The sequence below is a fragment of the Schistocerca cancellata genome, chromosome 3, assembly GCF_023864275.1.
Source record: "Schistocerca cancellata isolate TAMUIC-IGC-003103 chromosome 3, iqSchCanc2.1, whole genome shotgun sequence".
Lineage (NCBI taxonomy): Eukaryota > Metazoa > Arthropoda > Insecta > Orthoptera > Acrididae > Schistocerca > Schistocerca cancellata.
Window position 1 is genome coordinate 536,961,755 of NC_064628.1, and position 72,089 is coordinate 537,033,843.

The following is a 72,089-nucleotide window of genomic DNA, read 5'->3' on the forward strand; positions in this document are numbered from 1 at the left end:
AACAGGCCGCTGCGGGAACGAGACCGACCGTATCCCATTCAGAGAACTATAAGTAGAAACCCGTGACAGAGGCCGACGGCAGTGGTTCCGAGGCTGGCCTGAAACTGGCTGAAATGCCGTCGTCGGAACGAGACTGACCATTTCCAGTTCATCGATCTATAAACAGAAAGCCGCAACAGAGACCGACAGGAACAGAACCGAGGGTGGAACAAGACTAGCTGACATGCTGCTGCGGGAATGAGATGGACCGTTTTCTGTTCAGGAATTATAAATACAAAGCTGTGAAAGAGAACGACAAGAATGGGCACGAAGGTGCAACGAGACCAGCCAACAGGCCGCTGCGGGAACGAGACCGACCATATCCCATTCAGAGAACTATAAGTAGAAACCCGTGGCAGAGGCCGACGGGAGTGGTACCGAGGCTGGCCTGAAACTGGCTGAAATGCCGTCGTCGGAACGAGACTGACCATTTCCAGTTCAGCGATCTATAATCAGAAAGCCGCAACAGAGACCGACAGGAACAGAACCGAGGGTGGAACGGGACTGGCTGACATGCTGCTGCGGGAATGAGATGGACCGTTTTCTGTTCAGGAATTATAAATACAAAGCTGTGAAAGAGAACGACAAGAATGGGCACGAAGGTGCAACGAGACCAGCCAACAGGCCGCTGCGGGAACGAGACCGACCGTATCCCATTCAGAGAACTATAAGTAGAAACCCGTGACAGAGGCCGACGGGAGTGGTACCGAGGCTGGCCTGAAACTGGCTGAAATGCCGTCGTCGGAACGAGACTGACCATTTCCAGTTCAGCGATCTATAATCAGAAAGCCGCAACAGAGACCGACAGGAACAGAACCGAGGGTAGAACGGGACTAGCTGACATGCTGCTGCGGGAATGAGATGGACCGTTTTCTGTTCAGGAATTATAAATACAAAGCTGTGAAAGAGAACGACAAGAATGGGCACGAAGGTGCAACGAGACCAGCCAACAGGCCGCTGCGGGAACGAGACCGACCGTATCCCATTCAGAGAACTATAAGTAGAAACCCGTGACAGAGGCCGACGGGAGTGGTACCGAGGCTGGCCTGAAACTGGCTGAAATGCCGTCGTCGGAACGAGACTGACCATTTCCAGTTCAGCGATCTATAATCAGAAAGCCGCAACAGAGACCGACAGGAACAGAACCGAGGTTGGAACGGGACTGGCTGACATGCTGCTGCGGGAATGAGATGGACCGTTTTCTGTTCAGGAATTATAAATACAAAGCTGTGAAAGAGAACGACAAGAATGGGCACGAAGGTGCAACGAGACCAGCCAACAGGCCGCTGCGGGAACGAGACCGACCATATCCCATTCAGAGATCTATAAGTAGAAACCCGTGACAGAGGCCGACGGGAGTGGTACCGAGGCTGGCCTGAAACTGGCTGAAATGCCGTCGTCGGAACGAGACTGACCATTTCCAGTTCAGCGATCTATAATCAGAAAGCCGCAACAGAGACCGACAGGAACAGAACCGAGGGTAGAACGGGACTAGCTGACATGCTGCCGCGGGAATGAGATGGACCGTTTTCTGTTCAGGAATTATAAATACAAAGCTGTGAAAGAGAACGACAAGAATGGGCACGAAGGTGCAACGAGACCAGCCAACAGGCCGCTGCGGGAACGAGACCGACCGTATCCCATTCAGAGAACTATAAGTAGAAACCCGTGACAGAGGCCGACGGGAGTGGTACCGAGGCTGGCCTGAAACTGGCTGAAATGCCGTCGTCGGAACGAGACTGACCATTTCCAGTTCAGCGATCTATAAACAGAAAGCCGCAACAGAGACCGACAGGAACAGAACCGAGGGTGGAACGGCACTAGCTGACATGCTGCTGCGGGAATGAGATGGACCGTTTTCTGTTCAGGAATTATAAATACAAAGCTGTGAAAGAGAACGACAAGAATGGGCACGAAGGTGCAACGAGACCAGCCAACAGGCCGCTGCGGGAACGAGACCGACCGTATCCCATTCAGAGAACTATAAGTAGAAACCCGTGACAGAGGCCGACGGGAGTGGTACCGAGGCTGGCCTGAAACTGGCTGAAATGCCGTCGTCGGAACGAGACTGACCATTTCCAGTTCAGCGATCTATAATCAGAAAGCCGCAACAGAGACCGACAGGAACAGAACCGAGGGTAGAACGGGACTAGCTGACATGCTGCTGCGGGAATGAGATGGACCGTTTTCTGTTCAGGAATTATAAATACAAAGCTGTGAAAGAGAACGACAAGAATGGGCACGAAGGTGCAACGAGACTAGCCAACAGGCCACTGCGGGAACGAGACCGACCGTATCCCATTCAGAGAACTATAAGTAGAAACCCGTGACAGAGGCCGACGGGAGTGGTACCGAGGCTGGCCTGGAACTGGCTGAAATGCCGTCGTCGGAACGAGACTGACCATTTCCAGTTCAGCGATCTATAATCAGAAAGCCGCAACAGAGACCGACAGGAACAGAACCGAGGGTGGAACGGGACTAGCTGACATGCTGCTGCGGGAATGAGATGGACCGTTTTCTGTTCAGGAATTATAAATACAAAGCTGTGAAAGAGAACGACAAGAATGGGCACGAAGGTGCAACGAGACCAGCCAACAGGCCGCTGCGGGAACGAGACCGACCATATCCCATTCAGAGAACTATAAGTAGAAACCCATGACAGAGGCCGACGGGAGTGGTACCGAGGCTGGCCTGAAACTGGCTGAAATGCCGTCGTCGGAACGAGACTGACCATTTCCAGTTCAGCGATCTATAAACAGAAAGCCGCAACAGAGACCGACAGGAACAGAACCGAGGGTGGAACGGGACTAGCTGACATGCTGCTGCGGGAATGAGATGGACCGTTTTCTGTTCAGGGAATTATAAATACAAAACCGGACAGAGACCGAGAAGAAAGGGCGCTAGGGTGGAACGAGACTGACGGACAGGCCGTTGCGGGAACGAGACTGACCGTATCCCGTTCAGGGAACTATAAGTAGAAAGCGGCGATAGAGACCAACGGGAATGGGACAGAGGTTGGAACGAGAGTGGCCGACTTGCGGTTACGGGAACGTGAAGGACCATTTCCCAATCAGGAAACTACAAGCTGAAAGCCACGACAGAGACTGACATGAACGTGCCCAAGGGTGGATGAGACTGGCCAGCAAGCTGTTGTGGGAGTGAGACCGACCGTTTCCCATTCAGGGAACTATAAGTGACAAGCTGTGGCAGAGGTCTACAGGAACGCGACCAAGGCTGGAACGAGACTTGCCGAAATGCCGTTGCGGTAATGAGACTGACCGTTTCCCATTCAAGGAACTATAAGTAGAAAGCCACAACTGAGACCAGCGGGAACGGGACCCATGCTGGAACGAGACAGGCCAACATGCTGTTGCACTATCAGGACCGGCCATTTCCCATTCAGTAGAAAGCTGCGACAAAGACGGACGGAAACAGGATTGAGGCTGGAACAAGACTGTCTGACATGCCGTTCTGGGAATGAGACTGACCGCTTCCCATTCATAGAACTATAAGAAGAAAGTCATGACAGAGACCAACAGGAACGGGACTGAGGCTGGAACAAGACTGCCCTATATGCCGTAGCGGGAACCAGACTGACTGTTTGCCATTCGGGGATCTATAAGTTGAAATCGACGGAAACGGGACTGATGCTGGAACAAGAGAAGCCAACATGCCATTGTGGGAATGAGACTGACCATTTCCCGAATAGTGAACTGTAAATAGAAAACTGTGACAGAGACCAATGGGAAATGGACCGAGGCTGGAACGAGACCGGCCAACATGCTGTTGCACTATCGAGACCGACCGTTTCCCGTTCAGGGACAGGAACTATAAGTAGTAAGCTGCAGCAGAGGTCAACGGGATCACCACCAAGGCTGGAACGAGACTGGCGGACATGCCGTTATGGGAACGAAATCAACCATTTCCCATTCAGCGAACTATGAGTAAAAAGTGGTGACAGAGACCAACGGGAATGGGATAGAGATTGTAACTATAGTGGCCGACATGCTGTTGCACTATCGAAACCGACCGTTTCCCGTTCAGGGACAGGAACTATAAGTAGTAAGCTGCGGCAGAGGTCGACGGGATCACCACCAAGGCTGGAACGAGACTGGCGGACATGCCGTTATGGGAACGAAATCAACCATTTCCCATTCAGCGAACTATGAGTAAAAAGTGGTGACAGAGACCAACGGGAATGGGATAGAGATTGTAACGATAGTGGCCGACATGCTGTTGCACTATCGAAACCGACCGTTTCCCGTTCAGGGACAGGAACTATAAGTAGTAAGCTGCGGCAGAGGTCGACGGGATCACCACCAAGGCTGGAACGAGACTGGCGGACATGCCGTTATGGGAACGAAATCAACCATTTCCCATTCAGCGAACTATGAGTAAAAAGTGGTGACAGAGACCAACGGGAATGGGATAGAGATTGTAACGATAGTGGCCGACATGCTGTTGCACTATCGAAACCGACCGTTTCCCGTTCAGGGACAGGAACTATAAGTAGTAAGCTGCGGCAGAGGTCGACGGGATCACCACCAAGGCTGGAACGAGACTGGCGGACATGCCGTTATGGGAACGAAATCAACCACTTCCCATTCAGCGAACTATGAGTAAAAAGTGGTGACAGAGACCAACGGGAATGGGATAGAGATTGTAACGATAGTGGCCGACATGCTGTTGCACTATCGAAACCGACCGTTTCCCGTTCAGGGACAGGAACTATAAGTAGTAAGCTGCAGCAGAGGTCGACGGGATCACCACCAAGGCTGGAACGAGACTGGCGGACATGCCGTTATGGGAACGAAATCAACCATTTCCCATTCAGCGAACTATGAGTAAAAAGTGGTGACAGAGACCAACGGGAATGGGATAGAGATTGTAACGATAGTGGCCGACATGCTGTTGCACTATCGAAACCGACCGTTTCCCGTTCAGGGACAGGAACTATAAGTAGTAAGCTGCGGCAGAGGTCGACGGGATCACCACCAAGGCTGGAACGAGACTGGCGGACATGCCGTTATGGGAACGAAATCAACCATTTCCCATTCAGCGAACTATGAGTAAAAAGTGGTGACAGAGACCAACGGGAATGGGATAGAGATTGTAACGATAGTGGCCGACATGCTGTTGCACTATCGAGACCGACCGTTTCCCGTTCAGGGACAGGAACTATAAGTAGTAAGCTGCAGCAGAGGTCGACGGGATCACCACCAAGGCTGGAACGAGACTGGCGGACATGCCGTTATGGGAACGAAATCAACCATTTCCCATTCAGCGAACTATGAGTAAAAAGTGGTGACAGAGACCAACGGGAATGGGATAGAGATTGTAACTATAGTGGCCGACATGCTGTTGCACTATCGAAACCGACCGTTTCCCGTTCAGGGACAGGAACTGTAAGTAGTAAGCTGCGGCAGAGGTCGACGGGATCACCACCAAGGCTGGAACGAGACTGGCGGACATGCCGTTATGGGAACGAAATCAACCATTTCCCATTCAGCGAACTATGAGTAAAAAGTGGTGACAGAGACCAACGGGAATGGGATAGAGATTGTAACGATAGTGGCCGACATGCTGTTGCACTATCGAGACCGACCGTTTCCCGTTCAGGGACAGGAACTATAAGTAGTAAGCTGCAGCAGAGGTCGACGGGATCACCACCAAGGCTGGAACGAGACTGGCGGACATGCCGTTATGGGAACGAAATCAACCATTTCCCATTCAGCGAACTATGAGTAAAAAGTGGTGACAGAGACCAACGGGAATGGGATAGAGATTGTAGCGATAGTGGCCGACATGCTGTTGCACTATCGAAACCGACCGTTTCCCGTTCAGGGACAGGAACTATAAGTAGTAAGCTGCGGCAGAGGTCGACGGGATCACCACCAAGGCTGGAACGAGACTGGCGGACATGCCGTTATGGGAACGAAATCTACCATTTCCCATTCAGCGAACTATGAGTAAAAAGTGGTGACAGAGACCAACGGGAATGGGATAGAGATTGTAACGATAGTGGCCGACATGCTGTTGCACTATCGAAACCGACCGTTTCCCGTTCAGGGACAGGAACTATAAGTAGTAAGCTGCGGCAGAGGTCGACGGGATCACCACCAAGGCTGGAACGAGACTGGCGGACATGCCGTTATGGGAACGAAATCAACCATTTCCCATTCAGCGAACTATGAGTAAAAAGTGGTGACAGAGACCAACGGGAATGGGATAGAGATTGTAACGATAGTGGCCGACATGCTGTTGCACTATCGAAACCGACCGTTTCCCGTTCAGGGACAGGAACTATAAGTAGTAAGCTGCGGCAGAGGTCGACGGGATCACCACCAAGGCTGGAACGAGACTGGCGGACATGCCGTTATGGGAACGAAATCAACCATTTCCCATTCAGCGAACTATGAGTAAAAAGTGGTGACAGAGACCAACGGGAATGGGATAGAGATTGTAACGATAGTGGCCGACATGCTGTTGCACTATCGAAACCGACCGTTTCCCGTTCAGGGACAGGAACTATAAGTAGTAAGCTGCGGCAGAGGTCGACGGGATCACCACCAAGGCTGGAACGAGACTGGCGGACATGCCGTTATGGGAACGAAATCAACCATTTCCCATTCAGCGAACTATGAGTAAAAAGTGGTGACAGAGACCAACGGGAATGGGATAGAGATTGTAACGATAGTGGCCGACATGCTGTTGCACTATCGAAACCGACCGTTTCCCGATCAGGGACAGGAACTATAAGTAGTAAGCTGCAGCAGAGGTCGACGGGATCACCACCAAGGCTGGAACGAGACTGGCGGACATGCCGTTATGGGAACGAAATCAACCATTTCCCATTCAGCGAACTATGAGTAAAAAGTGGTGACAGAGACCAACGGGAATGGGATAGAGATTGTAACGAAAGTGGCCGACATGCTGTTGCACTATCGAAACCGACCGTTTCCCGTTCAGGGACAGGAACTATAAGTAGTAAGCTGCGGCAGAGGTCGACGGGATCACCACCAAGGCTGGAACGAGACTGGCGGACATGCCGTTATGGGAACGAAATCAACCATTTCCCATTCAGCGAACTATGAGTAAAAAGTGGTGACAGAGACCAACGGGAATGGGATAGAGATTGTAACGATAGTGGCCGACATGCTGTTGCACTATCGAAACCGACCGTTTCCCGTTCAGGGACAGGAACTATAAGTAGTAAGCTGCAGCAGAGGTCGACGGGATCACCACCAAGGCTGGAACGAGAGTGGCGGACATGCCGTTATGGGAACGAAATCAACCATTTCCCATTCAGCGAACTATGAGTAAAAAGTGGTGACAGAGACCAACGGGAATGGGATAGAGATTGTAACGATAGTGGCCGACATGCTGTTGCACTATCGAGACCGACCGTTTCCCGTTCAGGGACAGGAACTATAAGTAGTAAGCTGCAGCAGAGGTCGACGGGATCACCACCAAGGCTGGAACGAGACTGGCGGACATGCCGTTATGGGAACGAAATCAACCATTTCCCATTCAGCGAACTATGAGTAAAAAGCGGTGACAGAGACCAACGGGAATGGGATAGAGATTGTAACGATAGTGGCCGACATGCTGTTGCACTATCGAAACCGACCGTTTCCCGTTCAGGGACAGGAACTATAAGTAGTAAGCTGCGGCAGAGGTCGACGGGATCACCACCAAGGCTGGAACGAGACTGGCTGACATGCCGTTATGGGAACGAAATCAACCATTTCCCATTCAGCGAACTATGAGTAAAAAGTGGTGACAGAGACCAACGGGAATGGGATAGAGATTGTAACGATAGTGGCCGACATGCTGTTGCACTATCGAAACCGACCGTTTCCCGTTCAGGGACAGGAACTATAAGTAGTAAGCTGCGGCAGAGGTCGACGGGATCACCACCAAGGCTGGAACGAGACTGGCGGACATGCCGTTATGGGAACGAAATCAACCATTTCCCATTCAGCGAACTATGAGTAAAAAGTGGTGACAGAGACCAACGGGAATGGGATAGAGATTGTAACGATAGTGGCCGACATGCTGTTGCACTATCGAGACCGACCGTTTCCCGTTCAGGGACAGGAACTATAAGTAGTAAGCTGCAGCAGAGGTCGACGGGATCACCACCAAGGCTGGAACGAGACTGGCGGACATGCCGTTATGGGAACGAAATCAACCATTTCCCATTCAGCGAACTATGAGTAAAAAGTGGTGACAGAGACCAACGGGAATGGGATAGAGATTGTAACGATAGTGGCCGACATGCTGTTGCACTATCGAAACCGACCGTTTCCCGTTCAGGGACAGGAACTATAAGTAGTAAGCTGCGGCAGAGGTCGACGGGATCACCACCAAGGCTGGAACGAGACTGGCTGACATGCCGTTATGGGAACGAAATCAACCATTTCCCATTCAGCGAACTATGAGTAAAAAGTGGTGACAGAGACCAACGGGAATGGGATAGAGATTGTAACGATAGTGGCCGACATGCTGTTGCACTATCGAGACCGACCGTTTCCCGTTCAGGGACAGGAACTAAAAGTAGTAAGCTGCAGCAGAGGTCGACGGGATCACCACCAAGGCTGGAACGAGACTGGCGGACATGCCGTTATGGGAACGAAATCAACCATTTCCCATTCAGCGAACTATGAGTAAAAAGTGGTGACAGAGACCATCGGGAATGGGATAGAGATTGTAACGATAGTGGCCGACATGCTGTTGCACTATCGAAACCGACCGTTTCCCGTTCAGGGACAGGAACTATAAGTAGTAAGCTGCAGCAGAGGTCGACGGGATCACCACCAAGGCTGGAACGAGACTGGCGGACATGCCGTTATGGGAACGAAATCAACCATTTCCCATTCAGCGAACTACGAGTAAAAAGTGGTGACAGAGACCAACGGGAATGGGATAGAGATTGTAACGATAGTGGCCGACATGCTGTTGCACTATCGAGACCGACCGTTTCCCGTTCAGGGACAGGAACTATAAGTAGTAAGCTGCGGCAGAGGTCGACGGGATCACCACCAAGGCTGGAACGAGACTGGCGGACATGCCGTTATGGGAACGAAATCAACCATTTCCCATTCAGCGAACTATGAGTAAAAAGTGGTGACAGAGACCAACGGGAATGGGATAGAGATTGTAACGATAGTTGACGACATGCTGTTGCACTATCGAGACCGACCGTTTCCCGTTCAGGGAAGGGAACTATAAGCAGTAAGCAGCGGCAGAGGTCGACGGAAACGCTACCAAGGCTGGAACGAAACCGGCGGACAAGCCGTTGTGGGAACGAGACCGACCGTTTCCCATTCAGGGAACTATGAGTAGAAAGTGGCGACAGAAACCAACGGGAATGGGATAGAGGTTGGAACAAGAGTGGCCAACATGCTGTTGCGGGAGTGAGACTGACCGTTTCCCGTTCAGCGAACTATAAGTAGAAAGCCGCAACAGAGGCCGACGGGAACGGGACAGAGGTTGGAACGAGAATGGCCGACATACTGCTGCGGGAGTGAGACTGACCGTTTTCCGTTCAAGGATCTACAAGTAGACAGTTGCGGCAGTGATCGGCGGGAACGGGTCCAAGGCTGGAACAAGAAAGCCAACATGCTGTTGCACTATCAGGACCGACAGTTTCCCGTTCAGGGAAGGGATCTATAAGTAGTAAGCTGCGGCAGAGGTCGACCGGAACGCTGCCAAGGCTGGAACGAGACCGGCGAACATGCCGTTGTGGGAACGAGACCGACCGTTTGCGATTCAGGGAACTATGAGGAGAAAGTGGCGACAGAGTCAAACGGAAATGGGATAGAGGTTGGAACGAGAGTGGTCGACATGCTGTTGCGGGAACGAGACTGACCGTTTCCCGTTCAGGGAACTAGAAGTAGAAAGCCGCAACAGAGACGGCCGGGGCCGGGTCCCAGGCTGGAACGAGACAGGCCAACATGATGTTGCACTATCGAGACCGTCCGTTTCCCGCTCAGGGAAGGGAACCTTAAGTAGTAAGCTGCGGCAGAGGTCGACCGGAACGCTACCAAGGCTGGAACGAAACTGGCAGACATGCCGTTGTGGTAACGAGAACGACCGTTTCCCATTCAGGGCACTATGAGTACAAAGTGGCGGCAGAGACCAACAGGAATGGGATAGAGGTTGGAACGAGAGTGACCGACGCGCTATTGCGCGAAAGAGACTGACCGTTTCCGGTTCATGGAACTATAAGTAGAAAGCCGCAACAGGGTCCAACGGGAACGGGTCCAAGGCTGGAACGAGACAGGCCAACATACTGTTGCACTATCGAGACCGACCGTTTCCCGTTCAGGAAACTATAAGTAGAAAGCCACTACAGAGACCAACAGGAACGGGAGGTTGGAACGAGAGTGGCCGACATGCTGCTGCGGGAGTGAGACCGACCGTTTCCCATTCAGGGATCTATAAGTAGACAGCTGCGGCAGTGGTCGACGGGAACGGGTACAAGGCTGGAACGAGAAGGCCTACATGCTGTTGCACTATCGAGACCAACCGTTTCCCGTTGTGGGAAGGGAACTGTAAGTAGAAAGCTGCGGCAGAGGTCGACTGGAACGCTACCAAGGCTGGAACGAGACTGGTGGACATGCCGTTGTGGGAACGATTCCGACCGTTTGCGAACAGGGAACTATGAGTAGAAAACGGCGACAGAGACCAACGGGAATGGGATAGAGGTTGGAACGAGAGTGGCTGACATGCTGTTGCGGGAACGAGACTGACCGTTTCCTATTCTGGGAACTATAAGTAGAAAGCCGCAACAGAGACCGACGGGAACGGGTACAACGCTGGAAAGACACAGGCCAACATGCTGTTGCACTATCGAGACCGACCGTTTCCCATTCAGGGAACTATATGTAGAAAGCCGCGACAGAGACCAACAGGAACTGAACAGAGGTTCGATTGAGAGTGGCCGACATGCTGCTGCAGGAGTGAGATCGACCGTTTCCCGTTCAGGGATCAATAAGTAGAAAGCTGCAGCAGTTGTCGACGGGAACGGGTCCAAGGCTGGAACGAGAAGGCCTACATGCTGTTGCACTATCGAGACCAACCGTTTCCCGTTGTGGGAAGGGAACTGTAAGTAGAAAGCTGCGGCAGTGGTCGACGGGAACGGGTCCAAGTTTGGAACGAGACAGGCCAACATGCTGTTGCACTATCGAGACCGACCGTTTCCCGTTCAGGGAAGGGAACTATAAGTAGTAAGCTGCGGCAGAGGTCGACGGGAATGCTACCAATGCTGGAACGAAACTGGTGGACAAGCCGTTGTGGGTACGAGACCGACCGTTTGCCATTCAGGGAACTATGAGTAGAATGTGGCGACAGAGACCAACGGGAATGGGATAGAGGTTGGAACGAGAGTGGCCGACATGCTGTTGCGGGAACGAGACTGACCATTTCCCGTTCAGGGAACTGTAAGTAGAAAGCCGCAACAGAAACCGACGGGAACGGGTCCAAGTCTGGAACGAGACAGGCCAACATGCTGTTGCACTATCGAGACCGAATGTTTCCCTTTCAGCGAAGGGAACTAAAAGTAGTAAGCTGCGGCAGAGGTCGACGGGAACGCTACCAAGGCTTGAACGAGACTGGCGGGCATGCCGTTGTGGGAACGAGGCCGACCGTTTGCCATTCAGGGAACTATGAGTAGAAAGTGGCGACAGAGACCAACGGGAATGGGATAGAGGTTGGAACGAGAGTGGCCGACATGCTGCTGCGGGAGTGAGACCGACCGTTTCCCATTCAGGGATCTATAAGTAGACAGCTGCGGCAGTGGTCGACGGGAACGGGTCCAAGTCTGGAACGAGACAGGCCAACATGCTGTTGCACTATCGAGACCGACCGTTTCCCGTTCAGGGAAGGGAACTATAAGTAGTAAGCTGCGGCAGAGGTCGACGGGAATGCTACCAATGCTGGAACGAAACTGGTGGACAAGCCGTTGTGGGTACGAGACCGACCGTTTGCCATTCAGGGAACTATGAGTAGAATGTGGCGACAGAGACCAACGGGAATGGGATAGAGGTTGGAACGAGAGTGGCCGACATGCTGTTGCGGGAACAAGACTGACCGTTTCTTGTTCAGGGAACTATAAGGTGAAAGCCGCATCAGAGGCCAACGGGAACGGGTCCAAGGCTGGGACGAGACAGGTCAACATACTGTTGCACTTTGGAGACTGACTGTTTCCCGTTGAGCGAAGGGAACTATAAGTAGTAAGCTGCGGCAGAGGTCGACGGGAATGCTACCATGGCCGGAACGAGACTGGCGGACATGCCGTTGTGGGAACGAGACCGACCGTTTGCCATTCACGGAACTATAAGTAGAAAGTTGTGACAGAGTCTGACGGGAAGAGGATCGAGGCTTGAATGAGACTGGCTGACATGCCGTTGCATGAACGGGACCGACCGTTTCCCATTCTGCGAACTACAGGGTCCGGCATAAAAAACTCCCCGATTACAAAGTAACGTGCAGCGGACAGTAGAAGGAGCAGAGTGGTGGGGGGCGCGTCGTTAAGTAGCTGCCTACGTGCCGTTCTCAGTGTACGCCATGGCGTGGTCTGGTGAACATCGTGCCTTCGTAGTGGAAGATTTTATTCAAAATGGCGAATCGCCTATTAATACTCAACGTGCTTTTCGCGTTCGCTTTGCGCTCGGACGACGGGACCCTGTTTCCGATAAGAAAACAATTTATTCTTGGGTTGCTAACTTTCGTGAGACAGGTTCCGCATTAAAAAGGAAACCACCTGGACGACCACGGACTGCAACAGGCCCCGGAAATGTTGATGCAGTTAGAGCTTCAGTTCAACAATCTCCTCGACGATCCGCTAAAAAGCATGCGGCAGCATTACGGATATCTGATCGAAGTGTGAGAAGAATCTTGCGTCGAGATCTTAAAATGCATCCTTACAAACTTGTAACTACGCAGGAACTGAGTGAACGAGACTGTGGTGTCCGTGTAAGTTTGTGCCAAGACCTTCTTCGGAACATTCGTCCCAACGATATTGTGATTTTTTCTGATGAAGCACACTTTCACCTTGCCGGAACAGTGAACAGCCAAAATTGCAGGTACTGGTGTGAACACAATCCCCAAGAACTTCATCAACGACCACTTCATAGCCCTAAAGTAACAGTATGGTGTGCTGTTTACAATTCCGGAGTGATCGGTCCTTACTTTTTCGAAGAAAATGACAGGAATTTAACCGTCAACAGTGAACGCTATTGTGCCATGCTCCGCGACTTTCTCCAACCGCAACTAAGGGAGCTTTTTGGTGAAATAGAGAACGTGTGGTTCCAACAAGATGGTGCTACAGCCCACACAGCGCGGCAGTCACTGGCATTGGTGAAGGAAATGTTTCCTGGACATGTGATCTCGTTGCGTGGAGACATTGGCTGGCCCCCACGATCGCCGGACTTAACGCCCTGTGATTTCTTTCTTTGGGGCTATTTAAAAGCAAAAGTTTATGAACAACGTCCACAATCTTTACGAGCCCTGAAAGAAGCAATTACACAAGAGGTTGAAGCTATTCCACCTGAAATGACTCAAAGAGTAATGAATAACTTCAGGGAAAGACTCAATCGGTGTGTCGACAGTGCAGGAAGCCATTTAAGGGATGTTTTATTTAAAAAGTAAGACCATAAGAGTATTTTCTAAAATGGCATAATATGTACTTTTATTTAGTATAAATAAAATTGTTCTACCTTATTTGGTTTTGTTTTTATTAGCTTTCCTTAAAGGGGAGGTTTTTCTGCCGGACCTTGTATAATAGAAAGCCGTGACTGAAGTGAACTGTAAAAGACCGTCCTCAGAATTCGTTCATCACTCGTTCCGTTCATCTTGATGAACCATTCCTTTGGGCCCGTTAGTTCTCGAACGACCCATCTGTAGCGAGGTGCAGAAACTACTGAGTCAAATGAACTCTTGGTTGAGCGCTCCAGAACTGCATTCGGCTTTCGAAGAGGCTACAGGACGGCATGTATCGTATCAAACCGTTAGAAGACAATTGCATGATGCGAATCTCCATCCCCGACGACCATGCCGAGAACCACATTCTACACCACAACAGCATTGTTTCCGTTAGGTATGAGCAAGAAAACATGCAGAATGTACACCACAGAATTGGCGTCGGGTGCTGTTCTGGGCGAAATTCAGATCTGAGGGTGACAGAGGGAAGTGCTTCGGCATCTTCCTGGAAACAACATAACGTGAATTGTGTGCAGAGTGCAGGGTAGCTTGTTACAGAGACGGACAGCAACGACAGCGACGGGGTTTGTGAAGATTTTCGTTTCGTAAACGAGCGCTATTAGAGTACTAGATTTGAGCGACCTTGTGCTGAGATTATAATTAGATGACAGGCGATTAATCATCGATACGAGCTACTTGGGCTCTTGAGCACTGAGGAGCCGTGGAGCAGACACAGCTTGCGGTAGTCCGGAAATTGACTGGCCGCAACTACCCTAACTGGGCATATGAAACACCGACTTGCTCATATGGACAAATGTTACAGATTTGACGCACAAGCATTCGTGGTTAGTTGTAACCGTCTAGTGTCTTCAGTTCTCGTGACGTGTTGAATTCAGTTCGGAACAGCGCGACTGCTACGGTCGCAGGTTCGAATCCTGCCTGGGGCATGGATGTGTGTGATGTCCTTAGGTTAGTTAGGTTTAACTAGTTCTAAGTCTAGGGGACTTAACTTCTGAGGTCACCAGTCCCCTAGAACTTAGAACTACTTAAACCTAACTAATTTAATGACATCACACACATCCATGCCCGAGGCAGGATTAAAACCTGTGGCCGTAGCGGTCGCGCGGTTTCAGACTGTAGCGCCTATAACCGCTCGGCCACCCCGGCCAGCGATCTCAGATGTTAAGTCTCATAGTGCATAGAGCCATTTGAACGTGTTGAATTGTATCACAATAGCGGAGGTTCGGTAGAACGAGTTATTGCACAATATTACGTTTCAAATCCTGTGGAAATACGTCCCGAAACTTTCTGAGGGCAAAGAGACAAGCGGATGTCATCCTGCACATGGCAGCAATATTTTCTGACCTGCTGATATGTTCACCCAGATTTACACCCAAACCCTTCATTGTTTTCTGGTGTGTATGTCTGCAACTAATAAAAACTGGAAACCTGTTACAAGGAATGTTGTTTTCGAACTTGTCTGTAACAAAACCCTGGCCGGCCGGAGTGGATGAGCGGTTCTAGGCGCTACAGTACGGAACCGCGCGACCGCTACGGTCGCAGGTTCGAACCCTGCCTCGGACATGGATGTGTGTGATGTCCTTAGGTTAGTTAGGTTTACGTAGTTCTAAGTTCTAGGGGACTGATGACCTCAGAAGTTAAGTCCCATAGTGCTCAGAACCATTTGAACCATTTGAACAACACCCTCTAAGATATAAGAGCGATCGACAGGTTTATGTTCGATGGCCGTACAGTAAAGAATCGGTATGCTAATCAGTCAAATTCGTCATGAGCACTGAGGCAATCATCCCACTAAGGCCCCAGGTTGAAGATAACCGTTCGGTATAACATCACGTCCTGTTGCGTGAAGAAGTCCGTAACTGTCCGCTGCACAGGAATCATTGATCCTTCAAGGCCTTTCTTAGGGGACTGGAGGCGTAATAATCGAATGAGGAGAGATCAGGATTATAGGGCACGTGCTCGAATGTCTGCCAGTTAAGTTGGCATTAATTCTCCTGACCTCCCTGATCGACCAGCACGGAACTTGGCACACTATTCCACATCGATTGTTTTCGACAGACATGCGCCCCCATTCACATTCTTCGTTGTCCAATATATGTCTAATGGTTTTTGTCCTTTGGCAGCCAAGTACAGAATAACAGCCCGTTGGTCCTGTATGGACGGATTTGGTAACAGCGTCACCATAGTCCACGTTTCCGCGTTTACCGCGCGCACGCCAGAAAGACAATGGTGCCACACTAATCCCTTACCTACATGTCGGTGCTTGCGAGTATACGTATACTTGCATCGGAGTCGATGTCCGCCCCGATAGTGTACTCACTTCGGCGGTACATACACTAAAATTGGAACGATACAGAGAAGATTATAGCCGGCAAGGTAACCCAGCGTGTTCGGTCAGAGGACTGCTCGCCCTCTGCAATAAAAAAAACTGAGTAAAGGAATCAACCATCAACTTGAACGGATGTCTAGTGACGTCCGCCCAAACCAAACGCAACGAACGATACCGAACACACACTCACACACACACACACACACACACACACACACACACAGAAAAGAAAGCTGAATGGTCAGCGTGACGGACTGCCATCCTAAGGGGCCCGGGTTCGATTCCCGGCTGTGTCCGGGATTTTCTCCGCTCAGGGACTGGGTGTTGTGTTGTCTTCATCATAATTTCATCCCCATCCGGCGTGCAGGTCGCCCAATGTGGCGTCGAATGTAATACGACTTGAACCAAGGCGGCCGGACCTGCCCCGTAAACCCCGGCCAATGACGCCAAACGCTCATTTCATTTCCATCTGAGTCGATCTGCTTTGCATATAAGATGTAGCAATGCCCTCAAACGGAAAGTTTTGATCGCTCTTTATATTTACTGTTCTTAACACCCTGTGTGGTCTAGCATGAGAATATCACCGAAGTTATTTTTCTTTAATTAGCCCCGGCGGGGTCAGGAATTTTCTCTGCCTCGTGATGACTGGGTGTTGTGCGATGTCCTTAGGTTAGTTAGGTTTAAATAGTTCTAAGTTCTAGGGGACTTATGACCATAGATGTTGAGTCCCATAGTGCTCAGAGCCATTTCAACCATTTTTTTTAATTAGCTTTAAATTAAATGGTCGTCACCGATAAAATTTTACTGTGCAAAAGTCATGCGGCGACTCTTTGGCTTCACTATTTCTATTTATTATAGTCTCATACTTCAGCGACATACTCACTTTTCGGTCAGAAAGACTCCATTTAGGATACATTTGTATTCACATGTTCAAGTGGCTCTAAGCACTGTGGGAGTTAACATCTGAGGTTATCAGTCCCTTCGACTTAGAACTATTTAAACCCAACTAACCTAAGGACATCACACACATTCATGCCCGAGGCAGGAATCGAACATGCGACCGTAGCAGCAGCGCGGTTCCGGACTGAAGCGCCTAGAACCGCTCGGCCACCGCGGCCGGCTATGTTTGTATTCATCTCTAAATAAGTTGTTATTATTTATACACTCATTGCAGAAGAAGAAATCAATATTTATGGTTTTTATTTATTTTGAGGTTTCCGAAACGCAGTCGGTAACCTTAGAAAATCACTTTGTTGTCTGCCTGTCTCTCTCTGTCGGTCGGACTCTTCAAAACCCTTTTTCTCACGAACTGGTAGACGTATCAAGATGAAATTCGTGTCACACATTAAGGTCTATGGTCCCTTGGCGATGTAAAATAAGTAAAGGTTCTCAGTCAAAGCAATCAAAACACAGGGCCATTTACGTCACTTATTTGACACTCCCAATCTCAAACTTACTGGGTACTTCACCTTGACGTAGAATCGTGAAATTTGGCAAGATGGGAGGTTTCACCGTACAAGTACATGAAAAGAATCAGAAAATTGTAACTTGTAATTATATCGTAGGGAAAAAAATATTTCTTTTGTCATTCGTTATCCGACTTACGATTTGAAATTACAATATTCTTGAAAAATGTTGGTTTTCCCGGAACCGATATTTCGACAGTGTCAATGTCGAAAACAGGCAAAAATCGTCAGGATCCTCGATTCCCGGAATGAATAAACTGTCTGTGTACATAATTAAGGTTGGGCGGAACCCTGAGTGCGTGACTCCTACTCACACCTCGGTAATTTTTTCCTTTGTAGCTCACGTTTGAAAACTTATTAGTGGTTAAAAATTCGTGTGACTCAGTACCTGATGCAAGACGTATCTACTTAAACCCATTACTATCTCTGACTCTACTTCTATGCAATTTCTATGTACAATTAACTGCTTGGTTAGCCAATTGATGTTCGCGTCCTAGGCCTTTCCTATGATGTTAGTGGGAATGGAAACCCGTAATTCCTCACCAAGTGCGGACGCAGTCAGGTTAGAGGCTTAAAACCTCAAGACGTTCTCACATTTCTGCCGCTTCAGCGGCTTCGGAGTCTGTAAGCAGAATGCTGTAACCACAAGGGTCGCCCTATTTGAGGCCCGCGCTCGTACTGGGAGCCACCTGCGAACGGATGATATCACACACACGCGGAATCCGATCCGAGCCGGACAGAATGGTCCAGCGTGGACGAGATGGGCGGCGACGGTCCCCGTTGGGTCCGAAACCGGGCGGGCGCTGGAATGTCCGGCGCCGGCAGCTGCGGCCGCGCTGACCCACATCGCGCGCACGCGCAGACGATCCGCCCCTGCTTGCAGGCCGGCGGCCTGCGCTTGCCGCTGCGTTCTTGCGCAGACCGCAGCTAGGCGCCATCCCGCACCTGCGCTGCTGAGCCCCGCGAAGGACGCTGCACTTGCAGCAAAGCCACGTCCTCTTTCTTTCAAAAAATGGTTCAAATGGCTCTGAGCACTATGGGACTTAACTGCTGTGGTCATCAGTCCCCTAGAACTTAGAACTATTTAAACCTAACTAACCTAAGGACATCACACACCTCCATGCCCGAGGCAGGATTCGAACCTGCGACCGTAGCAGTCGCGCGGTTCCAGACTGTAGCGCCTAGAACCGCTAGGCCACTCCGGCCGGCCTCGTTCTTTCTTCACAGTCCATCATAAGTACACTGCGTTGACAAAAGTCTTGGGGTAGCGATATATACATATGCAGATGGCTGTAGGATCACGTACGCAAGATATAAAGGGGCAGAGCTGTCACTAGTACTCAGGTGATTCATGTGAAAAAGTTTCCGATGTAATTACTGCCACACGACGGAAACAGTTAACTTTGAACACGGAACAGTAATTGGAACTACATGCATTGGACATTGTATTTTGGAAATCTTTACGGAATTCTACATTCTGAGACCCATAGTGCTTAAAGCGTGCCAAGAATACTAAATTTCAGGCATTCTTCTCACCACGGACAACGCAGTGGACGACGGCCTTCACTTAACGGCCGAGAGCAGCGGCTTTTGCGTAGAGTTGTCAGGGATAACAGACAAGCAACAATGAGCGAAATATCTGCAGAAGTCAATGTGGGACGTTCGACGACCGTATCCGTTAGAACAGTGCAGCGAAGTTCGGCGTTAATGGGTTATGACAGCAGAAGACTGACGCGAATGCCTTTGCCAGCAATTCGATTTTCCCCGCATTCCTCTTCTGGGCTTGTGACCATTTCAGGTAGACCGTAGACTAGTGTAAAACAGTGACCTGGTCAGGCGAATCCCGATTTCATATGACAAGAGCTGATGACAGAGTGTGGCACAGGCCCCATGAAGCCATGGACCAAAGTTGTCTTCTCTGCCTCGTGATGACTGGGTGTTGTGTGATGTTCATAGGTTAGTTAGGTTTAGGTAGTTCTAGGGGACTAAAGACCATAAATGTTAAGTCCCATAGTGCTCAGAGCCATTTGAACCATTTTAGCCGGCCAGCGTGGCCGAGCGGTTCTAGGCGCTTCAGTCTGGATCCGCGCGACCGCGACGGTCGCAGGTTCGAATCCTGCCTCGGGCATGGATGTGTGTGATGTCCTTAGGTTAGTTAGGTTTAAGTAGTTCTAAGTTCTAGGGGACTGATGACCTCAGATGTTAAGTCCCATAGTGCTCAGAGCCATTTGAACCATTTTTGAACCAAAGTTGTCAACAAGACATTGCGCAAGCTGGTGGTGGCTCCTTAATGGTGTGGGCTGTGTTTACACGGAATGGACTGGATCCTCTGGTCCAACTGAACCGATCATTGACTGGAAATGTCTATGTTCGCCAACTTGGAGACTATTTTCAGCCGTTGATGGACCTCGCGATCCCATAACACGATGGAATTTTTATGGATGATAATGCTCTGTGTCACGTAGCCAATGATCGTTCAGTTGGACGAGAGGACCCAGTCAGGTCCAGGTAAACACAGCACAGACCATTACGGAGCTCCACCATCTTGCACAGTGCCTTTTTCACGACTTGAGTCCATGGCTTCGGGGTGGCTGCACCATACTTCAACCCTACCATCAACTCTTAACAACTGAATTTGGGAACCAATTGACCAGGCCACAGTTTTACAGTCATCTAGGGCCCAAGAGATAAGTTCACGATCTCAGGAGATGTCGTGCTGATAACAAAGGCACTCACAACAGTCGTCTGCTGCCATAGCTCATCTTAACGAATGCATTTGTCGCAACTCCCACATTGATTTCTGCGGTTATTTCACGCAGTGCTATTTTTTGGTTAGCAATGACAACTCCACCCAAACGCCGCTGATCTCGGTTGTTAAGCGAAGGCCATCACATACTGCGTTGTCTATGGCGAGAGGTAATGCCTGAAATTTGGTTTTCTTGGCTCACTCTTGACACTGTGGACTTCAAAATATTGAATTCGCTAACGATTTCCGAAATGGAATGTCCGATGTGTAGAGCTCCAACTACCATTATGCGTTCGAACTCTGTTAATTCGCGTCGTGCGACCATAATCACATCAGAAACCATTTCACTTGCGTCAAAAGAATACAAATGACAGCTCTGTCAGTGTATTGCTCTTTTATACGTATACGTTGTGTACATGACACTTCCGCCATCTCTCTGTGTGTGTATATCGGTATACCTTGACTTTTGTCACCGCAGTGTACGTTTCAATGTGATCAACCTAGTGTCCGTAAACAACTCTGTGAGCGTGTGGGTGCTATTCTGTGATTCTGCGCAACAGATTAATCTGAGATGTACCCTTTACCCTGTGGCTCCTGCAAGATGCAATTTCCACCCTCACACTACTACAGAAGTCAGACAGACGCTCCTAAGGTTCTAAAGAGAAATGCCTGAAAAACTTTCAGCAATAAACATCTTCTGGAGTCGTCTGCTGTAAGGAAATGACCCAAAAATTCACAAAATTTCTTACGTAACTAGTGGGATACTTGGGTACTGGAGTAGTGCTAGTTAATGTGAGAAAAACATGAAACTAACGAAAATTATTATTTATTTTGCTAAAATTCTGAGAAATCACAATGGCACTTTTAGTTAGGAACTGAACAAGTTATTCCCGGGTACTTTTCGGAATGTGAAGTTACCTCTTAAGGATAGGATTCACTAATGAAATTTCTATACAAAGTTTAATATTGTTATTGACTTGGCAGCATGGCTACTCATCTACATCTACATCTACATCCATACTCCGCAAGCCACCTGACGGTGTGTGGCGGAGGTAACCCTGAGTACCTCTATCGGTTCTCCCTCCTATTCCAGTCTCGTAAAGTTCGTGGAAAGAAGGATTGTCGGTATGCTTCTGTGTGGGCTCTAATCTCTCTGATTTTATCCTCATGGTCTCTTCGCGAGATATACGTAGGAGGGAGCAATATACTGCTTGACTCTTCGGTGAAGGTATGTTCTCGAAACTTTAACAAAAGCCCGTACCGAGCTACTGAGCGTCTCTCCTGCAGAGTCTTCCACTGGAGTTTATCTATCATCTCCGTAACGCTTTCCCGATTACTAAATGATCCTGTAACGAAGCGCGCTGCTCTCCGTTGGATCTTCTCTATCTCTTCTATCAACCCTATCTGGTACGAATCCCACACTGCTGAGCAGTATTAAAGCAGTGGGCAAACAAGCGTACTGTAACCTACTTCCTTTGTTTTCGGATTGCATTTCCATAGGATTCTTCCAATGAATCTCAGTCTGGCATCTGCTTTACCGACGATCAACTTTATATGATCATTCCATTTTAAATCACTCCTAATGCGTACTCCCAGATAATTTACGGAATTAACTGCTTCCAGTTGCTGACCTGCTATTTTGTAGCTAAATGAAAATGGATCTATCTTTCTATGTATTCGCAGCACGTTGCACTTGTCCACATTGAGATTCAATTGCCATTCCCTGCACCATGCGTCAATTCGTTGCAGATCCTCCTGCATTTCAGTACAATTTTCCATTGTTACAACCTCTCCATACACCACAGCATCATCTGCAAAAAGTCTCAGTGAACTTCCGATGTCATCCACAAGGTCATTTATGTATATTCTGAATAGCAACGGTCCTATGACACTCCCCTGCGGCACACCTGAAATCACTCCTACTTCGGATGACTTCTCTCCATTGAGAATCACATGCTGCGTTCTGTTATCTAGAAACTCTTCAATCCAATCACACAATTGGTCTGATAGTCCATATGCTCTAACTTTGTTCATTAAACGACTGTGGGGAACTGTATCGAACGCCTTGCGGAAGCCAGGAAACACGGTATCTACCTGTGAACTCGTGTCTATGGCCCTCTGAGTCTCGTGGACGAATAGCGCGAGCTGGGTTTCACACGACCATCTTTTTCGAAACCCATGCTGATTCCTACAGAGTAGATTTCTAGTCTCCAGAAAAGTCATTATACTCGAACATAATACGTGTTCCAAAATTCTACAACTGATCGACGTTAGAGATATAGGTCTTGAATAATTATCCGTTAGAATGTTGCTAGGTACGGTCGAGGCTGTCGCGTATGAAATGCAGTGAAGTGTATTGTTGTGGAGGAAATATGGGGCTCGCAAGAGCTGTAGCGCACAATACTGTAAGCTGTGATGACTGCTGTCTGCGCCGCTCGCTGCTGACAAATAAGATAACTCTCGTTCTATCTGGATTGACCTTTGCCAATCAAACTCTCCCTAGGCCTTGATGAAGTCAAGGACTCCTATTCGCCACGAGTCTAACTATTGGCGTGGTACACCAGTCAAATAACCAGTCCACCGCGATGCCACTCAAAAATTTGCTCGCAGGTGTTTAACTATATCTCTGTCCGTTCACACCGCACAATAAGTGTGGCGGCCAACACAGTGAACAACACTTAATCGCAAGGACTCAATATAGAGTCGCACTCCGATTCGCTCTCGACAGAGGCGCTCTCTGAGTGAAGTACTGAGGAGAGACTTGTTCCTCGGTCCTTGAGTACACGTACGAGCGCACACGCTCCTGTTACGTGTTCTCACTCCAAGAGCGACAACGGAACGGCCCCTCTCCATGCCAGACGTGAAGGGGTATATCTTTCGGTCTCTTCCATTACTCCTTCAGCTAAAAGCGTCAGGAATATCATCTGCCAATCAGCATTGCTCTTCTAAAACGGGAGAATGACGTTCCGTTTAAGGCGACCATTCCGGAAATCTGTAGCATCGGCGTTTGGCGTTTGCTGTCTCCCTGTGAAAACCTCTGAAACTGCGTGCTATGTTTGTAAAGAATGCGTAGGCTGCGCGCTCCCACACAATATAGCGGAATTTGCTTTTACGCCGAACATGGGGTCATTCTCCCCTTTCACTCTGGCAAACGCTGCCCGCTCCACGGGTGGCCAAGGTTGACTGGTCCTCTGAAGGGACCGGCCTCGCAGCGTGTGGTCTGCCTCTCTCAAACTAAAAGCTCCTGTGATCGTTGTGTCTGGAATGTATGTGTGTACGCCAGCCTCGAGTATTTCAACCACGGTGCGTTTACTTGTTATTTGCATATTGTTTACATGAATTCATACAACATTGACTTTATCTTATCGAGTTTGGGTTCGTATGAAGCGTCTTGATATGCAGAATATGATTGTGAGGGCGGAATATGTAAGCAATGAAGAAGGTCAGGAGACCACAACGTCTTACAACTCTCAGAACCTTCTACCAGTCGTTCAGTTCCTCACTGATAGAAATCTGCTCCTTGGGCACGGAGCCATTCAAGAATCGTTCTGTGGACGTCCCCCCCCCCCCCCTACTTCCCTCCCATATGTTAGAAGAGGCACAGTGTATGCTCTAACAGATATTTTACTGAGGTCAGCATCAGCATTCCACGAATTCAGCATCAGCATTCTTGGAATCACTGACATTACCACCTGCCACTCTTGCAGTGATATCATCTCCCCCTTTCCCTTACGACCAATGGCGTTCCGCCAAGAGACGCCATGACGCCAGTGGCGTGCAATCTCAGCTTCGGAAATTTTAATTTTTGTTGTTTGACTATGGATGTGCCATCAGTTCTTCACTGTCAGTACATACATCTAGACCTCATATTTTCAACTGAGCAGACGCTTGCATTGAGCAAAGGTGACTTTAACAAGTTTGTTTGTTGTGAACATCTAACAGAGAAATATGCTCACACCTTTCTGCATCAAGAATGATAAGGATGATAAAGGAGGAGTGTGTGACTGTAGACAGGGAGAATATTGTTCAACAATTAATGACAATGCAACAGAATAGTAAGAACATGCACCACATGATTGGGTCCACCAGCAGAACATGTTGCATTTTCTGGAATCGTATATCCTATTCTAAAATGTGTATACAGTCCCCACCACATAAGAAATGATTGTGAGCTGTGCTGGAAATACCTATCAGTAAGTATTTCGTCCATCTCTGAATATTATTACTACATGTATGTGTTTTGATATACTTAGGACTTTATTATTATTACACTGCTAGCAGAAATATTATTTCTTGAAATATAACAACAGCCACAATAGTCCACAGCGTAATAGACGACATAGAAGTGTTCCCTGTAGTAACCTTATACATGTACTTTATTTGGATCGTCAAACAGTCGACGTGTATATGTACAGCATGAGAAAGTTTGGTCCTCTTACTGAGTGGTTGACTATGTTCGAATGCCAGATGGCTATAACATGTAGGAAATTCATAGTAGATACTTCATTCTTGATGTGTAGTAAGCCTGAAAGCCACGGGGGTGTAGTGGACAGAAATCTTCTGAAAACCTTAGATGTCGTACACAAAATGTAAAACTGTTATAATTTATGAGAGAAATTACTTAAAAATGCAGTATCAGCTCGAGATATTAGTTTACATTCTGTTTATAGGAAGGATGGATGGAGTTTAACATTCTGTCTGCGTCAGCATCAATTTCCCATTACACCAAGATTTGTCTACAGAAAAAAATCGGTTGTTAATTAGAAAAGCTAAACTGCCATCCATCAAAAGAGTGTACGGGTCGCTATAGTACAGTTGGCTAAGAGTCTTAGAGTTAGTAGGGAATCTACTGCAATATGAATCTGTCATGGGGCCTCCTGCTTGAATCTATTGAATCTACTAAGAATTCTAGTACGGTACTCTACCAACTGAGCCAAAGCGACTCACACATCTGTATGAGCTACTATAGTACATTTTCCTGCACAAATAGCAGTACAGTTCATCATAAATGAGAGGTGTGATATGTGGTTTCCTGTGTGCTGCGTGAGATGTCAAATACTTTTAAGTTATCATACCCCATTTTATTCTCGATGGGCGGTAAGCTTGCATAAAACACATTGTGGAGAATATCTTCTATCACTGCCATTCGGCCTCTTTTCCTATTTTATTTGCATATGAGGAATTGGAAGAAGAGGTAGTGTCTCTAGCAGATAACGTTAAGTCTTCAACAGTGATGAATCTATGGGCTTGTACTCTGCAGTATGGATGAAAAGACTATCTATGGCAGATATACGTTAACTGCTCTTCAATTATGTTGTCAAATGTACTATTATAGCACATTTTCCTATACAGTACCAGTATTCCAGAACTTAGAGTCTGCTGTCATAGAACCTGTCCCAGTAACTCAAGTCTAGGCCACTATGGTTGATTCCACACTGTTATACTATACCCTAAAATCCATCCCTTTCTTATTCCTCTCCTCCTCTGCAATCATATTCCAACATAATGTAATACGTCTCTGTATTTGTGTATGTGCGTGAGTGTGTGTGTCTATGTGTGTGTATTTGTATGTGTGTATTTGTGGCTGTCTCACACACCCTTTATATGTGTAGACACACACACACACACACACACACACACACACACACACACACACAAACACAGACACTAATAAACAATGCAATGATCATAAGTTTTTTGTAAATATCAACAACAAAGATGTGTGGTAACAAATTCATTTATTCAGTTGTCTTAGATTTATATAAATAACAGATACATTACAGTTCCTTGTGATACAGTATAGTTCTTTAAAAAAATTCAGAGCAAAATCCACAGGTTCATTTTTCACAGCAGTACAGTATTTCCTAGATAACTGTTGACACCCACCGTGTGGCTGCTGAAGCTGGTGTGGGATATGTACTGAAGACTGACCTGAAATATCAAATCAATTTACTTGATGCACACAGCAATTTACCGCTCTGTCCGGAGCACCTAGTCTCACGAAATGGCTCTGTCCCCAAGCTGATGACAACGCTAAGAAATAAGCATAGATACATTCTACACTACGGAAAACTCAAGCTGTGCCTCAAGTCGTGGATGAAACTTGTTGGAATCATCTGCATCATCTCCTTCAATCAGTGTCCTTTGCTAGAGTACATTGATGTTAATATCGAAAAGAGGGCTCTTGCAATGAGCGGTTTTGAGAAAGATTTTTATGAATTAGTGAACAATCTAGTTTTCGGGAAAAACACAGGGAATCTTACAACCCGTCACAAAATTAATTTAGTTTATCGTGTGGATGGGCGTTGAAATTCCCGCTGGGCAGAACAAGTGATTAGGATTGTGGAAAGGGCCAAATAAGGTTGAGGTCAGTTTCACCTTAAAATTGTACTTTATTGTAATTTAATAACACATTTACAACCCAAGCGGCAAATAGACGAACCTTTACAACTACGAGATGCAGAATGCAAATCTTTCACGGCTGAAGGCCTTCAAACAAGAAATCTTAAAAATCAAAAAGATAAAAATGCAGTTAAAATAGCAAGTAAAATAATTAAAATATATACATATTTCACAACTAGGTTGAAAGTCTGAAGGCAAGGGTTGATAGACAAACATATGCAAGATGCAATACAGATGGCTGAAGGCCACAATAAAATTTTCAAGATTTTAAAATAAATTACCATAACCTTCCAAAGGTAGAAGGCCGCAATGTTTAAGGTTGAAAGGTAATTTTAAGAATAAGGTTCCAAGGCTGAAGGCCCACAATTAATTTTCCAAAATTTAAAAAAAAAATGATAAACCTTAAGTTTTTAGTAAATGAAACCGAACTAAAAGAAAAGACAACACAACGGCAATAACGTTTCAGCAAATATCCACTTGCCGGAATTCAAACTCACTTACATAAAACACAGTAAAATCAAGAATTTTTCCTTTTATCATTGGCTCTGATAGCTTATAAACAGACAATTAAACACCGATGAGAAAGACAGTAAAGACAACGGCACTCAAAAGCCGCCAGGGGGTCAGTCTGCCTTCGTTCACTTAGGTGAGACAGGTCGTGAGCCCAACTACACTTGATCCGTCGGAACCCAACCAAGGGACAGCCACAGACCGACCGACAAACGACTTGCTTGCCACCAATCGGTACATGAGAATTCAAACACAAAATGTTACGGGCGTTATTATCCACAATCAAATATGTATATGTATTAAGCTGTCAAAATTACACGCCGCGTTGGACAACAACAGGCGAGGAAAGGACACTGCATGAAATTACGTTAGTGGCCAAGGCAGGTAACGTGAACACTAACGGCCACAAGGCAGAAAATTCCGCTGGTTCACTTGAATTGTAGTCAACCAATATATTTAATCCCAGCGCATGGCGGCTAAATTTCAGCAATACAGACACTCGGTGTTGCTCACAGGGAAACCTCCCCAACAGCGAACCACCGAAACGAACCACACAACATGAATGGACGTGGCTTGGGTACTTGAAACCACTACTCAACTTTGACGTCCTGGGTCGGTGAACCACGAAGCTTGTAGTGATCAGACAGCTCCACACACGCTCTGACAATGCACAGGGACCTCCAGTGGACCCAACCGACTGCACCGCGCGAAGATAATGTCCCTGCTCCGCAGCAACCGACCGACTCCTCTCAGAATGCCAACAACGTCTAAAATATTCGTCAGTGGAAATAACGCCAACTACACACACAAACCGACAAATACTTGCACGATGACCTGAACGATGGCCAACAGTAACGAAGCACACAGGAAGACAAATCGGGAGTCGGTGCACACACTTACAGCCGACTCTTGAACGATCAGCGAGCCAAACCGCGTCGTCCGGTAGGAAGACCGACCGGCGATCCACCAAGAGCGTGGCCCGGCTCAAGTGATGCGTGGCGGCAATGGTCGGGCGAGCCATGTCGACGCAGACCTCACTGCTGCTCCAACCCTACTGCCGCATTGCAACTCCCCGCCTGGCAGGTCCGGACTGCGCTCCAGACACGTTCAACTGACTGACAGCCCGAACACGAGACCCCAACTAGCTTACGACAGACAACAACCGGGAAGTAACAGCAGTCGAGCAAAGATACTAAGAGAGGGGATATATTGATACGCGATGCTAGCGACGCTCACAGTCAGACAGAGCAGCAACTCAGTGACAGTAGTAACTTAAATTAACGTAGTGAGATGGAAGTATGCTAAAAACAGGGTGTAAAATACATGATGGCGGGAACATGAGCCACTCATGGGTTCAGGCGTTATGGCGCTAGAGTTTATACCATTAGGACAAATTTTACGTGAGCCACAATCTTCAATAAAGACAGGCATTGTAGATATGGGTAAGGATTCATTGGCCTGCCGCGGTGGTCTAGCGGTTCTGGCGCTGCAGTCCGGAACCGCGGGACTGCTACGGTCGCAGGTTCGAATCCTGCCTCGGGCATGGGTGTGTGTGATGTCCTTAGGTTAGTTAGGTTTAAGTAGTTCTAAGTTCTAGGGGACTTATGACCTAAGATGTTGAGTCCCATAGTGCTCAGAGCCATTTTGATTCATTGGATTTCAGAAAGCCTGTCTTCATCGGTTGTATATTCCGAGACTCTCGAAAACCAACATGTAACGATTCCGTTACTAGTTTTCAAAACAAAACTTCGCTCACGGCAAGTTACGAGGGGCTTTCAATAAGTAATACAATTCCTTTTTTTCTGAAAGCTGGTTGGTTTTACTCAGGGTTACAAAACACCATATTATTTACTATTCTTTTGACTGCAAAACCCTATTTTTCGACATTATCTCCATTCAATGCAACGGCTTTACGTCACCTTACTTGGGGGGGGGGCATGTATGCTAGCATGGTACCTACTCATCACCAATGGATTGCATGCTTCGTTGACCAAACAGATGTAGGCAACAAGGTGCAAGATCTGGGCTGTGGCGTGGATAAGGAAGGACGGTCCAGTGAAATTTTGTAAACTGCTCTCGAGTGCACAGACTTGTGTGAGGCTTGCACTGTGATAGAGAAGAAGTTCGTTTGCGTTTTTGAGCCGAGGAACAAGCTGAAGTCATTTCTTTAGTTTCCTCAGAATAGCACAGTGTACTTCAGAGTTGATCCGTGCATAGTGAGGGAGGACTCCAATCAGAATAACCCCTTCAGAGTCCAGCTGAAGATGCGGCTTTGAACTTTTTCTTCGGAGGAGAAGTGGTGTGGTGCCACTACATCCATTGCCATGTTTTGTTTCCATTTCAAACTCATTTTGCATCGCCTATATCGATGTTCGACAATAAGTGTCATGATCAGCCTCGTAACACAGAAGCAGCTCTACTCGGATGGTCCTTCGTTGTTCTTTATGATCTTCTATTAGGGGGCGTAGAACCCAGCGGGTAAACACATTTGAGTATCCCAACTGGTGTGTCATCACTACCAACAGAGACGCCCATTTGTGTGATTGTTATACTCAAGTATACAAAAACTTAATTCACATTTTATAAAAGGAAATGTAGACAATAAAATGGGAATGGGTTTGCTTACATTTCATGTAGCAAAATTTAATGGGAAAGGATGCTTCGTGGAAGCATACACTTCATTAGAAGTTTGCACAGTCTCCTTACACAATTGTAACGATTTAATTACAGAAACAATTACAAATCACTAATGAAATCATTATCAAACATGGACAATGCAGTCATGCAACACGATCGCCAGATGGGAGCAAGCAATAAACCATAGGCACGACGCTAAAATGGAATAAAAATTTCAAATAACTTCCGGGAATTCAGCCAGGTAACACTTTCAGCGACCGCCGATGCACGTCCAGCTATTGGGACAGTGTCATTAGGGAGGCAGTTGAGATTAAATTAGCGAGCAACCTCGTTAAAAGGGATGGAGGTTTCTGTTTAAACTCTGTTTGGAATCCGGCTCTCTCCCTTGTCAAAAAACAGAGGAACAGAGTCAATGCTCCTCGCCTGCGAATTCATAGTCTCACTATCGATAGCTCTGACTTTGGTCATCTTTGGTGGCACTAGTGTTCAGTGTGTGTGTGTGTGTGTGTGTGTGTGTGTGTGTGTGTTATCTTTCCTGCTTCGGTCCGAGAACCGAGGTATTAAATTTGCATGTACGCCGCCTGTCCGTTGCAGTTTGCCTTGAAAATGGCGGGGTGTTCTCCTGCCGAAATATCGGCGGTCGCTGGAAGTGTTACCTGGCTGAATTCCCGGAAGTTATTTGAAAGTTGTATACGCCACGAGAAACTCAGGTCTCACATGGAATAAAAATGTCACTGGCCGCATCACCATGACTTCCAGATGTTTTCGATAGTCATCCATCGATGACCTCGAGTGAGAGTACCCACATATTCCAACACTGCAGTGATCGCAGCTGTGTGTGGCCGGCTGGCACGCATGAGATAGGAGGGGTTCACACGACTTTATTGCAAGGACGACAGATGCGTCGCCCAACCGCTCACTGTGCTTTTGTTCCTTGCCTCCATATACAATCTGGAAGCATCTATGAGTGCCTGTGATCCCTGATAGCGTACAACAGGTTTCTACGATGTTGGCCATTAAAACTGAAAACTCCTGGAAGAATACCAAATATAAACCCAGCCCGCTGAATCTTTGCACTTGAGGTATGCGTCTGAGGTTGGCAGCGTGACAGCTTAACAAGTGAAGAACGAGAAGTGGGAGCGCTAAGCATGGGACGCAATCCATTCGCAGCGCAGTAATCGCTACCGGTCGTAACATCTAAGCTCTCGCATTGCATCTTTGTTTTTTGTGACCTTAAACAACGTGAGATGTGACTGGTTTCGCCCCTGTGCGTGAGTTCTACTGTGCCTACACTGTACGGTGATGTAGAAAATTTTAATACGTGGAAAGTCCCTAGTTCGCCTAGTGACAATCCTTTGCGTCGAGGTGCGGTACTTAACAGCTAGGCACTGGAGCTACTACGGAGAACTCGTGAGTTTTACCAGCAGGAGAAAAAATACCTAAGTACTCATGAACAGCCATCAGTTCCTGCTGATAAAATAGTGAAACGCACGTCAAAAGCTCTTACAATTAGTGTAAGAATGGTAGGGAGTGTTACCACGAAAGTTGAAAGACATAGACATGAGCCGTAATGATTCAGAGGCGTCTGGACCATATAATGTATTTTTAGCGACTCCTGGGAAGAATAAAAAGCAGCTTCACCCTCTCACCGACTTAAATTCTTTCCAGACTGATGCAGTTCGTAAACATATTTATGCTTCCTACAGCAGGAGACAGTATTCTATCATAGCAATGTTGCCAATGTCGTTAAAAGGAAGCAAACATCTCATGGTTGGGAAAACGTCACTAAAATTGTGCTGAAAAGTACGGGTTTCCGTTACAGAGCAATAGACAGATGCAAAGTCCTGCTAGAAGAGGTGCATATTATGACGACTGAAAGCATATTCCTGCACAAAATTGTGGGAAAAGACACTCATTCGATAATATGGCTAGAAGAACGTGCGTTAATGCCGTGGAAGCTGTCAATAAATGTTGAACGGACGACACTCCATCAGGTGACGGGAAGAAGAATTAGAGTAATTGTGGTGCATGCAAGTTTTGTTCCTGATGCACTTTTAGATTTACAGTTCAAAAAGACAGCTGATTATCAAAAAGACATGTACTACACACAATCTGTTGAGTGGTTCACGAACCTTTTAAAACAGTTTTCTGTCCCTACAACATATGTAGTGGGCAACGCTACATGTCATTCGGCGATACTGAAGCAAAGTCCGAACCACAAACCATCGCAAAGAAGTTATGGTGCAGTGGTTAGAGGCACGAAATATTGTTGCGGATATGAGCATGACGAAGTTTCTGTTATATTCGCTTGTTAAAGAAAATATGTGTACGACGTCAAGGAGCAGTATCATACTGTAATAAGTTTGCCACTATATCACTGCCATTTCAACCCCATTGAGTTGATATGCAATGATGTGAAGACGCATATAAGGAACAATACCAAGTCCTTTACAATAACAGAGGTGGAAAGACTGTTGCGTGAAGCATTAGCGACTGTGAATGCCGCTACGTGGAGGAAAAAGGTTGAGCACGCTGAAAAACTTATTCCAGCAGCACAGACAATGGAGGGTATCATCAGTGAGCAGGAACAGTTAATTATTTGGCTTGGTGATAACCCGAACTGTCAAACGCAATGTTTCATCGGCGCGGGTATAGGTATTTTGGTCATTCTGCGTACGGAGTGTAGAAGGGAGAGTACATTGTAAGTAGGCTGTTTAGGTTTTTATATTGGTAACGCCACGTAGCGCTCTATATGAAAATCACTGACTTGTGCTGCGGGCAGTCTGTGGCTGGTTTGCATTGCTGGAATCTGCTATTGTAGTGTTGGGCAGTTGGCTGTTGACAGCGCGTAGCGTTGCGCAGTTGGAGGTGAGCCGCCAGCAGTGGTGGATGTGGGGACAGAAATGGCGGAGTTTTGAGAGCGGATGATCCGGACGTGTGTCCATCAGAGACAGTAAATTTGAAAGACTGGATGTCATGGGCTGCTATATATATTATGTCTTTTGAACACTATTAAGGACTAAAGTGGTCTGCTCTGTGATGACCTACCTACCAATATTCTTCAACTTCGACTGACTCTGCAGTGGGTTTGCTCTGTTGTGGCCCATTACCTGTCTGCATGTCAAGAGTCTGCACTGTCTTTCCGAAGACTGCATGGAAATTCACTACTTCCGTGTGCATTTTCTTTTACTGCTCAGACTTTGAGGAAAAAAAAAAACCACTGCAATTTTACTGTGATGAATGATCAGGACTGTCTTTATGGACTGTGAGAAAACTTTAGCTTTTGACCAACATTGTATCAATAAGTGTGTGCATTTGATATCTTTGTTATTGTAATTATGATAAATTTTTCAAATTTGTATTGGCCACGGCCCAAAACAATTTGTAAATTTTTTGTGGGGAGCATGGGGGCTATGTAAGTAGGCTGTTTAGGTTTTTATATTGGTAACGCCAAATAGCGCTCTATATGAAAATCGCTGACTTGTGCTGTGTGCAGTCTGTGGCTGGTTTGCATTGTTGAAATCTGCTATTGTAGTGGTGGGCAGTTGGCTGTTAACAGCGCGTAGCCTTGCGCAGTTGGAGGTGAGCTGCCAGCAGTGGTGGATGTGGGGAGAGAAATGGCAGAGTTTTGAGAGCGGATGATCTGGATGTGTGTTCATCAGAGACAGTAAATTTGTAAGACTGGATGTCATGAACTGCTATATATATATATATATTATGACTTTTGAGTGATATTAAGGTAAATACATTGTTTGTTCTCTATCAAAATCTTTCATTTGCTAATTATGCCTATCAGTAGTTAGTGGCTTCAGTAGTTTGAATCTTTTATTTAGCTGGCAATAGTGGCGCTCGCTGTATTGCAGTAGTTCGAGTAACGAAGTAAGTGATTGATGAAAGGGATAGATTATTGATAGTCAGGGCCATTCTTTTGTAGGGATTTTTGAAAGTCAGATTGCGTTGCGCTAAAAATATTGTGTGTCAGTTTAGTGTTGATCAGAATAGGTAAAGAACGAAATGTCTGATTACGTTCAGTTCTGCTCAGCTGTTTGAAAATCAAATAATGTAAGAGGTTTATCAGCACAGTAATTCATTAATTTTTTCTAAGGGGACGTTTCAACATGACTCGATTTGTAGGTGACTGAGGATGTAGAACGTATGAAATGTAATACATAGAGCTCCCACTTGGTAGCAGTCGTGTCTGTAACCCGCCACAGTCGCACTAATCTTGGGTAAGAGTTACAGATATGTCATTTCATGTTGTTTCACCTTCATCAGTCGCAACGGCATGCGATTGGTGACGTACCAGTCATTTGGCAATCCATGACCACATGTTTCCAATGGGCGAGAGATCTGGAGAACGTGCAGATCAGGGCAACAGTCGCACACCCTCTGTGCCTGCAGCACGGTAAATAAGAGCCACATTCGCGTGTCTGTCTCTGCTGCCGAACTACTGGAAGCTGCAACTATAGGCGCCGTACTGGCAGTCCTTGGTACCCCAAATGTTTTCACATTGTTCGTGTGGTTCCTGCTGCAAACAAGTTTATTTCCTGATTCAAGATAAGTGACGTAGATTTACAATTCTGAACGGCGGAGAGAACAATACCTCTGCTCTCTTGGGCACTAGTCGCGTGGAGCCCTTGATATCCTGCACGGTGTTGTGTATGGCGCTTCTGAATCCACTGACTGTATATTCTGTTAACAGACGAAGGATCCCAACGAACCCGAGCAGAAAAATCGTTGAACTTCAAAACGCAACCTCGGTGGGCTCGCCTTGTGCTTGTAGTCGTTTATCCTTCTTACGAAAGGTACATCTGGTCACAGGAAGCTAACGTTCAAATGCGTTCCCGTTCACACTGAATGTAGATGGCGTTGCTCCCACCTACTTTACGCAGTTCTTCCGAAACGCTAACTACGCTGGAATGGGAAATTTTAGGGCGAAAGAAACTTTCGTATGATATGTCACTGCCAAGTAAAATACACTCATGCTCATATATTAAGAATAATTTCAGAATGTGATACCACACAACGTGGCACTACACAAAACTGGCGCTAATAGCATAGGCACATAGGGAACACACACGACACAGATCTGTAAGTCCACGGTATTGGTGACAAGTTGAGAAAACCGTCCCGAAACACATGTGCTACAAAACGCCACTGTTTCCTGCGCATGTACCCCTACATCAATATGAGATATGATCGCCATGCACACGTAGACAGGCCGCACAACGGGTTGGCATACTCTGGATCAGGTAGCCGAGCTGCTGCTGGGGTAGCTTTCCAATCTTGCTCCTGAAGTGTCCTAGGGGTGTGAAGACGTGCAGCGATACGTCGACTGAGAGCATACGAGACGTGCTCGATGGGGTTTAGTTCTGGAGAACAGGCAGGCCGCTCCATTCGCCTGATACCTTCTGTTTCAAGGTATTCCTCCACGATGGCAGCTCGGTGGGGCCGTGCCTTGTCATCCGCCAGGAGGAAGGTGGGACCCACTAAACCCCTGAAAAGGCGGACGTACTGGTGCAAAATGACGTTCCGATACGCCTGACCTGCTACAGTTCCTCTGTCGAAGACATGCAAAGGTGTATGTGCACCAATCATAATCCCACCCCACACCATCAAACCACGACCTCCATACAGGTCCCTTCCAAGGACATTAAGAGGTTGGTAACTGGTTCCTGGTTCACGCCAGATGAAAACCCGGCGAAAATCACCGTTCAGACTATACCTGGGCTCGTCCGTGAACATAACCTGGGACCACTGTTCGAACGACCATGTACTGTGTTCTTGACATCAGGCTTTACGGGCTCTCCTGTGACCAGGGGTCAGTGGAATGCACCTTGCTGGTCTCCGGGCGAATAAACCATGTCTGTTCAGTCGTCTGTCGTCTGCAGACTGTGTGTCTGAAGACAACTGTTCCAGTGGCTGCGGTAATGTCCTGAGCAAGGCTACCTGCAGTACTCCGTGGCCGTCTGCAGGCACTGATGGTGAGATATCGATCTTCTTGTGGTGTTTTACACTGTGGACGTCCCGTACTGGAGCGCCTGGACAAGTTTCCTGTCTGCTGGAATCGTTGCCATAATCTTGAGATCACACTTTGTGGCACAGGGTGTGCCCGTGCTACGACCTGCTGTGTTTGACCAGCCTCCAGTCGCCCTAGTATTTTCATAACGTCATCAATATGTGTTCTTTGAGCCATTTTCACCACAAAGTGACCATTAGCTCGTCTGATAACGTCTGCACACTTACTCGCTGCACCGTACTATGACATGCAACAATACACCTTTGCGTATTTGGACTGCTTCCAGCGCCACCGTGCGACGACCGTAGGTCAAATGCACCGCATGGTCATACCCTGAGGTGATTTAAACCCGCAAACCGCCCACCAGAGCGTTGTTTCACCATGTACCAGCATTCTCCTTAATTTATGATCATGAGTGGAGTTTGACGAAACTTGGGTCATACATAGAAAGAACTGCTACCTTATAGTACAGAAAGTAATTGAAACAAATAAAGGCGACGCGCACAGAAATAGCACGTTTATTCAGAGACCATTGCACTGGTGTCACTTTGATTTGTGATGGTCCCCTCGACATTACAAAAGGCGAGACATGGTGCTTAATAGGATGAGTGATCATAAAGGACGGTAATGTGTGCCATACAGTCTGCTCCCATGATGGCCACAAAGTTGGTAAGGAGTTGTTGAGGTAGAGCGTTCCATTCCACTATCAGCGTGGTTGATAACTGCTAGAAGGTCGTGCACGTGCTTCGATACATCTCTCTGACGAACCTCACATGTGCTCGATGGGATGTGAGTCGTGTGAACTGGAAGGCCAGTCTGTTCGCCGAATATCCTTTCATTCGAAGATCTCCTTCATCTCCACTCCTCGATGGATTCGCGCATACTGACTCATAAAAATGAAGTCATGGCCGAATGTACCCCTGAAAGGACACAAACGGGGAAGACGTAGAATATGTGATATCTTCGTTGTGGCAGAATTGTTAAATACCTATTGTATGTAAATAAGTTATACACAACTGCAACCAGTCACTTTTTTCAATAATAATGCTTTATTTCATGACCCGTTTTCGAAACCTTTTGGGTTCATAATAAATTACTACAAGAACAAATTTCAGGTGATCTGATATGTTATTTCTACTTGTAAGTTACAAGCAGTTTTTTTAATAGCATTTATCATGTTTGGCATTAACATGAATCCCAAGGAATCAATAATACAGAGTTATTGTATCTGCAATGAGCTGCAGCTGTCTGTATGACTAGGACCTGTGTATTTATATTAATAACAAATCTTCAGATGAACTGTTGGCTTATTTCTGTTGTTACGTTAACGTGATATGGAGTATGATCAAGAGCAGATTCTGTTTATTTTAGCTAAAGGGATATGTATAAGAGATATATTGTGATTGTAATTGATTAAAGCTGTTTGTATGGCTGTACATTTAATATTTCAAAAATTCTTTACCTGTTGCCTTATTTTCATTCTAACATTAGAATGATCTGGGATATTGGTAAAGGCAGCTTCTGTTTGTCCCAGCTAGAATTAATATGTATAAAGTACTGATTTATGTTAGCAATGGAGGGCTTTAACATTTAGAGATATGGTACATATCTTATTCTGTGGTATTATATTACATTGACACCGGTGTGGTTAGGATGTAAGGAGAGGGAGGGAATGGGTCATTGGGAGGGGGGGTGGGGAACCGGTGTAGGGTTCGTTGGGTGGTTACTTGTTTTGAAGTAGTAGATCTTTAAAGTTCTGAGAATGCAGTGAGGTCCCCCAGTATCTCTTCTGAAATGGAACATAAGTTTTTTGGTAATGTGATCAATACTACAGAAATATGCTTCAGTAGTAATGAATTAAAGCTATTAAACAAAGGCCTTAAGCACAACATTACCCACTCACTAAATAAAAGCAACATTAAAGACCTCATAGTTAACACAAAAATTGCATGTACAGTAGCTAAACTAAAACACAATGAACAAAATGCTGTAGCTCGTAAGGCAAACAACAACATTATGAGAAACATTCACCAGAACAAAATGTGCAATAAGATGAATACCGAACATAAGACATTATGTGACATAAATAAGAAACTTTCAGTTGAAAATGCCCTCTTTGTCAGAGCAGACAAAGGTAACACAGCTGTTGTCATGTATGAATCAGACTATATTAGCAAAACTTGTGAATTCTTCAGAAAGAATAATATAAATGAAATAGCATATGACCCTACTCCCAAATTCCATAATAAAATTAAAAAGTTACTTAAAAACTGCAGTTTCTTGTTGACACCATTAGAAGCAAAGCACTGTGGAGTGATGAACGCTTCAGCACCAAAACTGAGATCCACAAACCAGAATGTCCGATACATCCCATTGTGAACTCTATCAATAGCCCAAGCTATAAAATCACCAAAAAACTCAATGATATTATCCGCAAGGCATATGTATTTGAAAATAACTACTCCATTAAAAACAGTTATGAACTCATCAATAGTATAAAAGATATCCCCATCCCAGTCACAGCTAAATTTGCATCTCTTGACATAGTAAACCTATATACAAACATACCTGTCAAGGAAACAATTAGTTTAGTACGAAATAACTTATTCAAACATGGGACAATGGGTAGAGCTGAAATCTATAAACTCATAGAGATCCTGGAACTTACATTGTCACACAACTACTTCCTGTTCAACAACAAGTTGTACATTCAGAAAGATGGACTGGCAATGGGTAGTAGTCTTGCAGGCTTGCTAGCAGACATATATATCAATAACCTTGAAAATAACTTTTTCACGTCCCAAACCCAACTAAAAGGAAAGCTGCTTTATTACAAACGCTATGTTGATGACACACTCATTCTGTTCTATGGAGCAACAGAAGAAATAGATAATCTAGTCAAATAACTTAACAAAGTACACAATAAAATCCAATTCACAGTAGAACATGAAACACCAGAAGGAATTAACTATCTTGATCTAACAATCTCAAATAAAAATCAGAAGGATAAATTTCAAATTTTGAAAAAGCCAACAACCACCAATGTTACCGTACACAAATCCTCTTGCCATCCAGGCCAACATAAAAAAGCATTGGTTAATCGCATGCTTAAAATCCCAATGGACACAAATGAAAGACAAAAAGAAATAGAAATTATAAAATCAATTGTCTCCACCAATGGGTACAACCCTGCAATAATAGATAAACTAATCCATACAGCAAAACTAAATCAACCAACTGCTGAACAACCACCCACAAAAAAGAAAACCACATTTGTTAGCCTGCCTTTCCTAGGGAAGATTTCTCACCAAATTGCCAACCTCTTCAAGACATACAACATAAAAATAAGTTTCTTCACTAACAACAAAATACAAAATAAAATCATACACACCACCAGAACCACTATAAAACAATATCAAAAGTCAGGTGTGTACAAGCTCATTTGCAACTCATGTCCAAGCTTCTACATTGGACAAACTGGTAAAAGCTTCACAACAAGATTCAAAGAACACATATATGGACTCCGTCTTAACAACCTGAAAAAGTCCAGCTTTGCCTCACACCTTGCCCAACACAATCATTCTGCTAACAACATAGAACAGAATCTCCGAATACTTCATTTTGCCAACAAAGGCACAATACTTGACCTTCTTGAAGAAATTGAAATATTTATCTACACAAATACAGCATCTGACTACCTACTCAATGATCAAACTGAACTGAGAAACAAACTTATCCTTCAGAACTTTGAAGATGTACTAGCTCAAAACAAGTAACCACCCAACGAACCCTACACCGGTTGCCCAACCCCCTCCCCTCCCAATGACCCACCCCCTCCCTCTCCCTACATCCTAACCACACCTGTGTCAATGTAATATACTACCACAGAATAAGGCATGTACCATATCTCTAAATGTTATAGCTCTCCATTGCTAACATAAATCAGATCACCTGAAATTTGTTCTTGTAGTAGTTTATTATTATTTTATCTTGTGCTCTCATGTTATCGCCATTCTGATTAAAACACTTGCCCTTATATCGACTTTAACACATGTAAAGAACAACAAATTACATCTCTGTACAAAGTAGGCTTATGCCATATCTCTCTGTCAAGATCTTTTGTTACAAGCAACAGTTGTAAAGCGCATGCTGGATGCTGGTAAAGTGTCACTGTCAAAGTGTAAACTAATATAGTTCGTGTTTCTAAATGTAAGAAACGAAAGATCTCTGAGGCCTTTATTATTACTAAACTACAAAAGATCTTTAAAATATTGCAAGAATATCTCATTCTCTTTCCATTGGGCAATCATGGGGCCTAAATCCCTACAAAGCACCCTCTATGGACTAAAATAATTCATACTTAGAAATGTTCCAAAGCATAAAATATGTAAAAACGTATAAAAATCGGGACTTCAATATCACTAAACTTTAAAAGATGTATACGAAATTTCTATGTTCTCTTCTGTTCCTCGTATTTGGCATCCGTAGAGATACAACTGCGCCGTATCCGAGACCGCGCCACACTATATTTTCCTCTGCCGTGTCGAATGCGCTGCCGACACGGTGCTGAGGGCCGAGTCGGCGGATGTTTGGCAGGATATAAGAAGTCTCTGAAATTAGTTATTAGTTACTATGCATAACGTCACTTTGCGCATTAAGTAGTTTCTTTAGGTCTCTCGCTTGGCGTGCGTAAATTTCCAGTTGCTTCACCACATTCCAATAGAAACTATTCGCAGCTCTGTCTAGCGGTTCCTAATTTATTGTGTTAAACTCATGTTTACTATCTTTCACATACGCTCCAAATGCTGTCCGATTATTCTTACTGCAATGTTCCCTGTATCGCATCTTTAAATGCTATTAAATTCCATGTTAGTGTTTCATGCTAAACTTGGGAGCATTTCTTATGAATTACATCAGTCCACTCTCTACAAGTAGAGGGCGCCTCGCAACACTGTGTTGCATCAATCAGGTTCCTGAAAAAGAGATTATAAAGCCACAACTCTGTGGTGTATGGCTAGTTATGACAGTGAACGGTCAGTTCCACATCTAAATCTACATCTATACTCCGCAAGGCACCTGACGGTGTGTGGTGGAGGGTACTTTGAGTACCTCTATCGGTTCTCCCTTCTATTCCAGTGGAAAGAAAGATTGTCGGTATGCCTCTCTCTAATTTTATCCTCGTGGTCTCTTCGCGAGATATACGTAGGAGGGAGCAATATACTGTCTGACCCCTCGGTGAAGGTATGTTCTCGTAACTTCAACAAAAGCCCGTACCGAGCTACTGAGCGTCTCTCCTGCAGAGTCTTCCACTGGAGTTTATCTATCATATTCGTAACGCTTTCCCGATTACTAAATGATCCTGTAACGAAGCGCGCTGCTCTCCGTTGGATCTTCTCTATCTCTTCTATCGACCCTATTTGGTACGGATCCCACACCTGTGAGCAGTATACAAGCAGTAACGGTTTCGCGATTACTAAATGATCCTGTAACGAAGCGCGCTGCTCTCCGTTGGTTCTTCTCTATCTCTTCTATCAACCCTATCTGGTACGGATCCCACACTGCTGAGCAGTATTCAAGCAGTGGGCGAACAAGCGTACTGTAACCTATTTCCTTTGTTTTCGGATTGCATATCCTTAGGATTCTTCCAATGAATCTCAGTCTGGCATCTGCTTTACCGACGATCAACTTTATATGGTCATTTCATTTTAAACCACTGCTAATGCCTACTCCCAGATAATTCACAGAATTAACTGCTTCCAGTTGCTGACCTGCTATATTGTAGCTAAATGATAAAGGATCTTTCTTTCTATGTATTCGTAGCACATTACACTTGTCTACATTGAGATTCAATTGCCATTCCCTGCACCATGCGTCAATTCGCTGCAGATCCTCCTGCATTTCAGTACAATTTTCCATTGTTACAACCTATCGATATACTACAGCATCATCCGGAAAAAGCCTCAGTGAACTTCCGATGTCATCCACAAGGTCATTTGTGTATATTGTGAATTGTCCTACGACACTCCCCTGCGGCACACCTGAAATCACTCTTACTTCGGAAGACTTCTCACTATTGAGAATGACATGCTGCGTTCTATTATCTAGGAACTCTTCAATCCAATCACACAATTGGTCTGATAGTCCATATGCCCTTACTTTATTCATTAAACGACTGTAGGGAACTGTATTGAACGCCTTGCGGAAGTCAAGAAACGCAGCATCCATCTGGGAACCCGTGTCTATGGCCCTCTGAGTCTTGTGGACGAACAGCGTGAGCTGGGTTTCACACGATCGTCTTTTTCGAAACCCATCCTGATTCCTACAGAGTGGATTTCTAGTCTCCAGAAAAGTCATTATACTCGAACATAATACGTGTTCCAAAATTCTACAACTGATCGACGTTAGAGATATAGGTCTATAGTTCTGCACATCTGTTCGACGTCCCTTCTTGAAAACGGGGACAACCTCTGCCCTTTTCCAATCCTTTGGAAAGCTACGCTCTTCTAGAGAACTACGGTACACCGCTGCAAGAAGGGGGGGGGCAAGTTCCTTAACCTACTCACTGTAAAATCGTAGTTACTCTATAGCTTTAAGAAATGGTACGTTGCAGAATTTTGTACTATAGCAAACTTTTCAAGAATCTTGAAGTTTTCTAAATTTAAGTTTAAGCCATTTTTAATCTCCTATAACTGGAATTATAGGATATGAAATGGTCAGCTGGTCCGAAACCGGTCATATGGAAATAAAGAAAGTGAACTGGAGACTAGATTTGGACACTTTTTCTCATAATTTTTTTGGTTCAATGCAGAATGATACTGTAACACATTTGTAGCTCAGCCGTATTCGAGCGAGTGTAGCAGGGAAGTGTTGCGGACCTAGGACTACGGGCAGCCGTTGTCCACGTCTCGGGTACCGGACACCGCCCGAGGCTCTGCGGCGGCGCCCCGCGCCGGCCGGGGTTTGGCAGGTGGGCGGCAGGTGCGTGCGCTGCACGGCCCGACTAATGACTAAATTCTCCGACGGAAAAACTCGCGGCCGGCCGCCGGTACTTGACGGATAAATTAGTAGACTTTAAGAAGAGATCGGGAAACGAGAAAAAAAGAGGGAGAGAGGGAAATAAGAGAAAGCAGGCGTATGTACATTTGATGTTCCCCGACCGCTCTTCTTCGTCCGCACCGTGACTCAGGCTAAGTAGGAAATCGTGGATCGTTCCGCATTCACTGACGTCTTTTGTTTCCACAGCTCAGATGATTGATGGTGGGAAACTGTTCTGACACATGAGCTGCGCAAGAAAGTACGCTAATAGATTCTCTGTAACGAGATAACGGTTATTAATTTCATTTTTATGCCACACAACTCGGATAACCGTAACGTCCAAATTACTGTGGTACCTACTTCGAAGGGAAAAGCAGCAGATTCATGTTTTGAGATGTGCAACGGTGGCCCACACACGAAATACTCAAGGACGAATAGATGAAATCTGTGTATTAAAATAATCATTCTCTATTACTACGTCAGATGAATCGTATCATGTATAACGCAGTATTCTGGTTTCGTTCGAAAATACAGAGATAAGATTTATGAGAACTGATAGTATACGAAAGACAAAGTATACATAACAATCGAAACTTTTTCTACCGAGGTATCAAAAGTATTGCGCCCTTGTAAGAGAACAACTACTTTGTGAATGGCATTCGAAGTAAAGAAGATTAGCGCTTAGTGCCTCATTTATGACGAGAGTTTGGAGACAGATAATAATCTTTTTTGGGACAACAATGATGAGAAATCAAGCGTACCCTTTTTCAGTGGAACCATCGTGAAATTTAACAAACCACGTGCACTGTAAATCTGGACGGTGCATTCTTTTCGAATGCGGGTGCAGTACGTTATGCACTGCGCTACCTCAACCACACTAGACAGCTCGTGAGGGGATGAGTGCAGCTGTAAGTAGATGTTCATAGAGCATCTTCTGTAATAAAAAGCCACAACTTGTGTTAAACGTTGAAAGCTGTCTTCTACAAACGTCTTTCGCGCTATGTATCAGTGCGCGAGTTACGAAACACTCGCATGACTCAAAGGCTTTTAGTCCATACTTTCGTCTGATAGAGAAGTCTTATCTTTATGTGAATAGAGAGAAGCATTTCTTCGTGCGGAACTTCGAAGACATAGCCTTATCAGCCAATCATGTTGTCGATAACCGGGTTTCGACTTCGATAGACCAGCGTGTGTCGGGACCGAGCACTATTCCTCCTCTTCACTTAGTCTGCATGAGTACTGTTTACATCACACTGTCTGCTGACGATTTGTGAAGCACAGAATTTTATCTTGTGAGTGGCATTGCGCAAACCTCCAGATGTCAAACATTCAGATCGGTACCAAACGCTGTACGTCGATAGTGTGTCAACTAAAACTCCGATTTAGTTTGTACTCTGTGCAATCGTCCAGTAGAACGAGCGTAAACGTTAATTAAAAGCAACATCAGAACTACGGAGCATATCAAAGTCCTGACACATGTTCCTTCCGTATGGAACTTGGCAGTGCGTTAAATCCTGCCGGATTCAAATCACAACTACGACATTTTTTTTTACTGCATTATGCGTGAAATTGTTATATGTGACAACACCTTTATGACATCTAAAAGGACTTTACAGCAATGTTCTATTGGCAGTCTGCTTTCGCTTCGTTTCTTTGAAAGTAGCAAGCCTATAGAGTACATTTGCGGTTACACAGAATATACAATCAGAACAGAAAAATAATGAAACAGTTGCATCACAAGTACAGAAGTCATACTAATAATAATTATTAATAACAAACAAAATAATAAGATTAATAATAAATACACAACGCTCAATTAACGAAGCGAAAACAGAATGATAAAAGAAAATTGCTATAAACACCGTCAAGTCCTTTTACATGTCGGGAAAATGTTCTTCCATGTAACAGTTTCACGCGTAAACAGTTACAGAAAATTTGCCATCAGCACGGCATCAGCGCGGGACCTTTGGTACAACGACCGCACGCTCTACCTTCTGACCCACGCTTTTCTTTTGGCTTATTTTGTTAGTTGAATTTATTTGGGGCAAACGTCACGTGACACCCCTTCAAGTTCGTCGCTGATCCGTTCACTCAGTTATTACAAAGGGCCGCACACGCTGAGCTGCCTTGCTGTCGCTAGGTCTACCACAGAGTCACTCACAAATAGGCTTGTCCTGCGCTCCGCAGCTGTGGCGATACTATTACTTAACGTGTGTGTATGTTCTACTGGACGACAGCACACAGCACGAATTAAATCGGTGTTTTCGCTGATACTCTTTTGACATAAAACGTTTGGTACCGACCTGAGTGTCTGGCCTCTGGAGGTTTGGGTGTCAGCTGCAACATCTAGGATTATTGGTGAGGTCGGCGCTCGCTTTTGTTGCATTGGCGTAATTCTATATTACATAATTTTTCAGGCACTGCTGCGGGACACCATTTTGCAATTGTGTATCCACGTCAGCAAGGTTAGTCTTTGTCCAGATCGCGCCTTTCTTTCAATACGTGAGGATCAATATTTATTTTTCAGTTAAGTCATCTGAGAATGTAGAACGTCTTCTCGTTATTTTCCCACTCTATAGATAGTATTAGGGTGACTGAAAAGCTTATGGGGTTATTTCCTTTTTGTGGATGTGGGATAGTTAACACCCAAGTAGTCCATGAGAGGACATTTGTGTCTGCTGTTTCGGAAAAATAACTGACGGTAATTTAAAATCTCCCGTCAATTATGTTCCTGTTTGATCTATTTTTCAATCTTGGAATTTTCATGTTCATTGTCACGTATTTTTACGTATCCTTCGTTTATGCTAGTAGCATGCTCGAGCACAACGTAACTGAAATAAAATTTCCTTCAGCTGACATAACTTTCCTTCTTTTGCATGCAATTTTCAGCAAAAAAATGTAAGTGCGAGTAGCAGAGATTGTCAAGACAACTGCTGCAGCAATGAATCCACAGAGACTTTGCGTTTCCGTGAATCATTTTCTTGCCGTTAGGTATTAAGACATACAAAATGTAGAAATACATCAATATTACACGCGCTTTTCTTGCAAGCAGATGCATTTATGCTGATAGAGTGTATTAGAACGGCTGAAGACCGTGGGTACACTTTGTCTTCCTTTAATTTAAGTCAAAGGCCCCTTTATACAGGGTTGTACACGGTGGTCGGAAATTCCCGTTACAGACTTCTAGGGCATGTAGAGGGGAATGAGTACATCGTATTTTGAATAGGAACCCATCTCCGGAAACGTCACCCAACGAGATTACAGAGCGTCAAATTTATAGGCGCGGGCATCTGTAAATGTACGTATACACAGGGTGATTCCTTGATGATGTTACAGACTTTCTAGGGTGATGGAGAACGATAAATGTATTAATTTCAAGTAAGGATCCCTGTACGGGAAACGAACGAGTCGAAAGTCATAAACGAAAACCGTTCTGATACCTCTGGCAGTTGAATACATGTAGCGGTTCTTGTGTTTCGAAGAGTGTAGGGTTGGTAACTTTCAGAGGTGGTACTATGGACTAAAACAAGAAAAAATGTCCAATAAACGTGGGCTCTAAAGTGCGTACCTTAACAGCTATGAACACTTGCTCAATAGAGGAGATGTATTTTACGTTAGTCAAGATGAACGAATGGTCATAGCTCCTTAGTTATGCATTTTAGAGCCCACGTTTATTGGACATTTTTCTTGTTTTTGTCCATAGTACCACCTCTGATAGTTAACAACCCTACACTCTTCGCAACGCAAGAACCGGTATATGTATTTAACTGTCAGAGGTTTCAGAACGGTTTTCGTTTATATAACTTTCGACTCGTTCGTTTCCGGTACAGGGATCCTTACTTGAAATTAATACATTTATCGTTTTCCATTATCCTAGAAAATCTGCAACATCATCAAGGAATCACCCTGTGTATACGTACATTTACAGACGCCCGCGCCCTCGTTGGGTGACGTTTCCGGACATGGGTTCCTATTCAAAACACGATGTACTCTTTCCCCTCTACTTGCGCCAGGAGTCTGTAACGGGAATTTCCGACCACCCTGTATGTCTCATTGCAATATGAAACTGTGGTTACTACCTCATTTTCATTAATGTAGTCAGATTGCTTGGTTGTTGATTCGTGGGTCAAATTTCATACAAAGGGGAATAGTTTCAGGGCCTTAATACCGGAGTCTTAACTTGCTATCCACCAAGGTTTTATTACAACACGTACACGGTCCTGTCACGTCAATGTGACCCCCACCTACGTTCGACTTCAATGTGAAATAACCATTCTCAGACGATGGGTGGCAGCACTAGCAGTAGACGGTAGATAAAGCGTGTCGGTGGACGAGGAAAACTGTGCAGTCGTTGTCGTTATGCTGAAACGGATGCGTTTATCTTACGTCGAGAAGGACATGATCATTGGATTTCTGCCCAAGGGTAGAATAATTTCCGAAACGGCTAAGTTTGTAAGCTGTTCGCGTGCCGCAATGGTTAAAATACCTGGGGTTGCACCACGAGCCGTAGGGTAAACGACGGCTCCGTAGATGTGTACGGGTGAACAGACGTGCAACTGTTGAGCAAATGACTACCTAGATAAACCAAGGGGCTCCCAGCAGTTCATTAAATAACAACTTACAAGCAGCAGGTATTTTCTGTGATCTGTCAAAGGCATTCGATTGTGTGAACCACAACATCCTTTTAAATAAATTAGAATTCTATGGTGTCACAGGCAGTGCTGCAAAATGGTTCAGGTCATACCTCGGTAACAGGAAACAAAGGGTGTCAATGCAAGGGACTAGTGAATTAAGTCATCAGTCATCATCAGAATGGGAAGAAATTACATGTGGTGTCCCACAAGGACCCATCTTAGAGCCATTGCTTTTTCTTGTGTGCATTAATGATCTCTCATCAGTTACACTGCCAGAAACAGAGTTCCTTTTCTTTGCAGATGACACAAGTATTGCAATAAATAGTATGTCGAGTGTAGTTCTAGAAAGATCTGCTAATGATATTTTCGTGGATATTAATAAATGGTTTAAAGCGAACTCACTGACATTAAACTTCGAAAAGCCTCACTATATGCAATTCAGAACCTGTAAGAGGTTTCCACCCAGCATATGCATAAAGTATGAAGAAGAGCAGATAGAAGAGGTTGACAGTCTTAAATTCCTGGGATTACAACTTGATAATAAATACAGTTGGGAGGAGCACACCACAGAACTGCAGAAACGCCTTAACAAATCTGTATTTCCAATGCGAGTGTTAGCAAACACAGGCGAAATAAAAATGAAAAAGCTTGCATACTTTGCCTACTTTCATTCCATAATGACGCATAATATTTTGGGGTAACTCTTCAAGTCGAATAAAAGTTTTCAGAGTCCAAAATCGTGTAATACGTATTATTTGTGGAGAAAATTGACGGACGTCCTGTAGAAATCTCTTCAAAGAACTGGGTATACTAACTACTGCCTCTCAGTTATTTACTCCTTAATGAAATTTGTCCTAGCGTTCTCGCTTCCCACGCCCGGGTTCCCGGGTTTGATTCCCGGCGGGGTCAGGGATTTTCTCTGTCTCGTGATGGCTGGGTGTTGTGTGCTGTCCTTAGGTTAGTTAGGTTTAAGTAGTTCTAAGTTCTAGGGGACTGATGACCATAGACGTTAAGTCCCATAGTGCTCAGAGCCTTTTGAACCATTTTTGAAATTTGTCCTAAATAACATATCTCTTTTTCCAACAAACAGCTCAGTTCACACATACAATACCAGGAACAAAAATGATCTGCACGAGGACTTAAAAAGCAACTCTTCAGGCTTTCCCGGCGATCTAATGACATCTTGGGTTGTCAGGTGTTCTGCCGGATATCAGCGTCGTACTTGCACGATATTTCGGTCACGTAGCTCGAGACCTTCATCAGGTGCGACCTGAGACTGCTCCTCGAGTGGACCTGGTCCAGTATTTATGCCTATGGCCTTCCCCCTCCACCAACGGCTGCAGGCGCTTCCTCTGTGTTCAGCAATGGCTGACTTAGTCACCTGTCTTAATCTAGTGTTCCTGGCGATCTAATGACATCTTGGGTTGTCAGGTGTTCTGCCGGATATCAGCGTCGTACTTGCACGATATTTCGGTCACGTAGCTCGAGACCTTCATCAGGTGCGACCTGAGACTGCTCCTCGAGTGGACCTGGTCCAGTATTTATGCCTATGGCCTTCCCCCTCCACCAACGGCTGCAGGCGCTTCCTCTGTGTTCAGCAATGGCTGACTTAGTCACCTGTCTTAATCTAGTGTTCCCGGCGATCTAATGACATCTTGGGTTGTCGGGTGTTCTGCCAGATATCAGCGTCGTACTTGCACGATATTTCGGTCACGTAGCTCGAGACCTTCATCAGGTGCGACCTGAGACTGCTCCTCGAGTGGACCTGGTCCAGTATTTATGCCTATGGCCTTCCCCCTCCACCAACGGCTGCAGGCGCTTCCTCTGTGGTCCGCGCCCATTCCCTGCGACCTGTTGGAGCGTTGCTGCTCCGTTTTCCGGCCGCTGCGGTTCTAGGTGTTCCCTCTGCGGTCCGCGCCCACTAAACCCGCTCCTGGGGCTTTCATCTACGGTCTGGAGTACCAAGCGTTCCCCCTGCGGTCCGCGCCCGCTCACCACGACCTGTTGGAGCGTTGCCGCTCCGTTTTTCGTCCGCTGCGGCTCTGGATGTTCCCTCTGCGGTCCGCGCCCACCAGTCCCACTTCTGGGTGTTCCATCTTCGGTCTGGTGCGCCTGGCAGTCCGTCAGGGGCTTGTTTACCATCTCCATCTCTCTGGTTCTTCTGTTTGTGTCGAGTTGCAGCTGGCCCCGTTGCTCCTTTAACAATTCCAGAGCCGGATCCCAGGTCTGCTTAGCTGGTACCCTGTGTCACGATTCATAAGATCGTCAGCCATTTTAATCTCTATCGATTCTCTTATGACACTGTCCCAGAATCTGGGTGTTTGTGCTAGAATCTTGGTATCCTCATACTTCATGGCATGATCTAGTTCCAGGCAGTGTTCAGCAATGGCTGACTTAGTCACCTGTCTTAATCTAGTGTGCCTCTGATGTTCATTGCACCTGATCTCCACAGTTCTTGTCGTCTGGCCAATGTAGGACATGCCACATTGACAAGGTATATTGTAAATCCCTGGTTTTCGTAACCCCAGGTCGTCTTTGACACTCCCCAGCAGTCCCCCGATCTTGTTGGATGGACAGAAAACACACTTGATATTGTGTTTACGGAGGATCCTACTGATTCTGGCAGAAATAGAGCCAGCATAGGGCAGATATGCCACCTTCTTTGCTTCATCTTGGTCTTCTTCAGAAACCTGTGGTATAGTGGCTGGTCGGAGTGCCCTCTCAATTTGTCTGTCCGTGTATCCATTCTTGGAGAAAACTGTTTTGAGACGTTCTATCTTTATGGGTAGATTCTCTTGGTCTGACAGGGCACGTGCTCTGTGGACCAAAGTTTTCAGAAACCCATTCTTCTGTGCAGGGTGGTGACAACTGCTGGCCTGCAGATATAAATCAGTGTGTGTTGGTTTTCGGTACACACTGTAGCCAATTGATCCATCTGCTTTCCTCTGGACTAGTACATCCAGAAATGGCAGCTGGCCATTCTTCTCCAGTTCCATGGTGAACTTGATATTAGGGTGGCATGAGTTAAGAAGTTCAAGAAACTCATTGAGCCTGTCCATCCCATGTGGCCAGATCACGAAGGTGTCATTCACATACCTAAAGAAGCATGTGGGTTTAAATGCGGCTGTCTCCAATGCCCTCTCCTCAAAACTCTCCATAAACATGTTGGCAACCACAGGGGACAGTGGGCTGCCCATAGCTACACCTTCAGTCTGCTCGTAATATTGGTTTCTGTACAGGAAATACGTGGATGTCAGTGTATGACTGAACAGGTCCAACAGAGCACCGTCAAATTTCTCTGCAATCAGTTCTAGTGAGTCCTTCAGTGGGACCCTGGTGAACAGCGATACCACATCAAAACTAACCATGAAGTCCGAATCTGTGATGTGCAGTTGCTTGAGGCGTTGCAGGAAATCTTCTGAGTTGCGGATGTGGTGAATACATTTCCCCACATATGGAGACAGGAGACCTTTCAAGTACTTGGCTGTTGTGTACGTAGGTGCCCCAATATTACTGACAATAGGACGTAGGGGCACGCCCTCCTTGTGTATTTTTGGCAGACCATACAGTCTAGGTGGCACTGGCGCTTTTTCCCGTAGTTGTCTGATGATCTTATCGGGCATCCCTGTTTCCTTCAAGAGAGCACTAGTCTTCTTGGCCACCTTGTCCGTGAGGTCACACTCCAGAATTCTGTATGCAGGGTCGTCCAGAAGTTGGCGTACTTTCTCATCATAATCCACCCGTTGCAAGATGACAGTGGAGTTCCCTTTGTCTGCTGGTAGTACAACAATGCTGTTGTCTTCCCGTAGTTTCTTGAGTGCAAGCCTCTCCTCGGTTGTGATGTTCGATTGGCCTTGGTGAGGGCCCTGCAGGTCTCTCGGCGGACTTCCTCTGCCACGTTAGGTGGAAGTGTGGCTGCAACTTGCTCTACTGCAGTGACGAAACCTGAAATGGGTACGTTTCTAGGGGTCGTAGCAAAGTTGAGACCCTTGCTGAGTACCTTTAAGGTTGTATCATCAACTGTATGCCACTCAGATTCGTCACCGTGCGTGTCTCTTCCATCTGCTGTGCTTTCTTGCTCATGCGGTCAAACTTTGCAGATTGGCAAGATGAGGCATTCCTTCTAGCACACTCAGCTAAAGACCAGGAGGCACGGTCTGCCCAATCCCAATCTTCTCTTGTTAAGGAGGCCGCCATGTACAGATGAATGTGTAACAGCTCCCTGGCCACAACATCTAACCTGTGGCGCATATCTCGAATCCTCTCTCTCACCAGTGCCATGCTGGCTCTGCGTTTTATCTTGTTCGCCGCTCTGGAATTGATGTGATGTTTAATTCTGGCAAATACTGGTACCACTTCTCCATCTCGACACCTCAGCAAAAAACTGAGAGAAATCAGCATCTTCCCTTTCTTCTGCCGTAGCTTGTCCAGCTTCTTGATATTCTGATACATCTCCTCCCGTAGAGACTTTTGATGTCTCTCTTCAGGCTTTCCCGGCGATCTAATGACATCTTGGGTTGTCGGGTGTTCTGCCGGATATCAGCGTCGTACTTGCACGATATTTCGGTCACGTAGCTCGAGACCTTCATCAGGTGCGACCTGAGACTGCTCCTCGAGTGGACCTGGTCCAGTATTTATGCCTATGGCCTTTCCCCTCCACCAACGGCTAGTGCTCTCTTGAAGGAAACAGGGATGCCCGATAAGATCATCAGACAACTACGGGAAAAAGCGCCAGTGCCACCTAGACTGTATGGTCTGCCAAAAATACACAAGGAGGGCGTGCCCCTACGTCCTATTGTCAGTAATATTGGGGCACCTACGTACACAACAGCCAAGTACTTGAAAGGTCTCCTGTCTCCATATGTGGGGAAATGTATTCACCACATCCGCAACTCAGAAGATTTCCTGCAACGCCTCAAGCAACTGCACATCACAGATTCGGACTTCATGGTTAGTTTTGATGTGGTATCGCTGTTCACCAGGGTCCCACTGAAGGACTCACTAGAACTGATTGCAGAGAAATTTGACGGTGCTCTGTTGGACCTGTTCAGTCATACACTGACATCCACGTATTTCCTGTACAGAAACCAATATTACGAGCAGACTGTAGGTGTAGCTATGGGCAGCCCACTGTCCCCTGTGGTTGCCAACATGTTTATGGAGAGTTTTGAGGAGAGGGCATTGGAGACAGCCGCATTTAAACCCACATGCTTCTTTAGGTATGTGGATGACACCTTCGTGATCTGGCCATATGGGATGGATAGGCTCAATGAGTTTCTTGAACTTCTTAACTCATGCCACCCTAATATCAAGTTCACCATGGAACTGGAGAAGAATGGCCAGCTGCCATTTCTGGATGTACTAGTCCAGAGGAAAGCAGATGGATCAATTGGCTACAGTGTGTACCGAAAACCAACACACACTGATTTATATCTGCAGGCCAGCAGTTGTCACCACCCTGCACAGAAGAATGGGGTTCTGAAGACTTTGGTCCACAGAGCACGTGCCCTGTCAGACCAAGAGAATCTACCCATAGAGATAGAACGTCTCAAAACAGTTTTCTCCAAGAATGGATACACGGACAGACAAATTGAGAGGGCACTCCGACCAGCCACTATACCACAGGTTTCTGAAGAAGACCAAGATGAAGCAAAGAAGGTGGCATATCTGCCCTATGCTGGCTCTATTTCTGCCAGAATCAGTAGGATCCTCCGTAAACACAATATCAAGTGTGTTTTCTGTCCATCCAACAAGATCGGGGGACTGCTGGGGAGTGTCAAAGACGACCTGGGGTTACGAAAACCAGGGATTTACAATATACCTTGTCAATGTGGCATGTCCTACATTGGCCAGACGACAAGAACTGTGTAGATCAGGTGCAATGAACATCAGAGGCACACTAGATTAAGACAGGTGACTAAGTCAGCCATTGCTGAACACTGCCTGGAACTAGATCATGCCATGAAGTATGAGGATACCAAGATTCTAGCACAAACACCCAGATTCTGGGACAGTGTCATAAGAGAATCGATAGAGATTAAAATGGCTGACGATCTTATGAGTCGTGACACAGGGTACCAGCTAAGCAGACCTGGGATCCGGCTCTGGAATTGTTAAAGGAGCAACGGGGCCAGCTGCAACTCGACACAAACAGAAGAACCAGAGAGATGGAGATGGTAAACAAGCCCCTGACGGACTGCCAGGCGCACCAGACCGAAGATGGAACACCCAGAAGTGGGACTGGTGGGCGCGGACCGCAGAGGGAACATCCAGAGCCGCAGCGGACGAAAAACGGAGCGGCAACGCTCCAACAGGTCGTGGTGAGCGGGCGCGGACCGCAGGGGGAACGCTTGGTACTCCAGACCGTAGATGAAAGCCCCAGGAGCGGGTTTAGTGGGCGCGGACCGCAGAGGGAACACCTAGAACCGCAGCGGACGGAAAACGGAGCAGCAATGCTCCAACAGGTCGCAGGGAATGGGCGCGGACCACAGAGGTAGCGCCTGCAGCCGTTGGTGGAGGGGGAAGGCCATAGGCATAAATACTGGACCAGGTCCACTCGAGGAGCAGTCTCAGGTCGCACCTGATGAAGGTCTCGAGCTACGTGACCGAAATATCGTGCAAGTACGACGCTGATATCCGGCAGAACACCCGACAACCCAAAATGTCACTTAAAAAGCAATTTCTTTAGTTCAAAAAGGGGTCCACTACTCAGGAACACTCATTTTCAATAATTTGCCAGCAAACATAAAAAAATTTAGTTACGAATAAAGATTAGTTTAAAAGGAGCCTGAAAGACTTACTAGTGGCCAACTCCTTCTAGTCCATTGACGAATTAATTAATAGAAACAAATGATGTATATATTCATATTATTAGTATTGTTATTTCAGCTTAAAAAAATGACATGTTTCACATCCACGAGGATCTCCTCAGCACGGATCTATGGAACGAAAAACTAATCTAATCTAATCTGTCTCCTTAACGTCGGTTCAGCGAACGTTGCCGCGTATGGGCCCCCACAGCGCGCGGTTCATGCACGCATCCTGACTGCCGTTCATCGTCGACGACGGCTGGAGTTTGCACGCCATTACCGCAACTGGGTGTCCACTGAGTGGTGACAGGTGCCCCTTTCAGAAGAATTGCGCTTTATACTCCATCGTACAGATGGCTGTTGTCGTGTACGGCATGAAACGTCTGAAAGCAGACACTCTATAGCAACTGTGGAAGAGTCAAGACGGGTGGAAGGAGCCTTGTGGTCTGGAGAATGTTGTCGTAGCATTCCCTTGTAAGGTGGCTATAATTTTCCACCTTACAAGCACTCGTCCACATACTTCCCCGTGATCTACAACCATATTATGTATTATTTGATAGGTAGTACATCGTATATATGAATATTTAAAGAGACTGACATTGTCACATACACCTTGTTCATAATTGTTGACGCTTATTGCATGAAAGGTGACAGAGTGTGTTTATTATCATACCAGTAGAGGCTGGAACAACAGTGGAAATGAAGCGGCAGATGGAACTCAAGCCCTCGGTGGAAGGCTGACACTGGTGTGTTGGTTCTGCTTAAACACAGGAAATAGCAAGACACGTCGTAGCACCTCAGCGTTGGAGCACAATAGAGTCGCGACCGGCCGGTTTGCAGCCGAACCGGAAGGATTATACTTCGGAACCTACGAAAATCTTGGACGCAGGTGAGAGGGACGAAGAAGCGGCACCATGGAAATCACGCAGGCTCGGTTATTTCCAAGGATTTTTACTCAGAAGCGTACCATTGTAAGAGTAAGGGTTTTTCCTCGCAAACTTTTCGCGCTGGACGACAAAAGACTAAAATATGGTTGGTCGGCGTTCAGAAGAATCTATAGAGAGGGAGAATATTCCGTGGTTTCGGGAATATGATTCGTTTTCAGAATTACGATGCTGGGGAGCCAAGCCTTGCTGGGAAGCCAGCGCTGGAGAGACGAGGTCTTCTGTTGTGAGCGCCCGTGTGTGACAGTCACCCGATATCAGTTTTTGTCTTTGCTCTCAGGAGAGTTTATAGTTAAAACAGGAACTGTACTGTTGAGAACCTATACGATTCTGGACTTCACCTCCGGGTTGGAAGTCGTCGTTGAGTACGCAGTGTTAAGTAATTGAGTGCACTTCCTCTGCCTGTACTTACGTTGAACGTTATCTGAATTCCATCTTTGTGGTTGGAAGTTCGCATTTTTCGTCTGTAGAACACATAGAGGAGAAGACAGTATTAGAGTATTTTAGTCAGGGGACCGCCTTCCCGCCATCCGAGTGTTTGAAAGAGTTCATTTGTCACTGGAGTTCTTCCATCGTCGCAGACGAGTACGAGAACCATCACTGCAACGCACCGGACGCATTAAATACGGTGATATCGCAAATTGCTTCCACTTATTAGGACTATAAAGCTAAACAGCTGTGATCGCGTTAGTTTATTTCCACTGAGGTCCCATACCGTCGTAGATCATCTTTGAAAGTAGTGTCTTCTAGTGTTCGGTACGTAGATAGTTTCAGTCATTTCGCGTTATTGACAGTAGATCTCACAGTCATAATAAGGGGCGGAGTTAGGCAATTGATTAGTAATTTTACTTAGGGAATGTAAACTTTATATTACAAAGGTTTTTGTTTAATCTACAATAAATATATTTGCAGGAACAACGTTTATCATTTAGTAGGATTAGTTGCCTTCATCATTCATTTATGTTTACATTGTAATTTATATGTTAAAGTCCATTAAGAGATCGTAAGATCTGCTTCAGGGGGTAGTCAGACAGGGCGAAATCTTCATTTTAGCGTTTATTATTTTCCGTTGCGCACATTCATTTTACAGCCGCCTGGAGGAGCATAATGGACCCTGGGTGATCGCGTCATTCTCTTGTTAGTTTGTTTCTCCTCAGCACGATGGCATCTACCAGCCTGACAATGTGAAGTGTCACACTGCTCGCAGTGTACGTGCGTGGTTCGAAGAGCACCAGGATCAGTTTACCGTACTTCCCTGGCCACCAGACTCCCCGGATTTAAACCCAATCGAGAATCCGTGGGACCATCTCGATCGGGCCGTACGCGCCATGGCTCCTCTAGCTTGGCACTGGAGTCGGCGGAGCTCCACATCTCTGACACTGTCTTCCAGAACCTCACTGACTCTTCCTATACGTACGCTCTGCAAAAGATAGTTATCAGGCTTTTGACATGTGGTAACATTAATGTGACTGGACAGTGTAGCAGTAGCTTTCAATGTCACTTCGACGTCTGATAATACAGAATTTATCCAGATTCGTTTCCTCACAGAAATGCTCTGATAGGAGTGAAACAACGTTTTGCTGCATTCAACTTCAGCTCATTTTGCCGCAATAAATGAATAAAAATATAGAATTAACCTTTCGTGCAAATAGCATACGCTACAAAATTTTCATTGATTTTTCGTGGCCTGTCAAAAGCCTGTAACGTGTCACTTCCTAGCCGCACTTACGTGTTAATCCTGTGTACTACTGGGGCCGCTACGACCAGTTTCCAACTGCAGGGGTAGAGCGTTGGTTTCTGTTTTACCTGTAGGTGTATTTTATTAATACTCTTCAATGGGTGGTTGTCGGAGATGACTGCGCTGCTTTCAAGGGCGGCTAGTTTTTCCTTGACGGGCGTTGATTTCCAACACCATTTGCAGAATACTTCTGAAAGTGCAGACAGTAAGAAGGACGTTACCGAAGAGCTGTAAGGGTGAGCAGGAAGCGGTCAGTAAAAATGCCTTTGTCCTTTTGATTCCAATTGCCTGGGGAGCCTAAATGTTAAATCATTTTAGGAATCAATTTGGAGTTCACGAAAAGAGAGAAATCGGCAGACAGCCCTCGCCATGGGTAGGTGATGTCCTGTGCCCTCTGGAGCAGCATTAGTGTTTTACAGTGTTCCTGCAGTCAGCAGTTGATGATTACGTGTAATCAAGCAACCTATTTTTCCAGTGCGGAGAGGCTACAAGTACTCGAAAGTGGATTCCCGTGACCTAGTGTGGAGTTCTGTCTAGGTACTTTGCGGTTTTCTGGCGGATGTTGTCTGTACGTGAGCGTGCGCTTGCCCTTTAGGCAGTTCGTGGGGCCAGTAACTAGCTGCACGGTGGCGTTTTACTGAGTGGGACAGACTTGCCGAAGTTTAGTAGGAGCCAATAAATTACTTTTGTCAACGGGAAATTTGAGGTTCCTCCTCCTAATGATTTTTTTTCTATTGACTGTAACTGTTGTCATTTTTCTTTCTTGGGGATATTATCGGCGGTAGCTGCTAGTACCCCATTGGAGGCAGAGGACTGAACTGTTTGCAGTGAACATATCTGATTCGAGTGGTCAGACCTCGGAATCTTTTAGGAAGTGTTTAGATAGCTACAGGACTTTGGTCATCCGCATTAGAGTACTCAGAAATTTAACCCTGTCCCGCGACTCAAAGCAAGATATGCATCCTTATTTAGAATGACCTGATACTGTAGCGTAGCAGAAACTTCATTCGAGACCACCACCAAACGTTTCGGTTTAAATATGCGGAGCTGTACGTAGCGTGATTTGACGTTTGCGCAGTATGTCGCCAAGACTAAATGGGTTTAGGTTGCGGCTTCATTTGTGATTTCGGAAACTAGATGAAGGAAACTAGTTGAAATTGCCAAAAAATCTCTTTCCTCTACTGAACACAAATAATCTAAACAATTAAGTAGTTAAACAATTGTAAAAAATCTTCAGGTTTTCGCGGCGCAAAGACTGCTCCATTAAGTTTCGGGAATGCAGCCGCATTCCCGAAACTTAATGGAGCAATTGTAAAAAAACTTAAAACTCTTTTCTAATTATTTCTGTCCTTTCTTCAGCGGCAATGGACGCTCATAAACTTAAAATTTACTTCCGTTCTTCGTCTGTTGTCTTTTCTTTGCTCGCTTGCACTAATTGTGAACACAGATTACCAGCTAGTGCATTTTTACTGTCGATCTCAGGATGGTAATTTTTAGACATTTTCTGACAGTAAGCATCGCTCATCCTGTCCAGGTCATGTATCCTACTCTTCTCAGGTAATGACTTGTCGGAAGCATTCCCCCGTGAACCGCCACTAAGGGCTTGAAACCCTACAAACGGGAGCTTAACATCGCAACAAGCAACCTGAATTTTCATTTTTTTCATTGTGATCCGAAAAGTACCAAAGTGACACAGATACGGAAAGCAACTTGAGACACCTTCGCCGTTGTCTACAGAAAGAAGGAGAGATAGATAGATGGATAGAGATAGACAGAGACAGAGAGAGAGAGAGGGATGGAGAGAAAAATATGCGTCGCTCTTCCGTCAAAGCGTTCCGTGCCTTGCATAAACTTGAAAGGGTGGCTGCAACTTTGTTGTCAGTCTTTTATAAAAGAGCATAAGACTGCCTGTCGCTAACTGACCTAGATTAGTTGGAAGTGTTTCAATATTCAAATAACTCTACATTCTTTAAAAATAATAAATTCCCTGAATTGTATTTCATGAAAAATTAATGTGGTGTTTTTAAAAATTTGAAGTGTAAATTGATTTTATAATCTTTTTAAAGCTTAAAAATTAGAAGAGCAAGGTTGTGAATGAGCCAATGGTTGAATCAGCCAGAAGGCACACTGAAAACGAAGTGTACATATAAATACTATGTTGATTTCAGTTACTATCTTCAGTGACACAGAAGTTTAGAGCGAACACACTGCTGTTCACGACGGCTACTATGGAACCAAAAGGAATGAGGTGCACTCCAAAATGTGAGCAGTAAATATGAGTTGCATCAAGTCGAAACTGCCACTTATTGTTTCAGTCGACGAGACAGTTGCCTAGCAACGCCCGTCCTGTTAGAGTCGCTGTAGACGTTTGCTGCTCTGATCACCTTCAATTATTTGAGTTAATTCCGTAAGTTTTCGAGTTTGTATCGTTCTCGTGCACAATACTCCAGCCAGTACGCTTCGAATCACAGAAGCAGTGTTGTTTTGACTCAATAAGCAGCGCTGCTTTAGTCTTGTTCGTGTGTTAGTGGTGGTACTTCTTTAGGTTAGTGTTCCTGCCGGGTCTAGTGCAGCAGGGGATACAACCCGTCGGCTTTGAACAATGACGTCATTCCTTAGTCATAGATCGTAATGTCTTCACTTCGAGGCATAGATAATAGCGATCGCTTGATATTCGGTACATCATTAAATGTGTGATTTAATTAACTTAATTGTTTGTTTTTTATTCGGCCAGTACTTAATATTTTTCGTAATGATATTGAGGTAATGTGGATTGTGGTTTTTGGCTTTTTTAAAAAAAATCTCACGAGATAGAATAAACTGATCCTACTTTATTAAGCAATCAATAAAAAAAAACTAAACTAAAACATAACAGCTTTTGCTGTTATGTTTCAATTTCGTTTTTTTTACTGATTGCTTAATAAAGTAGGATCAGTTTATTCTATATCGTGAGATTTTTTTTTAAAAAAGTCAAACACTTATTACGTACTGAAGGGACCTAGAACACTAAGAAGAATCGCTTCTCGGCTTTTGACAAGATATTGCTCAATAAAGTAGGATCAGTTTATTCCACCTCGTGAGATTTTTTTTAAAGTCAAAAAACACTTATTAGGTACTGAAGGAAGCTGCTTAATAAAGTAGGATCAGTTTATTCTATCTCGTGAGGTTTTTTTTAAAAAAAGTCAAAAAACACTTATTACGTACTGAAGGGAGCTAGAACACTAAGAAGAATCGCTTCTCGGCTTTTGACAAGATATTGCTTAATAAAGTAGGATCAGTTTATTCTATCTCGTGAGATTTTTTTTTTAAAGTCAAAAAACACTTATGCTTTTGACAAGATCAATGTTTATCTCTCTCGCATTCCTTTGTTTCTCAACATTCTCCTCAGCTCTTTCATCTCTGTAATACATGCTCTCTGGCGACTTGTGACGTCATTGTTCAAAGCCGACGGGTTGTATCCCCTGCTGCACTAGTCCCTTCCTGCCTCGTCAGCAACCTGACATGACTGATGAGATCTACGGAGAAGAGGGAAACTGTTACCGGAGGTATACCATCTCTCTGAGAGTCAGTCTACAGCATCGCATCTGCCTCCAGCAGGAACTCTTCAAAAATCTGTTGCAGGTGAAATACATGAAACCCTCCAGATTTTCAAACTACTTGAGTACACTCGACAGATCACTGTCACACCATGGGATACCACGCACATCCTCAAGGTCAACAAAACCCAAGAGAACTACGACCGAAAATAACAAAACCAGTATGTTGTCGAACAACGTAGCACAGAATCAGGAATCTTGCAGGTAAGAAGGGTTTCACGAACTGAGTACGTAGTGATAATTTGTAATTTGTCTCATGAAACATAAATTCAAGTTGTTTTATTGTGTCATTTCCAGTACAGTGCATATAAAATTAAGAAATAGCGATTAATAGGTGTAAAGGTTAATGTGATTCCTTCCTTCCTTCTCCGCATTCCTTCCCTTTCTTTTGTGTCACTTTTTACTAGATTGTGGTCTTTCCAAAATATATAATTATCTTTCTTCTTTTTCTTATTTACCAATTAGTGATGTCTCATTGTAACATGTACACATTAGTCTTCCTTCTGTGCTTTTATCCACTTAATTTAATTTCTTTTAGTGTTAACGTACGTTGTTTCGTATGGACTTAGTAAATCCGATGCCAAAGGCCTTGCTGCACTGGTAACGCCGGTTCCCATCAGGTCACTGAAATTAAGCTCTGTCTGGCGTGGCTAGCACTTGGACAGGGGAACTGTGCGGGCCAGCCCTTTTGAGTCCAATTGAGGAGCCGCTTAAGTGAGAAGTAGCTGCTCCTGTCACGAAAACCGACAACGGTCGTGAGAGCGGTGTGCCGACCACAAGTCCCCTCATATCCGAAACCAGTGACGCCTATCGGCTGAGGATGACTCGGCCGTCGGTCGGTTCCGTAGTGCCTTCCATAGCCTGCTCGGGAGGAGCATAGTTTTTTTTTTAAGTAAATCTCACAATTTCATAGCGTTTGGAGAAGTTTTCTTGGTGCTATGAATTTCCTGTTTGGCGTTGTCACAAAGTCACAAACGCCTTCCACATTTTTACCCAAAAGTGTGTGTTTCTTATCACAGCTTAAATTGCAGATGGGACATCTTTGTAGCTTTGCGTTTAGGATCTTTAGGCATTTTTCAGTCGACTACTATATATCATTCCGGCTTCACAACCGATGTCAGTTCTCGCTTGTGGATTTTTATCCAAAAAATGGTTCAATAAGCTCTGAGCACTATGGGACTCAACTTCTAAGGTCAGCAGTCCCCCAGAACTTAGAACTACTTAAATCTAACTAACCTAAGGACATCAAAAACATCCATGCCCGAGGCAGGATTCGAACCTGGGACCGTAGCGGTCGTGTGGTTCCAGACTGTAGCGCCTAGAACCGCTCGGCCACCCCGGCCGGCTGATATTTATCCAGACTACGAGACATTGGCTGTTCAGGATTTTGAGTTAAACATCATTCTTATTCTTACTTTCAATTAATTTTCTGTTTACTTCCTTATCTTGGGTCCTTTTCCTTTCTGGGATTCTGAGCTCAATATAGCTGCATTCAATTAGGAAGTGGTTCAGACGCAAGAGTTCATTATATGTTGGACATTTACTGTAAAGTAATAACCGTTCGGAATAACTTCACTTAGTTGCTGTTGTCATTTTCTGTTATCTATACATCTTGCACACACGTAAAACTCGGACTTATTTCTAACGAAGGAAATCATTAATTCTTCATGACAGTGGCAAACTTTTAGTGTGTCATATTTTATTTCGATTATCTTTCCTTGGGTCAGGAAGTACTTATTCGAAGATATGATTCTTTTCGACACTGTCAGGGATACTGGTAGAACTTGTGAGATGTAATTAATTTTCAGATATTGTAAAGATATTGACGGGGATTACTTTCTGGATCCTATCCAGCCGTCTGTGGCTATCTTCTTATGCAGATACTTGTGTGTGCGTTTGTAGTGTGTGTTATGTTACTTCTGAATTCTGTGCTAAGCTACTTCACTTTTCCTTATTTGTTTAAATGCATCTGATTCTGTATTTGTATTCCCTGTTTCAAAAAATTATGAGAGCCTGTTTCAATTTTATTTTAGCTCGAGACACCCGTTCATATTAATTCATTATTTGTAGGACTGGCACTGCATACATTTTTTTTCACACTTACGCGTTAACATTGTAGACCTTCTGTCAAAATGGCGTGTAAAGAATCGATCACAACAATGAAGACATTGATATCGGGAAACCTAGTCTCATGAAGCTATGCATCTCGTTTCCTGTAGCTAGATGCCTGGTAAGCATTATTTCTGTTACATTGTTAGTTACTATTTTCTGTTAAGTTGGTAAATAATGTTGGATATTGCATGGTATTTCATAGGCACTGGTGGTTTACCTTAGCAAATGCTTTACGAAACCTAGAAATGGAATTGCTTATTTAATTCTACAGGCTTTGTCAGTTGCTATTCTATCTCTATATTTGTTTGTGTTTGGCGGCATTTTAAGCCATGTCTCCGCAGTCTCCTTTCTCCCAAGAGTGTTATTCTTGCAAGTTACACAGAAGAACTTCTGTGAAGTTTGGAAAGTAGGAGACGAGGTACTGGCGGAAGTTAAGCTGTGAGAAACTGTCATGAGTGGAGCATGGGTAGTTCAGCCAGTAGGGCATTTGCTCGCAAAACGCAGAGGACCGAGACTCGAGTCATGGTCCGACACACGGTTTTAACCCGCCAGGAAGTTTCATATCTGCACGCACTCTACTGCAGAGCGACAATTCATTCGGCAGTTCACTAACTTTGCCAACACTTGTATAGTATGGTCCAATTGTTGTTGAAATGGGGTTATTCTGGTTTTATTACTACAAGAGTACCTGTTTTGTGCATTCATTTACTCTTGACTGGCATTTCCAAAGATACGGGCAACATTCTGCACTAGCCTATCATGTGCAGTAAACTTTTAATTCACGCACGGACAGAAGACAGCAGTACCTTCGCAAGTTCGTCAAGCTACCAGAGAGGAAGTCACGAACGAGAAACAAGGTGGGGTAGTGGAGTACTGTCCTCGGAGGCAGAAGGACGCATGCTTTGACAGACTCACATGTGGTGTGTTCTGTGACGAGCTACGTTGCTACGTTGCTGTACTTAATTTTTGCTATTGCGTCTAACTGGCTTCTTCATTCCCAAGTCCTGTTTACATGCTACGAAAGGATTGTAATTTTATATACACAATCCATTCACATTAATATGACTACCTGAATGACCACCTTCTGCAGCGCGGGCCACTGTGAGTCGTGTAGGAATAATCAAAGAGGTTCTGGAAGCTACCGACAGGGATGCGGGGCCATGTTGACTACAGTGCTATGCCCAGCTGCGTCGGGTTTCTGGGTTGAAAATCCAAGGCGGGAACTGACAGATCGAGACGGTCCCACTGGTTGTCGGTTGGAATTTAATACGGGGATTTTGTTGGCCAGGGGAGTACGGTGAAATCCTGGCGCTCCTCGAACCACGAATGAGCAGTGCGAGTTGTATTCCACATTGCATTGTCCTGTTGGCAGATGCTATCATGCCAAGGAAAAACAAACTGCATGTAGAGGTGCATATTTGTGTCGCTCCACTGTCTTTCCAGAATGACGAGATCATCCAAGGAATGCTATGAAAACATACCCTAGGCCATTACGCTCCCTCCTCTGGCTTTGACACTTATGTCGACCATCTGTCTGATGGTACGTAAAACGTGATTCATCAAGAAAGGCCCCCTGCTGCCAATCAGTGGACGTCCGGTTGCCGTACTGACGTACAAATTCCAGTCTTCGTCGCTGATGCACAGCAAAAATCGTGGATGCATGAAGCAGACGTCTGCTGTGGAGGCCCATTCGCAGCAGAGTTCACTGAACAGTCGTTGAGGAGCTTGGTTCATCTAGGTGGTCAGTTAAACAACAGTCACACGCCTATTCGCTCGTACAGATCTCCAAGACCGTCGTTCACCCTTCTCATCTGTGGCCAGTGTTGCGTCGGGGCCAGTTTCGGATAGTGTGCCATGCACAGTATACCCCAAGCATGGTGGCACGCGAACAGTTTACAAACTAAGCCGTTTCGGACATGTTTCCACCCCTGCCCTTTTAGACGTCAGATAGATCGCTCCGTTTCCGCATTACGACAACACTTGCAGTGTTTGCCGCTTCCACGCAACACGCTTTATACACCCTCAACTGCTATTGCTGCCATCTGCCATCTCTGACTTGGTATTGGTCGTTGACATCGAACAAATGCGACGGTCACTTTAATGTGACTAGACTGTGCCGAACAGCGACTTGCATGTTCTACAACGAGGCCGATTAGAGTAGTATATCTATCCGAATTTGACCGTACGCCTCTTCTCACTTCAAAGGGAAATAAAAATGAACACTCGATCGCAGACGATATTTCGAGGCCATGAATTGTAGATTTTACGCCAGTATGCTTTGTGAGTTTCTTTGGTTTGGTACGGTCAGAGACCATGTGAATTGCAGGTTTGTTTCACTTTGTACAGCACCCCATGTATATGTTTGGAAGTGTTAATGTAAACTTATTGCTGACGTAATTTTGGTAACGATTTTCTTATAATTTCTTGATGGGAATTTCATTATTTATACTATGAACTCTGGTCAGTGGATTCGTGTGCAGTTCATTTTATTTCCATTGCTGGCTAGTGATACCACCATCAGTGACAATTCAGGTACCTCTTCTTGAAAGAAATAGATATATGCCATTTACTTTCAGCCTCATGAGTGATTTTTGCATGTGATCATTGCAACTCTTGCTAGACATTGAGTATTCTAAGAATAATTTACTGTGCAACTGTCTCTCTATTACAAACTCCTGCAGCCACAGCGCATTTTTAATCTTTCTGTAATTTTCAGCTTCGTTGAGGTACGTTCACGAGGTGTGACCATATGCAGTACAAAACTTTGCGAGAGTTACGGGCTGAATTCACTTGAGGTCTGTGGAGGCACCCAAAAAGGTATGAACGTTTCAAGATTTTTGGCTTGCTGATAAACCAGTAAAGATATTATCTGTCGGATACATCTATATTTTTTAAATTATTAGTATGTATTTTCTTGACCTGATACAGACTGCATGAACAGTACTTTGAACGAGTAGTACTTAAAAGGAATTACCTATTTCCATTAAAGTGTAATCATTAATTACATTCTGGCAGGACTTAGTGTTTTAAATTAATCATCTTCTTGATTTCACTCTTCATACCAGAAAGCGAGTTCATTTAATAATTCGGAAAGTACATGAGATTTTCTTGGTTCTGCGCTTTTTGAAACCATAATGTTTCTGAATTAAAAGTAGTGAATATCTTTTCTCGTTCTGGAATTCAAGAAAATTCCAAACACCACACTCTGGATGGAAAATACTTATTACTCAATCTTCGCACATTTTCCATGTGAGCCATTACTTCTGTTGCACAGCCTCAACCTACGAAATTTCTCCAGTTGACATGGATTGCACGAATCCTTTTGCGCATAATGAAGAAAAGAAGAAAGGTCAATGATGCCGAAGTTTGTAGAACATTAGCACTAAGCACATCTGTCAGCAAAACTATGGAACGAATGACTAAAACATAACATTCATGCAAACAAATGGCTCCAGAAAATCAAAGGTGACCGACGACAGTCGTCTAAAATTAGCCAGTGACATTCTAGAACCCTATGCAAATGCAGTGGCCAGATGCGATGATAATATTCATTAATATTGTGATGTGCGTTCCCTCTTGAGCACATACGAATCAAATCTTGATACACACTCCCAAGTGCAATGCTGCCGTTATCATCCGTCGACAGATGTGTAGTAATTGTAACACGCATCAAGAATTGCAAAATTTGGGTATAATTTGATGTTAAACCTTTCCTAATATATTGGACACGTGAAATATATACACAGTCACAGTACTGATGTTCCAGAACATTTTGTAGATAGTTATTGTTGTGTCTAGGAATCCTGCATACTCGGATCGATAGACAGACAATCAAACAACTCGTATTAATGAGTTTTATTACAACAAGACAAGTACAAATACTTAACTTTGATCTGAGCATTCTTTTAGTCCTTTATACATGATCATCCACAAGTGCAACTCCAGAGATGAGTCACAAAGCGACAAACAAAATAATCAGTTTCCGTCATGTAAGTAGACTGTTTATGTTTTCTTATTGGCAACGTTACGTAGCGCTCTGTATGAAAATCACTGGCTGTGCTGTGTGCAGTCTGTGGCTGGTTGGCATTGTTGTAATACTCGCCATTGTAGTGTTGGGCAGCTGGATGTTAACAGCGCATAGCGTTGCGCAGTTGGAGGTGAGCCGCCGGCAGTGGTGGATGTGGGGAGAGAAATGGCGGAGTTTTGAAATAGGTAAAAATGGATGTCATGAGCTGCTGTATATATTATGACTTTTGATGACTATTAAGGTAAATACATTGTTTGTTCTCTATTAAAATCTTTCATTTGCTAGCTATGCCTATCAGTAGTTATGAATGATCGGGACTATCTTTATGAACTGTGAGAAAATTTTAGCTTTTGACCAACATTGTATCAATAAGTCTGTGCATTTGATTTCTTTGTTATTGTAATTACGATTATGAAAAATTTTAACAAATATGTATTGCCCATTGCCCAAAACAATTTGTAAAATTTTTGTGGGGAGCATGGGGGCTATGTAAGTAGACTGTTTATGTTTTCTTATTGGCAACGTTACGTAGCGCTCTGTATGAAAATCACTGGCTGTGCTGGGTGCAGTCTGTGGCTGGTTGGCATTGTCGTAATACTCGCCATTGTAGTGTTGGGCAGCTGGATGTCAACAGCGCGTAGCGTTGCGCAGTTGGAGGTGAGCCGCCAGCAGTGGTGGATGTGGGGAGAGAAATGGCGGAGTTTTGAAATTTGTAAAAATGGATGTCATGAGCTGCTGTATATATTATGATTTTTGATGACTATTAAGGTAAATACATTGTTTGTTCTCTATTAAAATCTTTCATTTGCTAACTATGCCTATCAGTAGTTAGTGCCTTCAGTAGTTTGAATCTTTTATATAGTTGGCAGTAGTGGCGCTCGCTGTATTGCAGTAGTTCGAGTAACGAAGATTTTTGGTGAGGTAAGTGATTTGTGAAACGTATAGGTTAATGTTAGTCAGGGCCATTCTTTTGTAGGGATTTTTGAAAGTCAGATTGCGTTGCGCTAAAAAAATATTGTGTGTCAGTTTAAGCACAGTCACGTATATAATTGTTCTAAGGGGATGTTTCAGTCAGAATAAACGCAAGTAACACTTCTGGTCCTAGCGACCGCTACTAACAACAGTCTGTCAATTGAACTGCAGTGACTGCTGACCTACGTAGCTACGCAGACATTGGTAATCACAGGGCACTATGTGTCGGCGAATGAATTGGCTAACGTGGAAGCTGCTATCGAAGGGAGCTGCCACCAGTCGGGTGTGGCGCTATGTCCTCTTCACCTAGGGGCCGCTGCCGTCATATTGTCGTCCTGGAGGGAGGTCGGTCAGTGTACGATTGGCTGACCTGTTCTCATAGGCTTCTCTTCTCTGTCGTTCCAGATTGGCGTGCCAGCGATGACTTTATGCTGTAAAATTCCCCCCCCCCCCCCCCCCAAGTGATAGACCGTCTCATATATGGAGCACGACAACGGGTGGCGGTGTGGGAGGGTGGACCGGAAGCTGTGGCTGCAGACTTCAGGTTGTACCCCGCCATCCGGCCTTTGCTCTGGTGGAAACGTCCCCCGGAAAACGCCCAGCAGTGTACACATCCACTTCCTGAGGCCCATACTGAGATGCAGAAGGCATCGACCGCTGCGGCGTGGGCGGGTCCAGATCCATCGGTAGGACGAGAGGAGGCGGAGGAGTCAACTCCATTTCCATGGTGTCGTCCCGAGGTGTCGTGATGACACCCTCTGGTTGCTGTTGTGGCCGCGCTGTCCTCGGCATCCGCGAATCTGGGGCAAGAGATACAGGAAGACCATCATGCACATGGCAGTGTTGTATCTGATTGTGGTCTATGCGCTGCAAGCCGTCTGGGCCTGAAGTGAAATACATGCATGTGCTAAGTCGACGAAGGATCTTACCTCGCGCCCACCGTCTGCTGCCACGGAACACCCTGAAAACACATCATGCGGCGCGAAGCGGTATTTGCAACCTTCCTTCGGCGCCGGATGCTGAGGAGGGTGGAGCAGGTGGTGCAGTGTCTGATGGCGGCGGCCGTGAATCAATTCCGCCGGCGATGGTCTGTCTCGTGGATGCGAACGACAGGAGGCGAGAAACAGTTCCAATGCATGATCCCTGGTGTGTGCGGTGCCAAGTCTGTCCATCTGCTCCTTGAAGATTCTGACAAAACGATAAAAGTCTACCACAATCAACCAACGATTGTTCCTTACCGTCCTCCCACCGTTAAGGTCGTGCCCCAACCGTTTGCGCATTTTTACGATCATTTGTATTAACTGTGCTGCTAAAGGTAACTAATGATATAAACTAAACGTAAACCGCGTGCCCTTTCTGTTGGAGGTAGATGCGAGAGTAATAAAAGGTTAGAGTAAGGTGAATGTGAAACCATGTTATCTAATGAGTAACAAAAATAAAAGAGGAGCACCCCAAGACGGCCGCTGTGGCCGAGTGGTTCTAGGCGCTTCAGTTCGGAAACGCTCTGATGCTGCTACGGTCGCAGGTTCGAATCCTGCCTCGGGCATGGATGTGTGTGGTGTCCTTAGGTTAGTTAGGTTTAAGTAGTTCTAAGTCTAGGGGACTGATGTCCCCAGATGTTAAGTCCCATAGTGCTTAGAGCCATTTGAACCATTTTGAGCGCCCCAAATTTTATATCTGAGCTTGATTCTACTAATTGCTCAACAAGTAGTAAATTCGTGAAGCTCAGTAAGAAAACGAATGTAGCTGATGCAGTTTACAAATGGTTTATAAATTAAAAAGATCACAAAGAGAACCTACCTCCCGTCACATTTGTGTGAAAAGAAAATTAAGTTTTTAACAAAATCTTGGAGGGTCGTCGAATTTTAAAGCAAGCACGGGCTGGTTAAGGCGCTATAAGTCAAGACACGGCATTCGTAAACCCTAGTTACAAGAAGGAAACCTGTCTGGTGATTCTTCTGCAGCTGATTCATTTAAATTCAAACTAAGGACATACACTACCAGCCATTAAAATTGCTACACCACGAAGATGACGTGCTACAGACGCGAAATTTAACCGACAGGAAGAAGATGCTGTGACATGCAAATGGTCAGCTTTTCAGAGCATTCACACAAGGTTGACACCGGTGGCGACACCTACAACGTGCTGACATGAGGAAAGTTTCCAACCGGTTTTTCATACACAAACAGCAGTTGACCGGTGTTGCCTAGTGAAACGTTGTTGTGATGCCTCGTGTAAGGAGGAGAAATGCGTATCATCACGTTTCCGACTTTGGTAAAGGTCGGATTGTAGCCTATCGCGATTGCGGTTTATTGTATCACGACATTGCTGCTCGTGTTGGTCGAGATCCAATGTCTGTTAGTAGAATATGGAATCGGTGGGTTCAGGAGGGTAATACGGAACGCCGTATTGGATCCCAACGGCCTCGTATCACTAGCAGTCGATATGACAGCCATCTTATCCGCATGGCTGTAACGGATCGTGCAGCCACGTCTCGATCTCTGAGTCAACAGATGGGGACGTTTTCAAGACAACAACCATCTGCACGAACAGGTCGACGACGTTTGCAGCAGCATGGACTATCAGCTCGGAGACCATAGTTGCGGTTACCCTTGACGCTGCATCACAGACAGGAGCGCCTGCGATAGTGTATTCAACGACGAACCTGGGTGCACGCATGCCAAAACGTCATTTTTTCGGATGAATCCAGGTTCTGTTTACATCATCATAATGGTCGCATCGGTATTTGGCGACATCGCGCTGAACGCACATTGGAAGCCTGTATTCGTCATCCCCATACTGGCGTATCACCCGGCGTGTCACCTCTTGTTCGCACTGACGGCACTTTGAACAGTGGACGTTACATTTCAGATGTGATACGACCGGCTCTACCCTCCATTCGATCCCTGTGAAACCCTAAATTTCAGCAGGATAATGCACGGCCACATGTTGCAGGTCCTGTACGGGCCTTTCTGGATAGAGTAAATGTCCGACTGCTGCCCTGCCCAGAATATTCTCCAGATCTCTCACCAACTGAAAACGTCTGGTCAATGTTGGCCGGGCAACTGGCTCGCCGCAATTTTAATGTCCAGTACTGTATTAAGGGAAGACGATTACGCCCTCGAAAATGTTACAGTGCTGACTAAGTTGGGCCCACTTGGAAAGCTATTCCAAGAAAAACTTTTACCTTACGGCATGAAATAGCAGCACCTGATCCAAGAATAAGCAAGCATCATATTGCTGCTTTAGCTTGTGCCGATGCTACTGCCATCCGTCGATTGCCTATTCTCGTTATTGCAAAAAGTAAGAAACCTCGCTGTTTCAACCACATTGATATGCCTGCGATGTCTGTGCTTACACCCCACAAAATAGCACTTGGATGGACAGAACAGATTTTCGCGGAGTCTTTATGAAAGTTCTAATAACCTCTGCAAAAGCACATCAGTTAAAGAATGGCAAAAGGGAAATATCCTCTCTACTCCTTGACAACGCAGAAACTCAGCCGTCATGTGATATCTTAATTAAAAAGGAGGACTTCATAAAAGTTATGTTTCTTCCACCTGACGCCTTGAGAAATCCTAAAAATGTTGACCTGAAATATGCTTCCTACATTATCGAAGTTGCATGGGATAGTGAACAGGAACAGAATTTGATAAGAGCCTTGTAACGTCCCCTTAGAAAAATTTATACATGACTGTGCTTAAACTGACACACAATATTTTTAGCGCAACGCAATCTGACTTTCAAAAATCCCTACAAAAGAATGGCCCTGACTAACATTAACCTATACCTTTCACAAATCACTTACCTCACAAAAATCTTCATTACTCGAACTACTGCAATACAGCGAGCGCCACTACTGCCAGCAAAATAAAAGATTCAAACTACTGAAGGCACTAACTACTGATAGGGATAGTTAGCAAATGAAAGATTTTAATAGAGAACAAACAATGTATTTACCTTAATAGTCATAATATATGATATCCAGTATTACAAACTTCGAAACTCCGCCGTCTCTCTCCCCACATCCACCACTGCTGGCGGCTCACCTCCAACTGCGCAACGCTACACGCTGTTCACATCCAGCTGCCCAACACTACAATGGCAGACAACAATGCAAACTAGCCACAGACTGCACACAGCACAGCCAGTGATTGTCATACCGAGAACTACGTAACGTTGCCGATGAGAAAACATAAACAGCCTACTTACATAGCCCCCATGCTCCCCACAAAAAAAATTTACAAATTGGTTTGGGCAATGGACAATAATGATTTGATAAAATTTTTCATAATTACAATAACAAAGATATCAAATGCACACACTTATTGATAAAATGTTGGTC